We start from the raw sequence: 72089 nt of genomic DNA on the forward strand, positions 1-72089 counted from the left end.
CAATTCTTTGCATGTAGTATACCAAATATTCACTTAGTGCAAAATACATTGTGGAATAAACTGCCCAAACTTTGCTCTTGTTTTTCTTTTGATTGTTATTTTCTAAGGGGAAAAACCCGAAAATCAATGGCACTCTTGTTCCAGCGTATTTATCCCATCTTCTCTCAGAAGGCGGTGGCAGCTGTGAACCTGTTAGTGGCACACTTTCACCTCTAGGGGGAGCTCAAGGAGGGACACACTGAATGAAGAAGGAGCAATCTAAAACCTTATTGGGTCATGGTAATGGTAGATTGAGTTTTGGTGAATTGGGAAGGGATTAGAAGAAATTAGCCTTCACAGGGCTGAGTCTTTAGTTCTTTTAAAATCGCATTTTTTAAGGATTTCACACGACAAGAAGCAGATCCTGGCTTGATTCTCACTTGGAAAAATTGTCCTAACCTAGAAAAACTAAACACCAGGGTAGAATTAATGGGTTAAAAGTAATGACTGAAGGGTCATGTACAGCCAGTCACTGACACTTTTAGCTCAGGGCATGTGACTGTGTATCTGTGTGTGCACATGTATTTGTGTGTGCACACGTGTCTGTGTGTATATGTGTGTGTGTGTGTGTGTGTGTTCAACAGTTTGAACAACTTTGAATTAGGCACAAACCACTCCCCCACATTTTCCACCACTCTAATCATCTAATATCTAGCTCAATTCACAGATTTTTATCTCTTTGCTCACTGTAGCATTTGAATTTTTAAGTATCGTTTAATTTCTAAAACTTAATTTTTATAGGTTAAACTCTCATGGTTAAGATATTAAACACTTGAGAGTGTTTAATATCTCATAAATCCCAACATTTCGCATCAGAAAAAGAAATTTAGTTTTTTTTTTGATGTGTTTGATTTATGTAGAGGGGCATAGCAAGATAACAGAGGGTCTTGTGCACAGGTCACAACATATGTCACAGGCTGTCCTGATTCTCTTGCTTTTGTGTTCATTGCCTACTTACTGTTTCCACCTCAGTCTGGTTAAAATGATGGGAGCATCTCTCTTAAAGAGAACAAGCATGAATTCTCTTATGGATTGTGCATCATTATTTTATTATTGTATTCATAAAATTCAATAAAAAAGACAAATAAGATCTGCAAACAAAGTGTCCAGTACTACATGTTCATTAAACCTTGTTTTCCTTACACTTAAAAAGAAAATAAAGGGCAATAAGGTGAAAGCCCTTCTTCACAGTTCTATGATCATAGTCAAAGCAGGAGAATTCCCATCCCCAACACACATGGGCATTCCAGAGCAGAAGGGATTATAAAGCCCCCACAAAGCAGGCACACTGCCCTTCTCTTTCCTAAAAGGTCTCACCATGGGTAACTGGAAAAATAGGGTAGAAAAAACTCTTCCAAATGTAAACCATCTATTTGCTTGTTGCATATTTTGCAAGTCAGTAAACAAATCTATTTAATGTATCCATCCAGTATAAAAAAAAACATTAATTAAGTATCTACAATATGTGGGGCTCTGCACCTACAAAAACATATAAGACAAGGTCCACCCTAAAAAGGTGACAGTCCTGGCTTGTGATTTTCCACTGCTGGAAAATTGTGATGGATTTTCTGTTCCCACCATGGCCTACAGCAATATTTTGTTTTGAATCCATTTACTTGAAAGAATTGTTAACTCAGTGGTCATAATCTCTATAGTAAGACAAAATACTTAATATCAATTCTCAGGTATGAGGCATTCCAGACATATTTTAAGTGGCAATTTTCAGAGCCCCATAAAGATTTTAAATTGATTTGATCAAGTGTCAAAAAGAACTCTTTCACATGCTCTTGCCGAGAAACTTGGCATTGGGACTGTACCTAATTGAGAGACTTTGCTGGCTCAAGTGTGTTGGCTTCCAGCCCAATCACAGGACCCCTTGGAACAATGAATAAGGTCATTAGTTTGCATGCTTAATCCTAAGTGACCTTGTATGAGTCTCCCTCCTCCTAGGCATTTGCGAGTTCCATAGTTCAGTAGCATGGGAGAGTGACACGTTAATCCTGCCTTTTTCTCTTTCATCCTTATAGATCGCTACAGGTCATGGACTGTCCTATAAATGCAGACTGAGTCATCTTTTTTAAAAACAACTCTACAGTGAAGCTTACATCAAGAGAGAAATGTTCTAGTTACAGGTGTTATTAACTTTGAACATCAGTCTGACTACAATTATTTTTCTTTAGGCCTTGTTAATAACTCCTTTCCTATTTTAAAGATAGGGTTTTAAAATATATCCTAACTGCAGCAGGTTTAAACACTATCAATTAATTTTAAATTTTTTCTTAATCATTATTTATTCTTAGACTCCTATTACATATTGGATATGTTTTTAGTATCTACAGAGGGACTAACCAGATACAGTAACTAGCTGTTTTCAATACTCCTAGCATATTACTCAATCCTTTAGAAAAGCAAGAGCAAAACAAATAAATATATGATAATAAACAAACAAATAGACCTACCATAACAAAACCTTTAAAAACATTTTCTTGCCCTTTAGGTAAAAATAAAACCTGTCCATGATCTGAAGTTCATGGCTCCATTATCACAGGCTAGATTTGACAATTCCTTCTTGCCAAATTTTTCCTTTGTGTATGGAAGATATTTCTAGAAAATAACTTGGAAGAATCAAGTTGTCTAAGTAACAAAAAAGTATATGGTTGTATAAAATCAATAGAAGTAGGTTATAATAAATATGTAGGTTCAAAATGATAGTAGCAGACTTTAGAAGGGGCTTCTAAGGGGCTTTCTGAAGGGGAAAGTCCCCTCTCCCTGAAGCCTGACTGCAGGTGGAGAAGTTTGACTCTTGGGCACTCTTCCTTCTTACGATCAATTCCCATAGAGCTGAACAAGAGCTTTGGATGGTGACCACTAGCACAGAGATCCACCACTATAAACTTCAAGATCTTGCCCTGAACTGCCATGAAATAGACCTGTCTAAAACTTGTGAGACAGAAGCCCCAATTTAGGATTAAGTGGAAAGCATGAGTTCGTCCAAGAAGAAAACAAAGTGAAAATTATCTTTAGATTTTTTAAAGTAGAACTAACATTATTATTAGTTCAATAAATAATTTATATATAACTATATATATATGTTTTAAGTTTAAAATTTATTTGACCTAAAACAAATGTAGAAATAGCAAATACTTTCTTTTCCTGCAATAACCAGTTTTGCCTGTAACATTCAAAACCCATTATGTGTGCAAGAGCTGTAGGCTTACTTCACCCAATACACCCAGCACTCCCCTCCCTCACAAATCACAGCTCAACTGTTTCCTTACTCCCTGCCCCACCCTCCCACACTGGCAGAGGATTAAACTTGGACCAGTATAGGTCACAAAGGCATGTGCATCATTGCAGAGACTTTGTAACTAGTTTCAAAAATTTAGCTCTGCAGCCAAGTTTCTATGACCTACATGAATCAGTCTTTTGATGTTTGTGATTAAAAATATAGCTTTGCTCTTTTTTTAGTGCTAACATTAAAAAAAACTGTAAAGTTTGGTATAAAAATGAATCAAATCAATAAAGATAATTTAGCTTCATTATCAAAAGTTATAGCAAATAAACTCATTAAATAGTTATTAAATATTAAAACCAAAAAGCTGAATCATAGTATAAAAGTTTTATCCTGGTGGATAATTAGTTAAAATAACCAGGAGGAACTGAGTAAGACTAAAACTTTTATAAAAGAGGAGTATTTGCTGGTGGTTGTTGCACATTAAATCATCAAATCCTTGCAGATATGATGACATTATTCAAATGGTCAACTGATTTAATGTGTGAAAGGATTAGTTGATTTTGATGTAATCCCTTGCATTTACTTTTTTCTTTATACTTGTAAGAATTTATAAATTACTAGTTCAAGGTTAAAACATTTCACCAGAAAGAAAAAATGTCTCTGGTGTATTACTTATTTACAAATAGAGAATCTAATTATAAAAAATTCCTTTATAAAGATTGTGTCCTGAGTTTTCCCCCAGAAAGTCTAACACATCTACAGTCACAGAGGTATACTCTCTATGGACAAAAACCAGGCAGCCTGTTTCTGAGCGCTGTTTATCGGATCCGACACATCATTGCTCCTGTTTCTTCAGAAGTATCAGAGGATGTAAATGAATAACACCCCACCTCACTATAATTAGTGTCCTTATCTAATAAAGGTGCCAGGATTCCACTTTGGGCTCTATCATCTGAGCTCACAGCCTATTTATTGGAGGGAAGGGAGAGGAACTGTCATCAAGGCCTGTTCAGTGATTGTTACCACCCTGTGCTATTTTAGAGATTTTGACTCACTCATAATTCAAGGTGACAAAAATGGAAACCACTACTTTGGATTTTGAGTTCTGATAAATTAAAAAATGCTGTTAAACATAAAATAAATTATAAGAACCTCTGAATTAGTAATTTTTTTCCTCTGAGGTCATGAAAAGTAAACTAGGAAATAACAGCAAACACACTTAGCCTTTGGCAAAGCCTAAATCCATAAACTTTTTGATAACCTATCTGAAGTAGCTATATTTTGTTTTCTGGTACCATAGTAACCCAACTTTCCATTTTGGACTTCCTATTTCTGAGTCACAATTATTGTTGTCACTCTCCACCATAAAATTTCTTCCTAACTTTCACTCATGAATATTTTCAACTTCTCTGATTCATGTTAAATCCCACTGACATGTAGTGAAATACAGTGTGTCTAAACTCTTCAAACTTGAACTTCTGGAAACATGCTGTTTTACTCCAATGATAACAAGGCTGTGATAGACCAGGTTGCCCCTTCTTTCGCTTGGTAGGTGTTGGCCCTGTGTTGTCCATTGCAGCTCCCAATATGTGACTATCATGCCCTTAAAATATGACTATTCTTTATTGAAATGTGCTATAAGTGTAAAATATACACTGGATTCCAAATAATTATTAAGAAAAAAAGAATCTAAAATACCTCATTCATTTGTATTTTGGTTAGACCTTGAAATAAAAATATGCTGAATATACTGGCTTAAATGGATTGCCTTAGTATATTATTTTTACTTCTTGCTTTTCACTTTTTAAGTGTGGCTACACAAATGTTGAAAAATGGTCTATGTGGTTCATGTTATGTTTCTATTGGACAGCATGGGTTGGAATATGCAGCCCTGAATACTGTATCCCCATGATTTCAAATGTTCCTTCTGTGCTCTGAATCCTTGGATACAGCTCCTTTCTCACTTGAATTTTGCATCTCTACAGTCTGCTATTTCACATGTTCACACTGTAGCTCTGGGGTTTCTCTTAAACTTCCACTCTTGTATTCAATAAGCACGTATTGAATGACTATGTGGTGCCAGGTTTTCTATCAGGAACTGTAGGCAAACTTGGGGCCGGAGTATGTTTGGGAAACTGAAGATACATCCCTCTTACTAGAATGAGGATGCAAAAAAATAGCAATAAGATACTAGACACCCAAAACACAGGAGTCCCCTCATGAAATGCTTTGTGTGCCCTAGGATGGATTCAGCTTTTATACAGGAGGTGGCCATTGAGAATTTTTAAATAAAGGAGTGACAGGTTTATTTTTAAAAGAAAGATTAAGTTGTAGCAACGAATCAGGAAAAACATTTAAGGTTCAGTACTATCTAGTTTCAATCATTCACTGGGGGTCTTAGGACATATCTCCTATGAATTATGTGGGACTGCTGTGCATTCCCAGTTTAATTTAATCATTGCAACAATGCTATAAGTAAATGCTTTTACTAGATTTTTTTACAGTTGGAGACACTGAGGCAGAGAGAAGCAATGCTCTTTGTGCATGTTACTACATTGTAAATGGCAGAGCCAGGGATTGAACCCAGTCTGCTTCGTACCCATGCCTTTACCCACCATTACTGTTCTGGCCAGATCCAGTGAGCTGTATTTGGCTCGGTCCCATCCTTGTGCTTTCTGCTGGCATTTACTGCTGACATCTATACCTAATGAACTTATATTTGAGTCTGCTTGGTTTGCCCAGGGACTGGCTGTTAACTCAGCATTCACATTACATAGGACCTGGGGGAGGTCCTGACGGGAAAACAAAACCCTGTCTTAATGTGTCTGTGCCTCTCTGCTGACTCACCCAGCACTGGCCATTCCACATTTTTGTGTAGCCATTCTGTTCTGTGGGTTTCACCTAGAAACCTAATGGGGAGTGAAGCCAGAGCCCTCATGCCCTCCTCCATTAAAAGCCTATGTCTGATTGTCTCATTTCCTTATTTCTGTCTCACCTTTTCTTTCTCTTTTTAAGCTACTGGGCCAAAGGTGGGCTGACTAGCTATTTCATAACATAGGTCTTCACTATCACGTATCTTGCTTTTTCCTGAAGTAGTATTTGTTGCCATCTATTTCCAATGGGCTATACCAACAGAATTTCTATGATGAAATATAGTTTATGAGAGAGGGGGATAAAACACATCAGTTCTCTGTTTTTGAGTATTATACCTCTCTTGTGTGTCTCCCCTGATAGAACACGGCTGAATGACAGCAGAAGTTTCGGCTTTCCTTGTCTGTAGACTAGTTTTCTGACTGCTGAATCTCAGCTGTTTGCTTCCTTAAAACATATGGTCTATTTTTCATGAATAAGACTGTAATAAAGGCCTGTGGAATTCTTAGGAAAAAGGGCATCATAAAACATTTCACCCATCAAATGTCTGTCATACTGCCAGGCCAAGTAGAGTCATAATTGTGCTTGCATGTATCAGCAAAGAACAGTGTTAATAGGTGAAGCTGCTTCACGTAATTAACTTACTCATAGCCTTTTTTCCCAGAAAGAGGCTAGAAAGACAAGTCATGAAGAACAGGAAAGAAGGAGCCATGTGGAAAAGATAGCCACAGCATTGCGTTCTCTGTTTAAATGCTGAAAGACACGTGTAAACACGCACACACACACAGACAAAGAACTAATCACCAGAAAAGAACTGTAATTACAGGGTGAATAAAAAAATGAATGAACAAGTAGCCTTGCCATATACACTAACTAAAGCAAAAGGAAACAATTCAAGGTATATTATAGTTATAACTTATTGTGTTCATTTTCTGTGGCTGCTGCAAAAACTTACCACAACTTTGGTGACTTAAAACAACAGAAACTTACTCTCTTATAGTGCTAGAGGCCAGTAGTCCAAAAACCAAGGTGTGAGCAGGATCATTCTCCTTCCAGAAGTTCTGGGGGTCATCTATTCCTTGAGTCTTCTAGATTCTGGTGGCTGCCAGCATTTTTTGACATTTGTTGGCTAAACTACATTCCTCTAATCTCTGCCTCTGTTCACATCATCTTCTCTGTGTATTGAATCTCCCTGTCTTTTGTAAGGACCCATGAGATGGCATTTCAAGCCTGACCATATCATCTGAAATAATATCCTCAGCCACAAAAGGGGAGGACACTTAAGCAGAAGAGAAATATATCTAATTTTTGGCAAATACAGGATGGAGCAACAGTAAGTTTACAGTTGTAAATATATAAAATACAGAGTTTGTTCTTGTGTTATTATCTATTAATTGTTATATTATTTTTCATATAGTGAGCTATAAGCCTCTTTTGTCTCACCCAGTATTCAACAGACACAAATAAAATGACCTTAAAACTTCCTAGATCTTTCAGGACCAAGAGAATCCTATCCATCAATGTCCCAGCTCTCTCATAAATGTGCTTACTATTACCATTTCCCTAGATTTCTCTAATTAACTTCACCTTTTATAATTTGTATGCTCATTTGAAATTAATCTCTTAGTGATTTTGACCATTACAAATGAATATTTACTAAAATATGCAGTGATATCAGTACCTACTTTTTTAATACAGATGAAACATTATAAATACATATCCAAAGACAGGAGCCTAAATCCTGCTAATTCACTTCCATTTATTCTCCAATTGTGCTGCACTTTCAGCTCAAATTTCATCCCCCCCCCCCAAGTAGAATGAGAATTGGAATGAAAAAGTAACTATATATGAAAGACTTTGGTAGTGCAGTTTCCAGGGAAAGTTTGGACTACTTTTGAAAAGGTAAAAAACACAAAAACTCTCCAAATGAATACACAATTTAATAATAAATTTGAATTAATTATGTTGGATTATCTGGATACTATTTGTAAAACTTTTCCTCACTTAATTTACATCAGTTTTCATATCACTTTTGTCTTGAGATACAAAGAGACCCAAATGAGTGATTTGGCTTGCATAACAGCTCTATGAGCGTGAAGAACAAAGGCCCCTTCTATTTTATTGCTCTAACCTTCATGACATGTGGCTTCCATCTTGTGTTCCATTGATAGACAAACCCCCTCCTTTCCATAACTGGAAAAGAAAAAGGGATTAAGAAGAGGGCATTCCTTTAAGGAAAGATCTTGGAAGCACACAATATTTCTGCTCTAAAGTCAGAACTGAATCATATAACCACAACCAGCTGCAAGGAAAGCTAGAAAATGTACTCTTTATTTTGGATGGCCTTGTAAGAGTTAGAATTCCATTGCCTTGGATGAGGAGAACACATACTGGGGATTAGTTAGCTACCTCTTCTACAGTCCACCCTTTGGCCTACCCAAATACGTGTGGTACTCCTCTCGTATATAGAGCATAGTTTAGCCCTCCCCAAGTTGCAATTAACATCTGACAACCTATAAAATCAAAGTCAAGTTAGGTGGGCCCCCACATAAACCAAATTTAAAATGTTAAAATATGACTAGAATAATTGGCATAAAGTCTTTAATTTTAAACAAGGAAAGTGAGAAATACTGAGCAGTCATCTGTCCATAGAGATGATCAAGAGGTATTGGATAAAAAGTACTTTAGTAAATTCTGTTTTAAAAATTTTGTTATTTCTTTCCAATTATAGTTGTCCCCATTTTTCCCTCATTACTCTCCCATACCCACCCACCCTATCACATTCAATCCTCCTTCCATTGTCCTTGTCCACAGGTCCTTTATCCATGTTCCTTGACTTGACCCTAGAGTAATTCTTTTATACACACTCTGACTACCCCTGATTCTTCTCTCTGCAAGGAGCCCTTGAGTTTACCCTTTGGGAAATTCCTTTCTAGTCTACTGTCCTCTGTGGCCATCTCTGAAGTATATTTGAGGGTTGTTTAGCTTTTGCAGCCTGATTTCTTTAGGTATAGAATAATTTGATTTAGAGCTTGAACCATGAAAGTCTTTTTAAGCTTAGTTTGTAGATTCTTTGACAATACAGTGTCCTCAAAAACTTAACAGGTTTCCAATGATTTGATCCTACTGAATTCCACTTGGGAGCAACAACAGCCAAAGTTTTTGAAATAATTTTAAAATCTGGCATCACTGTTTTTTTTATTTATTTGTTTCTGTGCTCTACTCTCCCATTCCACCTTCTCAACATACATGGATACTACCTAGAGGCTCAGTGAAACATTTGCTTTTGATGAAAAATCAATGCCCTCAACCTGACCTTTACTACCTGGCAGGCTTCCAGTATTTAGCAGATGTTGTGAGACTCCCAAATTACCAGAATAAATATTCATCTAGGAGTGTGGAGATCTTGAAGACTACTCAGATGTGGGGAAAGGATAATTCAGTTAGAGGAAACAGCAGTAATAAAGGCAAGAGAAATCTGGTTAATGAAAAGGAATGTTGGCAAGCAAACTGAGATGGAATAGAACTGAAAATGTAGCAGAGTACATTTGATAAAATATTTATATACTAAGTCAAGTAGGGCCATTTTATAGGTTGGGTGGGATGGTAGCCAAATAGTTTTTTGATACTTCATTCTGATAAGTGTGAAAAATAGATTTAAGGAACAAAAATCTTGATTCAGGTAACACAGTTAGATTATTATAGTAATCCAGGTGAGACATGATGAGAGAGTAATAACAGAGTCAAGAAATATTTAATAAATAAAGTCTATAGAACTGGTGGTGGTTCAGTTGTAATGGTGTGAGAAAAAGAAAGAAGGCAAAGCCATGGGATCACATGAGGAGAAGGAAAGGAGACTGATTCCACTCGGGAGATACTGAGACAAAAGAGCCTTATGAATTCCAGGTGTAAATGTTCGGAGAGGGTAAATATAAGTTACTTTTTCTCAGGTGAAAACTACACTGGAGAAATCCATGAAGGGGAGATATCTTTAGTGAATAGATACTAGTTAAAAGTATAAAACAGAATATCTTTCAGATAAAGTACATACAATTAAAAGGACATTGAGGATCATCCAAGTTCAGAGGAAAGTTAGAAAAAAGAAGTCCCTGATGAAACTGGGAAAGAAAGTCAGCAAAGTAAGATGAGAGTCAGGGATTGATGAAAGAATTGCTTTGAAGGGCAATGACTTGCAGCAGTTTGAAGAATGAGTGGAGAAAATTGTGAAAGAGTGAGCAAATACTGCTATGATGTTTGAAGGGGAAGGAAAGAAGGAACACAGGGTAACAACTAAAGGAGGAAACAAGGTCATGATGGGAGTTTAAAAATGGGAAAGATTTGTCTGTAATATAGTTCATAGAGAATGGTGAAGAGAAGGGAGTTAAGTGTTTGACTGGGATTTGGGGGGTGGGAAATAACAAATGGAGTAACATGTCATGTCATGAAGAAGGAAAATCATGAGTGCGATGGAGAGATTGACTTTAATTATGAGAAAGGTCTCATCTTCTGAGGTTGGAAGATATGCATATGAGTCAATGTATCAGACTTGGGGAAAAGAAAGTTAAGAGATTTTACACTTATGGACTCGATTTCACAGCTGAGTATAAAAGAGCTGTGAGTGAGCATGTTTTGGGACCTACTGCTCTCTTTACACTTCTTTGCACTTACACAATATTGAGATAAAGGCCAAAGAAATGGATATTAAATGTCCTGTGAGAAGGCAGGAATATAAGAGGTGAGCAAGCTAAAAACTTAGAACTTGATCTGAGCTGACCCTGCTATGGGGGTTAAGACAAGGTCATTTACATCTCCAGGAGGTGCTGCCTGGAGAAGCAGAGCCCCAGACTGCCTGCTTTCCTTCCCTCCATATCTGCTAAAACCTCCTCTCTTACAGAGTGGAGGTCCCTGAGTTCACATTCAATCTATAATCAGTCCCGAGTACCCAGGAGGGACAACCTAGACCATTATTTTTTAAAACTGGGATTTAAAAAGCAATAGGATTTTACCAACTTTGTGCCTTTAAATGACACTTTTATAAGCCAGTAATAATACCATTTTGGAAAACCAGAAATAAAAGAAAAAAAGAGTGATGAGAGAGAAAAAGAATGAGAGAGAGAGAAAGAGAGAGAGAGAGAGAGAGAGAGAGGGAGAGGAGAAAAGAGAGGAATGTTTGAAAATTAAAATTACCATATAAGCTGAAATTACAAGGTCAAAAATATTTCACCTGGGAATGAGAGACTTCTGAGTGGCTCTCCATAATTTATTGCATAGCAGGACTTTCAGAGTTTATGCCAAGGCTTTTTAAAACCCATACCTAATTTTTTCTTCTTCCTTATTTCTCTTTTCACATTATTTCATAAGGAGTCTTTTGAGATCTATAACAATTCAAAAGGTTTTGGGAGATTTTGGCACAAGGGCAGTGTGTGTAAAATGAATGAAAAGACACTACAGAACATCATTTCATAGAAACACCTCCAGCTACTTCTGTACCTTGGAGAGTCTAAGGTTACAGTATAGTGCTGCTCTTATGCAGTTATCTAAAATAAGCCTAGCATCTTTATTTTAAAGCACAATATGTACTTTCCTGAATTTTGTGGTTTGTCTATCTATAGCCCATGTAAATTCTGTTCATACTTTTTTCTTTTTATTATATTTTATTGATTATGCTACTACTATTGATTATCTAGTAGCATATGTAGTATGCTACTACAGTTGCCCTGATTTTTCCCTTTGCCCTTCTTCATCCAGCAACCCTCTACTTCCTCAGGCAATGCCCACACCACTGTTCACGTCCATGGGTCATGTGTATAAGTTCTTTGGCTGCTCCATTTCCTATACTCTACTTTACATCCCCATGTACATCCCATTCTGTAACTATCTATTTGTATTTCTTAATCTCCTTACCTATTCACCCATTTGGCCCACACCCTGCCTCCCATGTGGGAGCCGTCAAATTGTTCTCTGTATCCATGCTTCTGCCTCTGTTATTTTTCTTTGCTTTGTTGGCTTTCTTAGATTCAGTTGTTGATAGATGTGTATTATTTCCATTTTATTCTTCATGGTTTTGATCTTCTTTTTCTTAAATAAGCCCCTGTAACATTTCATATAACAATGGTTTGGTGATGATGAACTCCTTTAGTTTGTTCTTACCTGGGAAGTTCTTTATCTGTCCTTTGGTCCTCAATGATAGCTTTTCTGGATAGAACTTCTTGGCTATAGGTCCCTGCTATCTTGACTTTGAATATTTCTTGCCAATCCCGTCTAGCCTGCAAAGTTTCTTTTGAGAAATCAGCTGACAATCTTATGTGAACTCCCCTGTAGGTAAGTAACTGCTTTTCTCTTGCTGCTTTTACAAGAATCGTAATAAAGATTCTCTCTTTATCTTTAAGCTTTGGCATTTTAATTATGATGTGTCTTGGAGTGGCCCTCTTTGCAATCATGTTGTTGGGGGCTCTCTATGCTTCCTGGATTTGCATGTCTATTTCCCTCATCAAATTAAGGAAGTTTTCTTTCATTATTTTTTCAAATAGATTTCCAATTTTTTGCTCTTTCTCTTCTCCTTCTAGCATCCCTATGAGGTGAATGTTGGGCCTCTTATAGTTGCTTTGAGACTGTTTCTATCATCCTAATTTTGTTGACTCTTTTTTCTTCTTGGTGTTCTGCATGGTTGTTTTTTGCTTCCTTATATTCCAAATAACTTATTAGATTCTTGGATTAATCCAGTCTACTGTTGTTTCCCTATAGATTGTTCTTCAATTCAATTAGTGGATTCTTCATTTTTGACTGGGTCTTTATTATGCTGCTGAGGTCCTCACTAAATTCCTTGGCATCCTTATAACCAGTGTTTTTGAACTCTGAATCTGATAGATTGCTTATCTCCATTTTGTTTAGCTTTTATTCTGGAGCTTTGATCTGTTCTTTTATTTGGGCCATGTTCCTTTGTCTCCACATTTTGGCAGCCTCCTTGTGTTTGTTTCTACATATTAAGTAGAGCTACTTTGACTCAATGTTTTGATAGTGTGGCCTAATGTAGGTGTTCTGTAGGGTCCAGTGGCATGGCCTCCCCTATCATGGAAGCTGGGTGCTCAGGGTACACCCTTCATGTGGGCTGAGTATACCCTCCTCTTGTAGCTGAGACTTGGTTGCTATTAGGAGAACAATGGGAGAAATTTACCCAGGCCAGTCACCTGCAAGGATTGGTTGTGACCACAGACTACCAACCTCTACCCTCTGTGGAGGATCAGCTGTGCAGGGGCAGGGTGGTGGTGCTCTGGTGTAGTCTATAGCTGTCTCCTGGGTGAGCTGGCCCTGGAGTTTCCTAGGTTGTGCAGGCCAGGGTAAGCTCCCATTTGTGTTTTTCCTGGGGCCACCCTGCCTGAGCTATAATACAATCTGAGATGGCTGCCATTTGTGTTGCATTTGGAGATTCTCAGGCAAAGCCAAGCTATGAATCTAGGCTGGCTGCTGCTAGTGCAGGGCCTGGGACTGAGGCCAGCTGTAGTTTGTTTGAGAGGATTTGGAAAGTCGTGAAACTCATGCAAACTCAGTCAAGACTGCCTGAACTGCCATCTTGACTGGAAGTCCCCCATTGGGTTCATTCTTAATCCTATTTCTCCTTGAGAAATTTCTCATGGTACTATCAGTAAATGCAATGCTTAAAAAATATGTATAGAATTGAATATGTCACTATTCTCTTTATCAGAGAGAAGTTTCTTCTCTTTAATAAAGAGAAGTCTCTTCACTTTAACCTTTTCTTATCCTGGTCACCAATTTAACATCACCTCAGACTTCAGATCAACAGAGAAACCCAATTTCATCATTCTTATATTTTTTCTCTTCTCTCTTTGCTAAGAGATGACCTCTGCTCCATATAAAGGTAGGGTGAGTACGTAACCACAATTTTAAGTACCCCCTGCCCCCAAACATACATGTGCATAGGCATACAGATACACACCCATAAACACAAACACCAGACTTCCACAGAAGGGAGGCAAAACTTGAGACAAATGAACTACTGTGACACATTTTCCAAACTGGGCCAAAAATAGCCCTTCTTCACAAAAACACTGATTCAATGCAAAAATACTTACCATCTGGTTACTGTCAGGTCTGCAAGTACATGAAAGAAGACTTGTTTTTATACTTTGATTTATTTTTCTTTCACCAAACATGCTAAGTTTCTTCCCCACTGTGTGTATCGTGCCTAGAAAAGGCATATTGGGTCCTTCTTATCCTGATAGTCTTAGTAGAACTAAGTGTAATTAATAGTTTGTACTAGTCACCCCCAAATGTGATCAGCTACAGTGACTATTTTAAGTGACAGAGTCTAAAATTCTCACAATGTCCAGTTATTAGATAGTCTTTCTTTCTGTTTTATGCAAATTAAGACCATGTAACTTTACCTAGCATTAGCATATGTTCCCACGCAGAATTTTGATACCAGAGAAAGAGAATTAATTCCAGAAAGGAGTAAAACCCTGAATGATGCCCAGGAATGGCCTCGTTTGAAGATGTTCATGATGTAAACCCTTGTCTGCACTGCCAGCTTTTCCATCTCCCTGAGTACGAAGGCCTCACTGAGAGCCTTCCTCACACACTAGCCCAGCACAGCTGCTTTTATGTCCCTAATAATGAAAATAGCAGAAACACATCTGTTTCCATGCTTTATTGTTGACAATTCACCAGAAAATGTGCATCCAATAGTTTTTATCCAAATAGACAGAGACTCATTGGGTCCAAACACAGAAAGGTTATAATATGTTTTGGGTTTAAGTTTGTGGAAGAAATTCAAATTTTTGTATTTTCTGTCGTGCCTAAAACAAATCCTTCTCAAATTCTGATGGTTTTCGTAGTGAGGCTCCAGACTATTTCCTGGTGTACCAATGCAGTGTATTTCTACCTTTTATACAGTGTATTTTGAGATAGTTCTCTGACAAAAATGAATTATGTGAAGTATTTCAGTCCTCAAAGCAGGAAATATTGAAGAACCACAAATGTAGTATAATGGACATCTGATATGACAGAAAGGTGTGAGCAAATAAATAATTGCTTTTTTACTGTTACTAAGCATATCTGTATTTGATCTTTTTTTACATATCCCCCCCAAAAAACCCACCTTGAAAAAATATTGTTTCTCTTTGATACAACCTTTGTATGAAAATGTTCAGTTTAACAGATTAATATTTTTCACAGTCTTGGGGAAACAAAACATGCAGTGATTTTACCACTCATGAAATACAAAGAGGGAGAGAGAGCAGAGGATATGCAGCATGTAAAATTTTTTATCCCTCAAAGAACAGACATTTTCAAACATGTCTTTTCAGATGTCTAGAATAAATAGTGTTAGGTGAGTAGCTCTGATCAATAGAGAAGGTTTTGGAAAAAGAACAAAGAAAAGAAAGGTTGTTGGCTTTCATCTTAGAGTTTGTTTCAACCACATCAAATAGACATTTAAAGTTTATAACCATATACTAGTTAATAATAATAATTAGGTCATTATCATAATATTTTAGATTATCATGATTAAAATATTTTATATGCACACCAATTTTTACCTATGCCATTAAAATTCAGTTTGAGAATTAAATCTTCTGAGAAATCTCTTTTTTGTGACTATCAATTTGAGATTCTTTCATACACTGGTAAATAATTAATTGTCAAGATGAAGAAGGAATGCAATTTTGTTGTTGCTGTTTCAGATGGAGAAACTAAAGAACTTGAAGGGAACCTCACAATTATCCACTCATGTCTCGAAACTTTATACTGCAAAACAACCATGTGTATCTAAATATACTGTTGAAAACAATCAAGTTCCTGTTCTAACATATGAAAAAATAACACATTTTAAAGGCATTACCTTACTTTGAAGTAGGGTTCTTACATCTTCACTGTCAGCAGATCAGTTGATACATAAACCCCGGTGTTTATATAGCAGAAGTACGCAGAATTATTCAACTGAGTTTCAGGTTAATGTTTTTTAAAGATTTATCTCAGGAAAAGCAGATGAAGTTTTATTGTTCATAGATACCTGCTTTAGTCTACATGTGCACTTTTTTATCAAGTCAACCACAACCTACGATCAATGGGAATTTTCAAACCCACATGTACCTGCTTGAACATGTTGAGACTCAGCTTCAGATATGATGCTTATATTCTTTTGAAAGGCATTTATTAGTTAATTGAACCAACAATAAGTAGTCACTGTGCTTTTGTAACTCTTTTTAAAAAGCAGCTAAATCACCTTGTGAAAACATTCACCATGTGTTTACACCTGCACAGAATTCATGGATGTTGCCGTTCCTGCTCTCCAGATGCTTAAAGTGTGAACTTAAAAAAAAACCCTGAAGTTAATCTATGGGGTTAAAATTGAAAGAATTATAGTTTTAAAAACAAAAGTATTCTAAGGACCAACTCCCTTAGTTGTAAACCTTCCCTAGGTTTGAGTGAGAGACCAGCTATTTATTTATTTTTTTTCTCGATCTTAAAAAATTGGCACTTTTGGAAAGGGAAAGTCTGGAAATGGGAGAAGAAAGGCCTAAGCAATATTTTCCTTTCAGCTTTTGAACTTCTCAGTTTGTTTCTTCCTCATTACTTTGTCATGTAAGCATTTCTTACTGTGCAGAAAGCTGTTTTCTGCAGCTTCTCTCTGTAGTCTTGCTCATGCTAAGCAAAAATTCAAAATTAGTTTTTGCTAAACACCGTTCTCTGTGATGATTCATCATTTACAGAGAAGGGGTCTATTAAAAAAGATGATGCACCAACAAATGAGGGACCTGAATCCTAATCCTCATTCCTCCATTAAATGTGAATTCCATCAGCCGAATCCACTAACCTGATTCATGACTCATTTTAACTCATTGATAAAATAAATATAATAATATTTGTGTTGTCTTATATAAATATGAAAAATCGAGAACATTTTGAACATTGCATATGTTCTGTATTATTTTGTTAGTAAACCTGCCAAAAATTAATTCTAAATTAAAAAATAAAGCCACAAATGAATTTTTCATTTACTCAGTCATATGAAATCTTGAAGCACAATAAAAAAAAAATCTCTAAGTGGCTCTAGGAAATAAGTAGGTAGTCAAACAAACCAGCTTTACCAAATAGTGCAAGTCATAAAAACTTCATTCTTCCCCCAACCATACTAGTCTTCTTCCAATTTCCACCCGCAGCTTTTTATATAATCATTGAGACAGGTATAGCAACAAAAGTAGTGAGTAGCTATTTCTTTCCTCTTCAAACATATCTCACAGCATCTCCCTTCCTTCACTGTGATCCAGCCATCATGGGCTCCTGTTTAAATCAAACCTCTGTCTTGGTGTTATGACTGTTTCCTTGGGACTATTCACCTTTGTCCACACCTTCACCGGGCCAATTCATTCTCATGGCTCGGATCTCTGCTCGGATATTACCTTCAGAAAAAGATTTCCATGATCATGTTATTTCTACATATGTAAAGAAGTCTCTCCCATTAATTCCTATTATATCAGTCTCAAAGTATTCACCACTTTTATTTCATTTGTTTGTCTAGTATGTGATAAAATAAAAATAGAATCAATCTATTAGCCTCTGTCTCCAAAATGCATTCAGTAAATGTTTGTTGAACTCCATCTCTATTGTTAAAATACTATCTAGTCACCAACATCAATATTCTAGACTACTGCAATATCCTTCTAGTTGGAGGACCTTTTTCAACATCTATCCCCACATATTTAATTTTTTTCTTGATAGTCATAATGACCTTTTAAAAAACTTAAATCACATTCCTCAGATGCCTGGTGAAATTTCTGCACTGGTTTTCCAAAACTTAGAAAGAGATCCAAACTTCTTTCCATCATTTGCAAGGCATGCCCACTTCTCTATCCTTACCATCTACCATCCCTCCTCACTCTACCCAGGCATACTTCTGCTGGCCCTTCTTCCTGTTCCCCTGAAGGCATTCACTTGTTGCCGGTGCTTGAACACATGTCCCTCTGACCTTTATTTGCATGGCGTGGCCTCACCATTCAAGTCTTATCTCAAATGCTTGTTGCTTAGACAACCCTTTTTGACCAGCCTACACTCTCTGTCACTTTTCATCACATTACTCTTTGTTATTTTCTCTATAGCACCTATAACTATCTGAAATAATCTATTTATTTCACCTCTCCCACTAATATGTTAGAACTTTGAGAACAGGGACATGCTTTGTCTTATTAATTGTGATTTCCTTAGTAATTAGAGTAAGATCTATCAAAATAGTAGATGTTTAATTTAAATATTAGCTAAATGAATTAATATATTGTTCATTGCCTGTCTTCCTCACAAAATGTGAAAGAAACTTGCCTATTACATACACTGTTATATGTGACCATCACATACACTTATTTCTAAAGGCTACTTAGAAATTTTTTTTCATCGTGCTTCAAGATTCCATACCTACCCAAAGCAGTTGCTTGATGCATTAGTTATGTTTTAGATATTTGTTAAACGTATGATAAATAAATGACTGAGTCTGAAGAAGATAATAGATATAAGCATTTCTAGGCTATAAATCAAAGTTTATTTGTAATGGATACTGTGGTAACAAAAGTTAGAAACTCTTTCCTATGTTTTTTGGCAGCCTATACAAAGGGCAGGTAGCCAAAAATTTCCTTTGAAAGATATGATTAAATCCATAAGAATAGATTCTTATTTGAGATTAAAGTACCCAATCCCTTAGCTGCTAGGATCCTTGCCTACGGATGGCTCACAGCTGAATCTCTTCTCAGGAATCCCTCCCGCCCCCAACTCCCACCAAGAGAACTTCTTCACCTAAAGCGAGTTGCCCACATCCAGAAGTTGTTAGGTCCTGGAGTATAAAGGCACCAACCCCTTTGCCTCAACCAGGGATTGTCTAAAATCCTCTGTAGCAACTGCATTGCATTTTGGGTATCCCTCTTCCAACTTCTACTTCCCCTTTTCCTTTAGAGGTCTTACTCCTACAATTAAAATCTCTATCAGAGCCGATTTCCAAGGAAACTCATCTAGGACAGTTGGCTCTAGGAATCAATTGTAAAATAGGATTTTGAATTTGGATTCACCTACATCCAGCAGCAATGAAGACCTATCACTGGCATCAGGTAGACTTCAGATAGCCTCTGGCTTGCTGCCACAATGCCAATGCGGCAGGATACAAGTTGAAGGAAAAATGATGATGACAAAAACAGAACACGGCAGGGCCAAAGCGGGTACGTTACACTATTACCAAAAGGACCTCCCACTAGGTTTGATTGTCTACCACCTTAGGAAAGATGTCTCTCAATGACAGAGATTTGTGAAAAGGAAAGCATATGTTTATTTAATGCTATCCAGGCCTAAAGTAGTGACCTAATATTTTCATTAAAATACCAAAGTCCTTTTGGGTACACATAGATGCTCACTGTGCTTCCTTCTCCCCCTGCCCTAATTGGGCATACCGTAACTCAGGAAAAAAAGTAGGCATCTGTGATTCAGTCTCCTGACACTGTCAACTATGTTGCCATCCAGGCGGGATCTCTAAATAATCCAAAGCCATGTGGCACCTTCGCATGGCCTACTGGCAAGAGTTCTTTCACCCTTCTTCCAGGCAAAGTCTATCCTGCTTCCCAGGCCACCTGGCCAAAGGGAACACCCCAAAGCTGCAGGGGTCCCCACTCTGGCTAAAACCACATGGTTCTTCTTGGCAAAGCTGCAGGGAGGGGAAGGTCACCACTCTGCCAAAGCCGAGTGGTGATTCTCTGCTAAAGCCACATAGTGATTCTCTCTACTCAAGCTGCGGGGCTCCCCACTCTGGCAAAGCCACATGGTTCCCTTTCTCCTCAATGGCTGCCAAGTCTGGGTTTTAAATCCCCACGCCAGTCTTCCTCTGTGCCCTCATTTCTGGCTCCTCCTACAATCAGTTACACCTGCCAGCATTCCTGTATTATTCCAAGTTTACTGGGCTGCCATCATGAGTCTGGGCAGGTATGGCCCCATGTCAAGGAACCAATCTTCTCCAAGCTGTCATGTAGGTGCCATAACCTAGGGGACCTGCTCCCCAGTTACATCTTGGGTGGAAGTCCCTTTCCATCCCCCTGGCTCAGAGCATGGCCACAGCTATTTAACGTATCTATGCAACCAGTTAAAGATTATAGATATGTTAAATGATCATGCCAGGGATTAGCTACAAAGCTGTGGCTGTACAAAACAGCCCTGCATGTTCCTGCCATGTGTTCCTTCCCCCAATTCATACCTTTTGGTGGGGAAATGGGTGAGGACATCTTATATGTCTTTCTAATATTTCCTAGATTCCTTGAGTTCTGGACCCCATTCCAAATCCCTATTTGAGGCTCCCCTCTTGGCTGCACCTGTAACAGTATTTGGGGGTTAGGAAAAGGAGTAATTATAAGGATTATGAAATTAAGTGCTTGTTGCTGGAAACTACTGAGACATTGGAAAATTAAAATAAAAGTGACGGGGGCAGTTAATCACCAATACAACTAAAATGTGAAAGCCAGAGGCTTGGTAGCATATTTTTCTCTAAGAATTCTCAATTTAAAATTTTAAAAATCATTTTATTTGCCTATAAAATATGTTTAGGAAGAGAATGTCATTTCTTTAAATGTCAGATAGATTATTTGTATAACTATACATAGGGAAAAATCATGGCATTCTCAAGGTCAAATGCAACATTTACAGAAGAGAAATCTCACCAGCCATTCTGAATGTCTGACCCACATTTCATACACTCTGATAATGACCTGGTAAAGAAGGTCTCACGGAGTATAGAGCTAGTATCATCTCAGATATGTGTACAGAACTATATTGAGAAGAGAGCATGCAGGATTATGGAAATATAAGAGTGCTTTAAAATGTGGAATTTAAGTAAGAAAAGTGTCTATGTGGAAAAATGGATTGTAAATAGATGAAAACTAACAAACAAAATAAACCAACACGGAAGTGATGAATTAATTATGTAATTTTAGGATATAAACTCCAATTTAGCATTTTAGACTCTGAATGAGACGGATCATAAATCTTGGAGATTATTGTTACTATTAATCTCAAAACACTTGGAGGACAGGCAACCGGCTTTACCAGTTTTTTTACTGGCTTATGAATAAATGAGATAAACAAAGACAATGTCTTATTTTTTCTTCAATTAGGGTTTATTTCTTCTAAAAGACTAATATTCTGAGATTATGATGTTCCCATTTCTTGGTATTCAAATCCTTCTTTAATGAAATGGTGAGTACCATAGAAGGTAGAAGTTTATATTTTCTTAAATGCTCTTACTTAGCAAAAAGAAAAAAAGATGACAACTCAATGTCAACTTCTTTTGTTTTTAATTTGAATGACCCATGAGTTCCATAAATCTGATAAATGCTCCTATAGTCAGTCCCACTTGTCTGTTTTGGGGGGAAGAAATTGAGCTTCAGGGGGGCAGACTGTCTTTCTCAAGATCCGCCAGCTACATAATCAGCGGCAACACCAAGTCAAGCCTAGAAACCAGTCGGTTTTAGTATTTCATCATGGTCATTAATACAATTTTCTCAAAGAATAAAATGCCCTTATTTCTACCCAGATTTTTGAACATTTTTTTTCTAAAATAGTTATTAAATAAGTTGCAGAGTTTCTCGGTTAATCACAACTGGATCACATGTATCTAAATTTATTAATATTTGAGCAGAAAATCTTACATAAAAATACTGCCTTTGCACTTTTGTTTATTTTCATATTGATTCACCCTTTCAGAAATACCTAACCCATCAGGCGATTCTGACCTAATAAATGACAAAAGCCATGTGACAACACATCAGCCCAGCAGGTGACAAATATTCACACCCAGGAGGGCAAGGGCTTAGAATTCTCGGTCAGTGGTTTTTGAGTGGCTTGGGAAGGTTAGCTGAAGTTCTCTTTCTGGTATCTTTTGGCAACCTATTGGAAAGGCAAGTAGCCAAGAATTTTACTTTAAATAATGTAATTGGGTCAGTAATTCCAGGTGATCTCTGTTGGTAAAGATAAGCAGCATGTGTTTGGAAGTAGTGTAAACAGTTCTGCCCGGAGATAGCAATTTACATATCTGGAAGGAGGATAAAAGTCAGCCTCCCCAGGGGCCTGGCTCTGGCTTTTCCGTGCCTTGAAAAGTGGCAGAATTATTTCCTTAGCTGCTTGGAAGCATTGCATTAGGTATAGTCTTAAATAGAAGACAAGGATGTAATTCGAATCCCCAAGCATGCTACAGTTAGACTGGTTTACTCCTGTTGTCTGAAAATGAAAGTTTTTATAATTGTGTGCATAATGTCTTTGAACTCTGAACATCTGCTTGAAATAGCTGTTTTTGATTAAAATTAAACCAAGCTGCTCACAAGTTGAAAATCTGCAGCAGATAAAAAGAATAAAACTGTTGCTGTTATGGGCACTGTGCAAGCTTCAAGTTTCTCCTCCAAATTATGTGTCAGAGGACCTTGCTTTTTTTTTTTGAGAAAAAGTAAAAGTTTAATGTTAAAAATTGGAAGTCTTTGGAGACGTAGGACCTCTTTTCAAGATAAGAAACATCCAAACCTATAGAGTTTTTATGAGTTTTAAGTTCATGACACATGCTGGGGAGAAGATCTCAAATGTTTCTAAGGGGAACAGTTTTCAGCTTCTTTTCTCCATTGGAAATTAAGGAAGACCATACAAGGGGGTGGGAGAAAGCCAGGTGGGGATCGGTTACAGGATACTTAACAAGGTTATATGTTCTCTTAAGGATTAATACCACTTCAAGGGGTATTACTTCTGTTATTTCAAAGAGGTGTTAATGTACATGCTTAAGAATAATAAATAAGGCTGGCTTAAAACCTTTTCCTAAAGAAGTTACAGGCCTGGGGCATGACTCCCCTCCCTGTACTGCCTATGATTAGGTCACCCTATGAGGTTACTTTCTGTAGAACATCCTTTTTAATTCACACAGGTATAGTGCAAATAAAAACCAGTGCAAATTAAAACATATTTTAATTCTTCAACAACCACAACAACAAAATCACTGTGTAGTTGACATCTTTAAAATGTCAATGTGAGAATATCCAAACCTGTAAGTAATCTTTTTGCATATTCTATTTTATTTTTTATTAAATGTATTGGGGTGACATTGTTTTTAAAAAATTATATAGTTTTCAACTATACAACTTTGTAATACATATGTATGCAATGTTTGTGTGTTTACCACCCAAAGTCAAAATTCTCCCCCCATATATTTGACCCCCTTACCCTCTTCTACCTCTTCTTACCCTGCCTTCCCTCTGGTACCCACCCTTTCTGGTGGAAACAGCATTTTTCAATAGAGTCATGAGGAAAGCATTTTTGAGACTCACATGTTGGAGAATGAGGTGTAGTGGTAAAATTTAGTGGAAAAAAAACAAAGGACTGTCCCTCGCTGCCCGGTGCCTCATCCACAAACCCAATGGCTCAGCTCCATCCCACTGTGGAAGAAGCCCTCGGCCTGGTGAGCCTTAGTGCCCGCCGGGAGGGTCAGGATCTGGGACTGTCACGCCATCGCCCTGGGCTCCGGTAGTCCAGCAGAGTGTCTGCTTCCGGGGGCATTTCAGCTGTCACTACACTGCAGCGTCCAGGCCACGGCTTGAAGTCCCCATGTGGCTGCTACACGTGCTAACAAATGGGAGAGCATGTGATACCCAGATGGTCAAGTTCTGATTATCTTACCTCTGGCTGGGGAGAGACTAGGATTTCTTTCAAACAACCGATCTCTTTCCTAACCCTTCTGGGCTTGTGCTGGGTCCATCGCCTATCCAATCTGGTCTCTTTCCCAGTTTTGTTCCGTCCAGACTCCACCCGTTTATGTCACCATTTTGGCTTCTACACACGCCTCAAAGTTCTGCTTCGTCATCTTGTTTGTACTGCAATTGTGCTTACCCCCCCACCACCACCATCTTGGTTTCTATGGCTCTTGAGGCTAGCAAAGGAATTGCTCCTTTCTTATTCATTCCTCCCTCCTATAGTCCAGGCAAGTGGACTGGCTCTCCCCCAGGGAGATTAGAAAGCCAGTGCTTCCCCCCTACACTGGGGACAGGGAGACATTAATACCCTTTGGCTGGGATTTGGCTATCCCTGGAATGTCTGCAGCTGTAACTTCCAAACTTAAGCCTGATTAAGTTTAACTTCCAGACTCAACCAGGCCCAGCCAATCTAGGCCCCTTCTCTTTTGTTAACTCCTAGCTGTGTACATTAACATATATACCACATCTTCTTCATGTAATCATTTATCACAGGATGCTTTGGTTGTTTCCACATCTTGACCACCATGAATAATGCTGCACATAAGAGTTTATTTGAGCCAAATTGATGACGTAATCTGGGGAGCAAGATCTCAAATGTTCTGGAGAAAAACAGTTCTGAAGTTTCTTTTATGTACTTGAAATTAAGGGGGGACATAAATCAGCCTGCATAAAGATGGGAGAAGCAGGGTGGGGATTAGATTGCAGGATAGTAAAGATTATTTTCTCTCTCGAGTGTGGTTAAAAGAAGGTGTCTGAAAGAGTGGTTCACACATTAGAAAGGGGGTTTGAAAGAGGCATTTCAAAGATAGTTAACCTAGTGTTAGAAAACACACACACACAGGGTCAACGGGGGGGTGGGGGGTGGGGGTGCAATACACTATTATTCAAAGGGCCCCCCACTAGGTTTGATTGTCCATTTCCATAGGAAAGATGTCTCTCAATGCCAGAGATTTGTGAAAAGAAAAGGAAAGGTTTACTTAATGCTGTCCAGGCCTAAAGTAGTGACCTAATGTCTTCATTAAAATATCAAAGTCCTTTTGGATACCCACAGATGCCCACAGTGCTTCCTTCTCCCCCTGCCCTAATTTGGCATACCATGACTCAGGAAAAAAAGTAGGCATCCGTAATTCAGTTTCCTGACACTGTCAACTATGTTGCCATCCAGGCAGGATCTCTAAATAATCCAAAGCCATGTGGCACCTTCACATGGCCTACTGGCAAGAGTTCTTTCACCCTCCTTCCAGGCAAAGTCTCTCCTGCTTCCCAGGCCACCTGGCCAAAGGGAACACCCCAAAGCTGCAGGGGTCCCCACTCTGGCCAAAACCTCATGGTTCTTCTTGGCAAAGCTGTGGGAAGGGGCAGGTCACCACTCTGCCAAAGCTGAGTGGTGTTCTCTGCTAAAGCCACATGGTGATTCTACTCAAGCTGCGGGGTTCCCCACTCTGGCAAAGCCACGTGGTTCCCTCTCCCATGGCTACTGAGTCTGGGTTTAAATCCCCGCACCAACCTTTCTCTGCAGCCCCATTTCCAACTCCTCCTACAATCAGTTACACCTGCCAGCATTCCTGTATTATTCCAAGTTTACTGGGCTGCCATGGTGAGTCTGGGCAGGTATGGCCCCATGTCATGAAGCCCATTTTGTCCAAGCTGTCATGCAGGTGCCATAACCTAGGGGACCTGCCCCCCAGTTACATCTTGGGTGGAAGTCCTTTCCATCCCTCTAGCTCAGAGCATGACCACAGCTATTTAACATATCTATGCAACCAGTTAAAGGTTATAGATATGTTAAATGACCATTCCCTGGATTAGCTGCAAAGCTGTGGCTGTACAAAACAGCCCTGCATGTTTCTGCTCCATGTGTCCCTTCCCCCAACTCACACCTGAGGGGGAAGGGGTGTGGACATCTTATATGTCTTTCTAATATCTCCTAGACACCTTGAGTTCTGGACCGCATTCCAAATCTTTTTTGGGGTCCCCCCTTGTCTGCACCCTGTATCACTAGGTGCCCAGAAACAGTGGACAGGACTTGCTTAAGGCAAATATAAATCTCTCCCTAAAAAGTTAAAATGACTACCTGCTGTGGCCTGCCCAGTTAGGAATTTATGATTTATTCCAGTACCCAGTTATTCAATCAAACCTTAATCTAGATATTACTATGAGGGTATTTTGTAGATGTGGTTAACATTTATAGTCAGCTGACCTTAAGTAAAGATCATTCTCCACAAAATGGGTGAGCCTGTCTCATTAGTTGAAATGCCTCAAAAAGCAAACACTGAAGTTTTTGTGAGGGGGACAGAATTCTACCTATGATTCCTAAAGACTATTGAAGTAGGAATATGAAACCATCACCACAAACATTTTAATGTTTATTTAAAATAGATGTTTTCTTTACATAGACATAAAAAATCAAAGTCATTGTAATGATACCAAATTTAAGAAAAGGAGCTTAGTTAAATCCACAGTCATTTTCCTTTTGTAGATATAAAAACATATGTTAATTATTAATGTCACACAAACACAAAATATATTTTTAAAAGTTTTTCTGCACCATAGATTTTTATTATGTCAGGTAAATTAAAATCTCTTAATAAGCTTGAGTTAAAAATCAGGTTATCAGGAGGCTGCTGATAACAATGATAACAATTTAAGTTGTCTAATTTGCCTGATCTGATTAAATCAATGGGAGCAGCCTTGTGCCTTTTCCATTTGCTGCTGTGTGAACACATATTCTGTATTGGCTTTATAGTTTTAGTTTTTGTTAAAAGTTAGATGCAACAAGTTTTGTTACAAGTTAGGTGGACTTTTTATATAAATCGGTTTCTAGTAAGTTTATTGTGTCTCAGTTCATCATCTCAAAGTATACTGACATTAGTTCCTAAGGATTTACAGGGCTGGAAAACCAGTCTCTGAATCACAATGCCTCTTTTAAGTCTCTTCCTTTGCCAAAGTTCTGTCTGAGTAACCAACCACTTGGCCTTTCAAGACAAATCAGTAGCATGACTCCCTTCCAATTACTTTTCCCACTCTACTTTGAAGAAATCAAAAGTGTATCTAATTTATATTAAAATTTCAAAAAGAAGAAGACAGAAACTTCTATTAGAGAGGTGAGAAAATAAGAAAGTTATTACTCTTCCACTGAAAAAGACTCGATATTTTACTTTTTAGAAAGTTCATTAATATACCTTAATTTCTATATTTAGCATGGCATATCAAAAAGAATAATATGAAGACTTATCAAACATAGATATATGTCATTACTTTGACACTGTTTATCATGTGTCATTAAAACATCACCTCAATTTTTTTAAATAATTCAGTTTTTTTTTAGAATTGGTGTCTTGATTAAACTATACATGAAATTCCTTTTGGTGAGAATCTCCTTTTTCTACAAACTATGACCTAAAAATCCTTTGCAAAAATAGAATAGCATAAATAAATCTGGTAGCAGAAAAAGAGTCAAACAGCAAAAATAAAATATTATTTCCAAAAGAAAAATTCACAACCCCAGCTACTATTGAAAATTTAACTAGTGTGCTTTAAAGCATTCCATAATTGTTATTCGCCCTCCTAGCTCATTTTATTCACACGGGGATTGTGGAACAAAATTGAGGCCCAGATTCCAGATCATGTTTATATGCCAAGTGTCTAATATGTTGCTAGAGCGTGAGAGCATACCTGCAGAGAAATCGGCTGGTTAGTCATTGAAGTACACCTTGCCCATTTCTGTGAACAGATTCAAAACCCCAAAATGGGTACCAGACTTCTGTACAGAAACAAAAATATTTTGTGAAATCAGGGTCACCCTAACCCTTTTAACAAGGGTTTCTTCCTTATCTGAAAAATCTTAGCTATGCTTTCAAGATCACTTTCTGGTAGGTTTCATAAGACAGCACCTCCATTCATCTCCCTGCTTACTGCAGGAGCCTATGTGTGTGATAAGCATCAAGCATTTTGAAATTCTCTTAAATCTTTATAAATAAACTTGTCTATCCTCAGACTCAGATCACAGCGTGTGGGTTTCATTTGTGAACGATCACTAAATGACTTTAAGAAATTGGGATATTTCCGGAGAAATTTGTAGAAAAAAACTGTCTTAGTTTTCAAATGTTCTTATTTTAGAAAAAAAATCTTTCTGCTGTGTAATTCCTTTAATTTTAGTAATTAAATTACATTTTTTCACAAATATTTCTATCATCTTGGAATAGAGTTTAAATTGCTGCATTTTATGGAAAACACATGATTCCTGATTTTCCCTTGCATCAGAAGTATTTCCCAAGTTATCGCAAATATATTTTATTTCCTTAAAAGGCAATTTGGAGGACAGATGGGAAGAACAAAGCTCTTTGTAATCATTAAAGTCTAACTGCCTAGACAAATATTTCTTGTCACGTTCCTTTAGCATTTCTTTCAAAGGATTGAGCTTCAAGGCCTTTTCTTTTTATTGTTTTCATGAAGATTTTTTTCAAATTTATGTTTTTCATAGATTGGTAACAAATATGTATGATAATATATAGAGTAAATATCAAAATAAGAGATTTTCTACTAAAGTTAATATAATGACATAATGCAAACTTACTATTTCAATGGCAGCTAATAAAAGAAACAGTAAAAATGATCCTGTAAATTCTAGATGAAAGAACATCGAGTTCAGGTTTGGACTCCCAGGTTTCTCTGCTGGCTCACCTCAGAAAGATCTTTCTTTTCTCGGCTATAAAATGAACAAATGAAATCAAATTTCCCTTGAGGCTTAAAAAGGGAAGACTACATTTTTCATTCATCGTGAATATTATCCACTGAATTGTGTCTGCCTCAAATATATATGTTAAAGTTCTAACCCTCAGACTCTCAGCACATGACTATATTTGGAGAAAGGGCCTTTAAAGAAGTAATTGAGTTAAAATAATGCCACAAGGAAGAACCTGAATCCAATATAACTGGTACTTTATAAGAAAAGAAAATTTGAACACACAGAGAGTAACCAGGGATGCGTGCACACAGAGGAAACACCATGTGCGGACACAGCGAGAAGGCTGCCACCTCAAGTCAGGGAGGCAGGCCTGAGGAAAACCAAGCCATTTCACACTTTGATCTTAGATTTCCAGCCTCCAGAACTGTGAGACAATACATCTCTGCTGTTTTAATCACTCAGTCTGTGGTATTTTGTGTGTTTTTCTTTAAATTACATTTTTTGCTTATGCTATTACAGTTGTCCCAAATTTTCCCCCTTTTTCCCCTCCACCCAGCATCCCCTGCTCCATCAGACAATCCCCACACCATTGTTCATGTCCACGAATCCTACATATACAGTAATTAGCCATGTATAATGCTCACCCATGTTTTTGATTCAAACTGTCAGAAAAAATATCTTTCATTTTTTTAATTCAATATTTTATTTATTTATATTTAGAAACAAAACTGATTATCATATTCCAAGGCACTATTTTTCATATGTATACCATTATTGCTTTCTAGAGTTATATTTTTAATGTGTGAGAATAAATAAAAGGATTAAAAACATTAATATAGATATGGGATTCATATTACCTGTGTATGATGTGCATCCCTATTTTTCCCTCAGAAATTTGGGCAAGAAAGATGCACATTGAACACAGCAAAATATGGTAAGTTCTTTGGCTACTCCATTTCCTATACTGTAGTTTATATTCCCATGGTTATTCTGTAACTACCTATTTGTACTTCTTAATCCCCTCACCTGTTCACTTCTTCCCCTAACATCCAACCATGAAAATGCTCTCCATAGCCATGATTCTGTCTCTGTTCTTATTTGTTTTGTTGGGTTTTTTTAGATTCAGTTGTTGCTAGATATGTATTTATTGTCGATTTATTGTTCATAGATTAATCTTATTTTTTCTTAAACCCCTTTAAGATTTCATATAATAATGGTTTGGTGATGATGATCTCTTTGAGTTTTTTCTTGTTTGGGAAGCTTTGTATCTGCCCTTAGATCCTAAATGATAGCTTTACTAGGTAGAGCAATCTTAGCTATATGTCCCTGCTTTTCATGATTTTGAATATGTCTTGACAATTCTTTCTAGCCTGCAAAATTTCTTTTGAGAAATCAGCTGACAGTCTTATGAGAACTCCCCTGTAGGTAAGTAACTGCTTTTCTCTTGCTGCCTTTAAGGTTCTCTCTTTATCTTTAAGCTTTAGTATTTTAATTATGATGTGTCTTGGATGAGTTTCTTTACATCCATATTGTTTGGGACTCTCTGTGCTTCCTGGACTTGCACATCTATTTCCTTCAACAAATTAGGGATGTTTTCTTTCATTATTTTTTCAAATAAATTTTGAATTTCTTGCCCTTTCTGTTCTCCTTCTGGTACCCTTATGAGATCAATGTTGGACCTTTTAAAGTTGTGTCAGAGGTTGTGTACAGTGTCCTCATTTGTTTGGATTCTATTTTTCTTCTTGTTCTGATTGGTAATTTTTTCCTTCTTTATGTTTTAAATCATTTATTTGATTCTCAGCTTCATCCACTCTACTATTGTTTCCCTATAAATTCTTCTTTATTTCAATTAGTGTATCTTTGTTTCTAACTGGATTTTTTTCATGCTTCTGAGGTCCTCACTTAGTCTCTTGAGAATCCTTATAACCAGTGTTTTGAACTCCACATCTGATTGATTGCTTATTTCCATTTTGTTTAGTTTTTTCTGGAGTTTTGATATGTTCTTTTATTTGGGCCATGTCTCTTTGTCTTCTCATGTTGGCAGCCACCCTGTGTTTGTTTCTATGTATTAGTTAGAGCTGCTTTGATTCCGTGTCTTAGTAGTGTAGCCTAATACAGTAGGTGTCCTGTAGGGTCCAGTGGCAGTTTCCTCCATCACCCAAGCTGGGCACTCAAGGTGCAACCGTCATGTGGGCTGAATATACCCTCCTCTTGTTGCTGAGCCTTGGTTGCTACTGGCAAATAAATGGGGGGAATTTACCCAGGCCAGTGTCCTTCATGGATATGCTGAGACCGCTGACCACCAACCTCTGCCTTTCACAGGGGATCAGCTGTACAAAGACTGGACAGTGGTACTCTGACGTGTTTGGTAGCTCTCCACTAGGTGTGCAGGCTCTGGGGTTTCCTGGGTGGTACAGGCCAATGTCAGCCCCGACCTGTGTTTTGCCTGGGACCACTCTGCCTGAGCTATTAAGCCATCTGAGATAGCAACTACTTGTGCTGGGCTTGGAGATTCCCAGGTGAAGCCAAACTCTGAATCTAGGCTGGTTCTGCTACTGCTGGGTCTGGGGCCACTTAGCGAGGTAGCTGGGTGCTCACTGAGGCTGGCTACTGCTTGTTTCAGAAGATGTAGGAAATTGTAAAACATGATCAAAACCAGCCATTCATATGGATAAGCCACTGTTAACAACTTGGGTGGGCCTGCATGTTGGGTGGGATGTAGTCTCAGGGGATCTCCAGGGCAGGGAAAATGGTGTTGAAGGAGTCTTATATGGCGCCCATCTGTCGGCATCATGGCTCTATGAGAGGAGGGTTCAAAAAAGGGACAATGGCCTCTGCCCACCTTTCTGTCTGAGGAAAAGCTATCCAGCAGCTCTTGCCTTGATTCCAGACACTTCAGTTCCTCCCTGTATGTCACTGGTGCCTTTCAAGTTGCTACCCTGGTACTGAAGCTCAGAGGGAATGATTCTGAGTAAATCTATGTGTGGGTTCTTTCAGAAGAACTGCTTTGGACTTTAGAAATTTGTTCTATTGACTCAATACCCACTGGTGTTTTGTAGCCAGAAGTTATGGGGACTTATCTTCCTGACACTGGAACACTGGTATGAGGTTGGGACTCCTTGCTCCCAAGATATACCTCTGATATTTATCCACTGCACATGGATGTGAGACCTGCCTGTTTTATGAGTCCATCCTTCCTACCAGTCTTGATGGATGTGGTCTTATTGTTTTCAGACTACCATTGAACTCAGTTTCTGATGATTCTGAATGATGATTTTTCTAGAGTTATTTGTAATTTTGATGTGATTATGTGAGGAGGTGAGCTGTGTTTACCTGTGCTGACATCTTGACCAGAAGTCTCAATTTTTTGTGGTGCTTTGTTATGGTAGCTCATCCATACACACACTGTACAATAATATTAATCATTAATTTTAATTCTCTATTTTTATAATAACAAGTAAAAGAGAACAATAACTTTCTATTTAAAATATATTAATCAAAGTAGCAAAAATATCTCATATATAAACTAAAATTTACACTTGCCAAACAAAAATATTGTACCTTAGAGTTGGTATTCTATTTTGCTATTTTAACTTTTAAACACCATTAAAAACTCCAAGTGGCCCCATGGAAGAAAGAGTGGCAAATGCTTCTGATGTAATAAATATTTCAGGCTTTGCAGGACATATGATATTTATTGCAACTACTCAGTTTTGCTTTTTTAGCTATACATAAACCAATGAAAGTGGCCATGTTCTAATAAAACTATATTTATAGACATTCAACTTTAAATTCCATATAATTTTCATGTTATAAAATATATATTCTCCTGAAATTTTTTTTAAAAATTTAAAAATCATCTTCTGGTAGCTATAGTTATAATTTGCTGATCCTGAAATAATAAAATTGAAGTGACCCAACTTCTGTTTCTTCTTCTTTGCATCACTGCGCTCATAGTCTATTTAATCTATGTCTAAATGCAAAAATATGTAGTTTCATAAGAATTTGAGACTGAAACCAAGCAGAGACAAGCTCAAATGTATCCTTACTATTAAGAACTTATTCTAGAAATTGAACCATATTGTTCGGTCTGCTTCTGTATAACTGGGGTTCTCTGAATTAATTTGTATATAAAATACAACTTTTACTGAAATATATGTGATAAACACATTCTAATTTTAAGCTTACATATATTAAAACTATCAGTAAAAACAATTATCTACAATTTAGACCACAAACTATAGACTGCAGGTCAAATCCTGCCTGCTGCCTATTTTTGTCAACAAAGTTTTATTGAAACACAGCCACTCCCATTTATTTTTGTACTGTTTGTGGTTACTGTCTATCTACAGCAGCAAGGTTAAATAGTTGTGACAGAGGTCTTACATCCCCTAAGCCCAAAACTGTTGCTTATCTGCCGCTTTACAAGGAAAGTTTGCTGACTCTTTACTTAGACCAACAATGTTTTTTTTCTAGAAAAAATATTTTAACACTGATATTGTTTAAAATTGCTGGTGTTTTGGGATAATAAATAGTAAAACAATCATAGATAATACATACACTTATTGCCTGTTCCCAGGTAGGTTATTCCTGCTGCCCTGTCTGAGGTTTGTCACTTACAGTAAAGTTTTGAATGATCAGGAATCTAGGGCTCAGATGCTGTAGATATTTGGAGTCATATGACTCCTCACACAACTTTCATTGGGCCTTAGATTCTACCTGGCTGACCCTGAAGGGCAATTTGAAAACATAAATATTAATTAGGTAAAATAACTTCATAGGAGAGAAAGTTTTAGAAGGTATTATACCTCCTCTTTGAGGTTAAAAATGATTACAACAAATGTTGGATGATTTTGCTTTATCTACCATTGTTTGAGCTGTACCTTGGACATAGAAAGCACTCAGTACATATATGTAGTGAGACAAGGGAAGCTCCAACCAAAGAAAGATGTTAGGAAAGGATGATAGAGATGAGAACGTGGAATAAATTATATCGGTTCTGGTTATGTTGAGGATGTGTAATAATTTCCTGCCCAAAACAGTCAGCCTGAAATCTTGGGCACACTTGGGGAAAGTTATGCGGGTGAATCTAAGGACTCACCACAAACCTAGATTTATAAACTTTGGGGCCCAAGTTGTGTGTTGTGCTTGCCTGACTGAAGGAAGTAGCTTTTAGCTACTTAGCTTTTCCCCTTTGAGGAACCACTGCAATTGGTGAGTGCTGGTGACTCATTTATGACCAACGCTTTATTTTGGCAGACTCAAAGACTCAAGATTCAATGGTCTGAAGGTGGACATGATACCAACAGGAACTAACAGCCTGAAGACAGACACAATGCCGGCAGAAGCTAAGTCTATGAGATTATCACAACTTGGCCCCTAAACTGTCACCCCAAGAAACCAGCAGTAGCCATGGAAACCTTAGGAACCCTCACTGACTTCAGAAGACAGTGGAGTGGCAACCTCCTTCAGAATACAGCACCAAGCAGTCATCTCTTTTGGAGGAAATAGTAGAGTGAGCTGTATGAATTCCTGTCCAGCAGGCAGGAGGGAGAGAGAGAGAGTGAGAAGGAGGAGAGGAAGGAGGAGAACTGATCCCTGAGCAATGAGAAAAACCAAGACATTTAGGTAAGGGAACCCTCAGAAGGACTGGAAATCCTACAAGTGAAGTGGGTAGACCCCCCAAAGCATGGCCATTGGGACTGTGATGTAGTGGGACATAATTTTTCAATTACTGAGTATTGAGATTGAAATACTTAGTTTACAAAGTTAAGAATATGTTCAGCCAGAAATACCTAATTGTTAGCTGCTGCTTAATAACATGTAATTCTACAATTCCTCACTTCAGATACATTGCAACTCAATTTCAAAGAGAAACCATAGTCTGGCACATTCTGCTCTTGGAGGTTAACATGACTCTTTATTGCTGTTAGACGGCAAAAATGGGTGACTTAAGCTCAACGCCATCAGTGAAAAATTTTTTTCTTACAAATCTGTTACCCAAAATGGCTCTGTGCTCTGTTTTTGATGCTAATAAAAACTCATATGTTACTTCTGTCTTTTTTTAAACTTTTAGTTGTATTCTTGTCTGTTGATAAACTTGCTTTGTAAGTTTACCACAATGTGTCTAAAGAGTCAAAACGTCTAATATTATTGCTTTTTTACTTGTAGTTTCCATTTCCAAACTTGTTTTAGCTGACTGAAATGCTATAATCATTGAACTGTGTCAACATCCTTTGGTAGAAATGGTTATTTTTATTTCAGATTCAGGATATTAGTTTCATAGATTTTCTTTTTGGATAAGATTTTCCAGTGATCACTGAACCCTCCCAGGTGGTACAGAATGACTGGTTAAAATAAATCAAGTATGTCTCTTCCGTGTCTTCAAAAATACATGGTGCTTTACACTAAAAGCAGTTCCCCAAAAAGAAAAATCTCAATGTTTGAAATACTATGGCTAGTAGTAACAATAGTTAGCATCTAGACAATGTGTTCATTCAATTTGCATTTATTACTTAAATTCTCACAACAACCCATGGAGGCATAATTATTATCTCCACTTCATAAGTGAGGACATTATTTTTTTAATAATAAATTTTATTTAGTTACTTTTCAAGTACATTTTTTTATCTATTTCTCCCATCCCATCATAAGTGAGGACATTAAAGCTTGAAAATTTTAACTTACTTGCACAGCGTAATAAGAATTCATGGTCACCCATAACTGACAGAGGATTCATTTAAATTTCATTTTTCTGTAGTATAAATAAACTACTATTCCAGTTCTACGACTCAGAAATGCATCTTGGAAAAAAATACACTTCAAAAAGTTACATAAACAAGAGTGAAACAGAGGAGAAATTTTTGTCTCTGGTGAAAATAAGTCCCAATATAATATTAAAATCTCTGAAAAATATTTGTCATGTGTATTTTAATTTGAACCAAATTGAATTGGATGCTGGGAACTAATGCTTTAATTTTTAGCTTGTGAGCACAGAACAGTATTGCAGGGAGTGGGTGGAAGAAATACCCAAGACATAAGCTGGAAGTGTGGGCAGATTGAAAGAAATATCAGAAGTGAAGTCCATTTTCCCTTTGAAAATTGGAAAGGTCAGTGAGAGTTGAGGAAAACCTGTTCAATGAAGTAGTACATCTCTCCACACCCTTTTTCTTAGATCAAACTAATTAGAAAGAGTAAGGTATACAGCATAATAACTGCTGAACAGAATTAAACACATGAAGGGAAATACATATTGATTAATAATGCATACAGCCCATGAGCTGAAAGAAAAGCTATACATTTTAGTCTTAGAAAAATTGCTAGCTCATCCTAAATGTAAGATAAGTGATGTTGAAAAGATAACTCTCTCAGGGACAGAAAAATCCCCAACCCAGTGAAGTCAGGTGCAGAGTTACAAAAACATTGAAAAGAAATTTCACAGAGCTTTCGTGCTGCCCACACTTTTGGCTGCCTGTCGCTTGCATGCAAGGAGATAATTAAACATAGAAGAAATATCTTAAACAAAAACATTTGCCAGAACAAGACTGTCAAGGAAATTCCATTCATTCTATTTTAGACAACTAACAGACCCAGGTAAATTGTGATCATTCAAATAGATAAAATTGAGAATGCAAAAATAAATATTTGTCAGCCCTGGCTAGTGTAGCTCAGTGGATTGAGTATGAGCCTGTGAACCAGAAGATGGCGGTTCGATTCCCAGTCAGGGCACATGTCTGGGTTGCAGGCAAGTTCCCAGCAGGGAATGCATGAAAGGCAACCACACATTGATATTCTCTGCCTCTATCCCTCCCTTCCCCTCTAAAGATAAAGAAATAAATTTAAATAAATAAATAAATATTTGTCATATGAGTAAATATTTTTCATAGCAAGAAGAAAATAAATACAGATTGGAAACATAGGTATGAACAATATTCTAGAGGAAATATTTCATGTAACAGAAAAATGACAGTATAAAACATCTTTCAATTTTTAAGGAAACTTGCCAAAAAACAAACTTTATAAAATAAAATCATTAAAAAAGAAATGGAGGAAGCAAGAAAATAAATCAGGGGAAATGACACTAAAGGCTTCAAATCTAATTGTAAATTAATCTAAGCATTACAGAAGACCAAATCAAATGATATGAAGATGTGCTTGAGAAAACTCTACAAAAAGCAGAAAAGAAATTTGGAGAAAAAATGAAAGCTATGATGAATAAATAATAAAGCAAAATATTTCAAGAACTGGTATGCATGAAAGCACAATAGAATGGGTGAAACTGCTGGAAATATTTAGAGATAAAATAGAGAAGTTCAAAAGAAAGACCTGAGAAAGAACTGAAAGAATTGAGAGAAATTAAAATAATCCACATTTTAAAAATTAAGTGAAATGCCCTGGCTGGTGTGGCCCAGGGGATTGAGTGCTGGCCTGCAAATCAAAGGGTCTCTGGTTTGATTCCCAGTAAGGGCACATGCCTGGATTGCAGGCCGGGTTCCCAGTAGGGGATGCACAAGAGGCAACCACACACTGATGTTCTCTCCCTCTCTTTTCCCTTCCCTTCCGCTCTCCCTAAATGTAAATAAATGAAATCTTAAAAAATAAATAAAATGCAGAGAAGTAAATTGATAAACCATGCCACAGCATTTTCAAAGGTAGAAGGGAGGTAGAAATGTTGTTAATAACAGTAGCTGAAGAGTTCGGATTTTAGCATCCACATGGACACAGGAGAGAGCACTAGGATCCATCTGGAGGCAAAGAAAGTTAGTACAGAAACGCACTTCATGCATAAAACGGAAATGCACTCAGTGAAAAAGTACACTGTAAAAAATTCTCCCATTGACACTGAGGAAAAGCAAAACACTTTTCTTTGTCCTGCTAAACTCGTGGCAGTTGGTAAATATAGACCTGCTCTCATGTGGAATTGGGGTTCGACTTTGCAACAAATATTTGGCCCAAGAACTATTACACTGAGAAATAAAAGAATATTGTTAGATAAGTGGTAGTTCTGAGATGTGCAGCAGAAAAGGCTACGAAACCCTTTTTTACCCAAAGTTTAACATATTTCTCTAGATGAAACCATACCAAAGATAAATTTTTAAAACACAACAAAAACAATCTATTATGAGCATGAATTACAAGACAGAGAATTAGAGAGGAAGTACAGACTACCTCAAGAGAGACTGGAAGAGAAAGAGACCTGCTGCCTAGACACAGGGCAGGCTGTCACTGACTTTTCTCTCTGGAGTTCTTTAATGTCTGACTATCCGAGTCTCGTTAATTTTCCCCTTGGTCTGCAGCCTGAATGCTTTCCCAGCTTCCCCTGGCACACTCTCCATCTATACTTGCCCCTTAGGGCCTTCCATTTAAAGTGCCCATGGGGCATTGGAGGCTGGACAATGACATCAAATTCCTGCAGGAGAAAACTGAGGTAAGAGAAAGAAGCCACGGGGAAAATACGGAAAGAAGGGTTAGAGCAATTGGAGAAAAGTTGTTATTTGCTATTGAGTAGGTTCCAGCTCCTGGTGACTCTATGAATGAGTGGTATCCACAACGTCCTATCTCAATAGCCCTGCTCAGCTCTTGTAGATTCAAGCCTATAGCTTTTGTGAAGTCAATAGATCTCATATCTGGCCTTCTTTTCCTGATACCTTTTCTTTTTCCCAGCATTATTGCCTTTTCCAAAGAACTCTGCCTTCTCAGGATATGCCCAAAGTAGGACAGCTTCAGAATTGTCTTTTTTTTTTTCCTTCCAGCAATGTTGCAGGCTTACTTCATCCAGGACTCACTTGTTCCTCTTTCTGGTGGTCCAGATTACCCATGGAGTGCTCCTCCAGCATCGTATTTCAAATGAATGATTTTTTCTATTGGCTTTCTTCACTGTTCAACTTTCATATCCAAATACAGTAATTGAAAATACAAAGATATGAATGATCTTACCCTTGGCCTCTAAGAACACATCTTTGCTCTTGGGAGAATTCTTCCATCGCTGCCCTTTCAAGTATCAGTGTTCTTTTGATTTCTGGCCACAGTCTTCATTTGAATTAATGACTGAAGCAGAGTAAGCAAAATCTTTAACAATTTTGGTGTCTTCATCGTCCATGTTAAAGTTGCATATTTCTTCTATAGTCATAATTCTTGTCTTGATGTTCAGATGCAGACCTACTTTGTCACTTTCTTCTTTGCTGAGTAATAAAATGAAAAGCAGGGGAAAATTTTCAACAGGACAAATAATGTTATGAGGAAAAAATCAAGAAAAAAGTGTTGAATTTTTTAAAGTCCTAATTGAATTTAGAACTATAGGCTGTTTATTTGGTTTTCATTTCTATAAAAATATTTAACATTCTGCTTAAATTTAATGATATAGGAAGGTATCCCACAATCCCTCTTCTCCTACTCCTCTTCCTCCTTTGTTTTGGTAACAGTTCTTGCTCAACAGAGTTGGGAAATTATAGCCAGGTATTTTCTCTATCAAGAATAATTGTTTTCAAGCTAATTTGTGAGTTATGTTGTAAACTCTACCCAGCAGAGTTTTATTTTCTATTATCTTTATTGACTTTCCCTTCCCAATTCTGGGGTTATAAAATAAAACTTGGGTACCTCCTTTTTGTAATAAAAATGTACTGCATCTATGTCTATACAACAGAGTATTAAACTTCACCTTAATCTAAGGGAGTTATTCCTACCTTATAGTAGCTTGAAATGTGCTGCTACATTCTAGTTCTTCTCTGTCTATGACAAAAAATCTTAAGTTTATTTTTGCTGTTATTTTGGCATTGTTTTGTTTTGTTTCTCAGAATAAGGTATGTGAGAGAAAAAACAAACTTCGTATGTTCCTAATAGTCATTTTTTAACATAATGGTTTAATGGCTTAAGAAAATCGGTTTTCTATAAGCACAAATGAAGAAGTGGGTTGTGCAATGAAAACAGGCCTTGCGTTATGGATGTTAAAAACATGAGGCTGAACTCAAGCCCTCAATAGCCCCTATTTAATTTCCTGTAAAGTAAATCCATTCTCAGGCGTCTGTGGGTAAATTTGTTATTTAGCACTTCACTGAGTCTCCTTTTGAAATTTACAAAGAAACAGACTTAGGGTCACAAGGTCCAAAGAGCTTTGCCTTGTTCTCTGTGGGAATGTGGCCCATCCCCTGACACGCTGCTCTGACCCTTTAATGCATGGTCATTGCTTTTAGCCCTTGATCACTGGATAGGAATTATCTGTGTGCAGAGAACAGCTTTGTTAACTTTGGTCATACCGCACATTCCTGGTAAAAACCGAAGAAGGATTACTGGAGAGAGAGAAGAGAAAGTGATTTAGTTAGTTTCCTACTTTTAATGTGTTTTCTTACCTAGGGCATATATTTTGTTTCACAAATATCACAGCATCATATTATTTTATTTTCAGAATTTTAATGCTTTAACCAATAATGATTATAACTTTTTTTCTTTTATAAAAATATACATTTATGCTAGTTAAACACTTGTCCTTAAACAGTTACAGGTAAAACATAGCAAGTTCACCAAAGAAATTTTCTGGGTCATCTGGTCCAGTTTCCTTACCTCCTGCATGATGCATATGAAGAAACCCGGGTAGGTAGGAATCTCTCTCAGAGTCATGCCGTGAGTTAAGAGCCAAGCTGAGATTTGAACTAAACGTTCTTCTCACAGGACAACTTGTTGCCCCTGAGTGGATGATTGGTTCCTTTGTGTTTAAGACTTCCCAAACAGGAGGCCCTGTGGCCTCCCAGAGCTACATGACAGCGGAATATCACATTAGCTAAACGTGCTTCCTACATCCGAAAGCTTTTGATTTTTCTCTCACAGGAAGTGGACCCTCACTTCAGATTTGGTCTTCTTTTCAGGAAAAAAGTTGCTGTAGTGTAGTAGTAAAGAATAAATTACTGAGATTTTATTCTCTAGAGTCTCCCGTTTTACATTTTTATATAGCATCAGAGTGTCTAAGTGTCTAAAATATTTATTCTAAATAGTTTCTTTCTCACTCACACACAGAAAGTCGCATAATAGATACACCTTCCAAATGTATGCTACTTTAACATTCCAGTAAAATTTGAGGAGATTCAGTAAATCTAAATTAGCAAGATGTTGATAGTTTTTCTAAATATTCTAAATTTTTCTGGTTATGCAGGACATTTTTAGATGAGATTGGGCACATTCAGGGTGGTATGGCTGTAGACAATGCAGGACATTTTTAAATCTCAAGTATTATTTTTTATAATCAGTTATGTTCAGAAGAGAAACTTCTATAAAGTTAGGTATAATATTATTTTATTTCATTTCAGTCTTCAATCATAATAACTCAGTGCTGCTTAAAAGAAGAAAGTGAATAACTTAAAATATCTAAATGAATTTAACTGCCTCATTGGGGTGTTAAGAGAATAAGCAATAACAAAAAGATAAAATTATTTAAATTCCTTAGCAAAATGATGTTACTCAATTCCAAAGATAATATTACCAAAATGATTTTTATTTTATTAATAGTACAAAATTATAGTTAATATTTTAATGTTAAAAAAGACTTTGGTGAAGATTTACTTCAATTTTATATCAATCATTCAATTCGTAGCCCAATTTACAATGAGTTTTTGTTTCATTATATAAATCAATCAAGAATATTTCAAGATAAGCTAAAGTTAAATGCTATGACTTTTCAAATACTCATGAATGGTATTTTTCAACTCTAAGTTCTCTATAACAATACAGGATGTAATTAGTAAAGTTCTTATTAGTCTTTGAATCACATCGAATGCATAACAGAGTGTAATGAATATACCTGGTTCCAACTGTCTGTGTTTTTAGTGTTCTTTATTTTGTGGAAATTAATGTCTTGTCACAGGGAAGTTAGCATTACATGAGCAGAGATTCACCAGAAACCTTTTATCCACTGACCTTCCTTTTGTTTTTACATTTATTACTATTAAAACTGCATTGTCCCGGTGACAGGAATTACAAATTCAAGTAATAATAAGGGAGAGCATGTCTTTTCTGGTAAGTTTTAGCAGTGATGTTGGTTACTTCTTGGCAAGAACACCTATGCAAGCACTAGCCTGAAAGGGACTGTAAACAGTAAGTAGGGTAGGGGTTAAGGGGCCCTAAAACACACTTGACCCTTGGCCTCTATTGGAGCATCCTGATTTCCTGGATTACTGAATGGAGTCAAAAAAAAAAAACAACCATAATGAAACCAGGGAAGATAGGCCCTAGTAAAATTGCAAAGGAAAAACAATTAGACTCTTACAACATTGCAGTCAACTTCAATGTCTTTCCTTCCATTTCCTGCTAAGGCATAAGCTAATAGAGTAGTGTACAGTGTTAAATCAATGACTCATGTTATCTGCTTCTTGATACACAATTCACTTACATGTCACTTTCTGATTCCCCCCATCCAACACACACATGCGCACACACACACTCAAGCATAAAGGGTAGGTATTTTAAGTTTAAAGGGCTGCCCTCTCTTCTACAAATTGCACTGTATGTGTAGTGACCTTTAATCTTGTTGAGTGGCTTACATAGGAAGCCCTTTCTTGTCTATTGCCGCATAATCCCTGCCTGACTAATCTAGTTCTTTTCTTCTCCTGAATGTGGTCATAGAGGAAATTGTATAGACACATCTAAATGCAGCTTCATTTTCATGAAGTTGACTTTTAACACATAGATTTAGTTTTGTTTTTAAAACCAGAGGTCAGTCCAGAGTGTCTTATTTTTGTAGACTTCAGTATATTTAGGAAGTTAGAAAATAACAAAAATATGAAATTATTCTCAATGTCAAAGGCAAAGAACAGCAACAAAAATCAGTGACCAAGTGGAGAAGAACTTGATTTGATTTAGCTATTATTTCAATAGCTAGAACACTAGATCTGAAGATCAGAGTATTTTGGCAGGGTGTTTGCCCTAGACTTTCACAGAGAAATTAGACAATTTGTAGGAAGGGAGGATTTTGGTCTGTCAGATGAATAAGAAATATTTATCTCTGTGAAAACTTACTTGTGTGGGTTTTGTTTGTTTATTTGTTTGTTTAAGCCTGGTCAAAGGTAAATAAAGTAGCCATTGAGAGTCTCAAGGAAATCAGGAGAAAGACTTGTAATGAGTTTTACTGAAGTCATAAGGGTAAAAACTGAGAAATTTAAAAAATATTTACTTAGTAGTATGTTAAAAACAACAGTAAACCTATTACATAGGTGACTTTATAGTTGACATACAATTTACAGCTAACAAAATTATAAATTTTATGAAAAATAACTATATTTTCCAAAAATAATTAGTAAAAAGAGTTTCATTTATATATTTTTTATTTTAATGCAGTTTTGAATGTCTGGCTCATTTTGGTTTCTACATTCATTCCCTTGCAAGGAGTCATTTTGGTTGAAGTAAGCAAACAATATCCAGTTTCACACAGGCAGATAGTTGGGGAGGGGAAGAGTAGGCTTTCTGGATAACTGTAAATATTCTTCTTCACTACTACACCAAAAACTCAACAAGATGTAGTTTCTTAAGATTATTACAATATGGGATCTAAAACTATGTCAATGAACTTTCCATACTCTTTTACATTTTAACATATCTATTTGCATTTGAAATAGATCTCTTATCTATGCATGGTTTTGTAACATTGCACATAAGTCTTAAGGAAATTACTGAGTCACTGAATAATACATTTGTCTCTTCAAAATGTTGATACATTTCATTGCATAATATTTTTAAAAATACATTAATTAATATCACCACTGATCAATTCAGAAAAGTGTTTTAGTATTGGGTTAAATATTTTCCAAAATTCTAATTTTTTTATTTAGCAACCTGAATTGTGTCATTGACAGCAAATACTGTCAGTTGCTTTACTTGAAGTAAAGGCTCACTTTGTTCATTTTTTAGAACATTTCTGCCACACACCCAAGTCCCCCAAACTATAGTTTGTCTGTTAGGTCTTCTTTCAAGTAAAATAGTGTTTTATGAAAAAAAGAAACAGTTCATTCAGCTTGGCAATCAGTTGCATAAGTGCTTTTTCTCAAGACAGTCATTCTTTAGTAGGTAGCAGAGGCGCTTTGTGTGTATTGCCATTTCTTCACACAGAATAATTTAAAAAATTGTACTCAAGTGCTGAGATTTAATAAAGTCTAGAATTTTTATTGCTTTGTCAAGAATATTCTTAAGTGAAACTGACTTTTTGTTTTCACTATGAACATATGGAAATAAAAAAGGCAATTAATGGCCCCTAGGCCAGTTTGGAGGCATTACCTTGTACTAAAGAGCCAGCAGTGTTACCCACTGGACCTTGTGCACTATCAGTGTGAATGTCAACATAGTAAAAAAAGCCAGTGATGTCTAAGTGTCATCGTAAAAATAGTTTTCACCTTGAAAGAATGTTGAACATTTCCAAAAGCCACCAGATTACACTTTGAGGACTACTAATCTAGTGTGATAACTACATAAATAAGGAGCCAAAAAAAACAGCATTTCTTCAACCAAACATATCGTTCCCTTCTCTGTGTTTTTAATGCTTTTAGACAGAAAATGCATTCCCCAGTTTACCACACACCAGTATTTCCCTTTGACTCAATTCCTAGTTCACTTATTTAATAATGTTAATTGTCCTCAATAGACAATCGAGGTGAAGTTGTGATAACCTTGCTAATTCAATGAAATAAGTAAAATCCAGAACATAAGTCTTGGAAAGTCAGTGTTTGCAGACATTATTATTATTTTCCTTGAAAGTCTAAAAAAATCTGGAAAACTTTTAAAAGAAATACAAATGCAGTAAATACTCCCAGTCATGATATCAATAACTAAAATTCAGTAATTTATACATCAATAATATCTAATGAAAAGTATAAAATACCAACATATTAAGTCAATAAGTAGTGTGTAAGGCATAAATGAAGAAAATTACAAAATTTTACTGTGAGTTGTCTAATCAATTAATAATAATTATAATAATAACATTATCTACTAACACATATTGAATATCAGGTAGTATCCTGCAATCTTTTATTATATTATCACATTCATCCTCATAAGAACTCTTTGAGATTAGTACTATTAAATCTCCATATTATAGTTGAAGAAACCAATACAGAGAGGTTGAATGACTTGCCCCAAATCACATAATTAGAGCCATCTTCATGCCATGGTCCTGGATGGGAAAACTTGGTTTCATAAATAACTCGCTTCTCAAATTAATACATAGTTCATGGATTTTAAAATCCCATTTTGATATTTTAAGATAAAACTTGAATAGCTAAATGTAAACTTTACAGTGAAAAGAGAAATCTTCAATAGGAAAAACATTTTTTAAAAGAATGAAAGAATACTTGACTCACCATATTCCAAAAGATTTTATTATGTTAAAGTAATTAAGTCATTATTATATTTGGTGCAAATATAGAGAAAGAGATGAATAGATTGGAATAGGGTACAGAAATTCACCCATATACACACATATTCATGAAAATGGCCATACTGCAATCAAAAGGAGAAAGATACTTTCAATTCATACATAGTTTGTGACAATGGTTTATTCACTTAGAAAACCATGAAATTAGACCTCTCTGTGTCCTATAGTATGCAAAAATGAACCCCAGATAAACAAGAAACTAAATATAAAAAGTAAGCTTTAAAAGAAATAAAATATAGAAGAATATTTTTTATAATTTAAGATACTAAAAGCCTAGCAAGATTTTTTAACATTATATGTATAAATATATAAAGGATATATAAAGAATAAACTTATTCTTTATTTATAGAAGAATATTTATTTATTTATTTATCCAGAATATATAAAGAATATCCTTTATTTATCCAGAATATATAAAGAATAAACTTATACATCAGGTCACATTAAAAAAAAATTAAACCAACCAACCAAAAAGAAAAAAAAGAAAAATTTCTATAAGACAAAAATATCATGTAAATGTTAAAACTCAAGTAACAGTTGGGAAAATCCGTATGACTTATTTAACAATGAAAAATTAATATCAAACTCCATAAAGAGTTTTAAGAATAAATAAGAAACTGCCCAATAGTACAGTTGCCAATTTTAAAAATTGCCCATTGTTAAAAATGGGTAAAAATATAATAAAAATGATAAAGTAATATAACTACACAATTGAGATTACAGTCACTATCACTAGTCAGCAGGGAAACAAAATCTTTCATTGACATAATATTTTCTATTAGAATAGCACAACTTGAAGACTGATAACACAAAATATTGCTTAGCATTAATTAAAAAAACCAAACTTTTTTTAGTACGATCTGAACCGGGAAAACCTCTTCAGAAAGCAAATTGTCGGTATATATATATATATATATATATATATATATTTGAAATGCATATCTCCCTTGTTGGAGCAATTTTATATCTGGTAATCTATTTTAAAAACATACCAGTACATGTTCTCAAAGATGAAATACAAAGGTGAGCATTGTTTCATTATTTGTGATAATAGAACTAATCACACAAATAAACAAAAATGAGGTAAGAACTTAAATGGCCATGAATGGGTGAGTGATTATTTAATTTATAGTAAATCTGGATTATAGGATACTACACAACTGTAACCAGTAAATATGAGCTATTAATATGAAAATATCCACATACATACTCTGAAGTGAAAAAATATATAATAGCCTCCACAGATGTAGTAATGATGACCCCCATTTTGCTCACTGCATAGTTCTGCATAATTTGCATTTTTTTCTAGTGAAATGATATTGATGCCTAGAGAAAAATATGTATGTTTGTTATATTTGAAATGTTTCTATTTATATTTGGAAAAAGTGACTTAAAAAATAAATAACTTTTATTGTGTGTCTGTATTGTGGCAGGCACAGAATAAGTCATTGAGGATCCAAAAGTAGGATCTTCACCTTGAACTGTCTCTGACCTACAAGGGGAAATAGATGCATCAACACAAACAATCATGACACTCCATGCTTAGTGTCATAATCAGGGTGTGTGCAGTGTTGTGCTAACGAGAAGGATGGAGGATATGGTTCAGGGAATGACAAATCTGTCTGGTGGGAAGCATAAAACAAAGTGACTGTAATCTGGGTCTCAGAGAAGTCAGAAGTTTCCTCCTTGAAAACATGAACAAGGAAGGCATTTCTGGCAGAAGAAACAGCATGACCAATTGGGGCTCAGAGGTGATTGAATAAATGGGAATGAGGGTAATCTTTGTCTTCTCTAAATTATAGTTATAGCCTGAGTGCCTGTTAGTAGGTCTGTTAAATATTAGGCAAAAGAAATAATGATTAACATTTTCTACAATATTTTTAAGAGTTTATTTATTTAGTTTTAGAGAGAGGGGAAGGGAAGGAGAGAGAGGGAGAGAAGCATCAATGTGTGGTTGCCTATCACATGCGCCCTGCTGTGCACCTGGCCTGCAACCCAGGCATGTGCCCTGACTGGGACTGTAACCGTGATCCTTTGGTTCACAGGCCCATGCTCAATCCACTGAGCTATACTAGCCAGGGCTGAATTTCTGCAGTATTTTCAATGTCTTCTTCAATAACTCATTTTGTGGTTTCTTTTTCTTTTCTGCTACTTACTCTAGAGGCATTTCTACTGACTGTCTTTCACATACTCAACAACCCTCGCTTTCAGTATGAGTTGTTCTGGTCTCCCTTCCATCACTAGTCATTGTTTTAAAGAGACTGGTTTTGTACTGCCCCCTGTGAAAGGTCACATGCCTAGGTGATTTTACAAAAATGTCCATTTTTAAAGTATAAGATGGTCTATCTTTTAATATCAATAGAAGTTAGAATACATTTCTTCTTAAAAGTTAATAAATTTTGCACGAAAGCATTAAAACAAAGCAATCTTTATAATCATCTAGGAAACACCCTGTACTGCATGGAAGGATGTGTATCTGTTACATTCCTTGCATTCTCATCCATTTCTTCATCAATAATAATATTTATCCATTTTTCCTTTGTAACACATTCTATGCATGGTTTCAGTCATTGTGGGTTTACTAAACCATTCACTCACTGTGGGTTTTCTAAACCACTGACATATGCAAAAAAATGGATCACACAAATGTTCACTTTAATAACAAAATCTTCTGAGCTAAAGAAAAGCGGGGCTCAGGGTTCGTGTGTGAGGTTTAGGTGGTGACTGCCTGGCACCCTATGTCCCAGACATTACCCTGTGGGCACAGCTGAGTCAGCCACAGACACTGCCTTGAAAGTTGGCACCTAGCCTCCTTGTTAAAAGGATGTTAAGCAAGCACCTTGCAGGTAGGGAAACCCCTTGTATTAGTTTCATGGGGCTGCCATAACAAATACCACAGACTGGGTGACTTGAGCAACAGAGACTTACTTTCTCACAGTTTTGGAGACTAGGTAGCCAGAATCAAAATGTAGGCAAGATTGGTTTTGAAATCAAGCCTCCCTCCCTGGCTGGCAAGTTGGCCACCTTCTCTCCGTATCCTTACATGGTTATTGCTCTATGTGTGTGTGCTCTGGGTGTCCCTCTTTGCATGTCATGTCCAAATCTCCTCTTCTTATTAAGATGCCAGTCACTTTGGATTAAGGCCCAACCATGTGATAACACATTCATTTACTCACAGATAAATTTGGGGCAAAAGAGTTAAGCCTTTTTATATTGAAATAGTAAGTGATACTCCTCACACATAAAGAAGACAAAGTCAATGTTAAATTTAATCATTTTTTCTCATCCAGGGAAAAATGTCACATCAAGGAGTAAGGAAGAAACCCAACATATACCAGGCACTAATGAAAGCATGTAACATACTTTTTTTTTCACTTGATCCTCACAATAGTTTTAAGAATAAGGTACAATTATTAGTCCTCTTTTACAGATAAAATAAACTAAGAGTCAGAGACATAAAGTATTACCTGAGGGCGTATAATGTTCACAGAACCACGGCTCAGACCCTGCTCCCACCACATCTACAAAGCTTGAGTTCTTCCCCCTCCTTTGGATTGCACGGTGCCTGCGGCGCTCCTAACACTGAACTGCCACTTGACAAGCACAGAATATGTGTTAGATGATCCTCACCACCCCCACCATCACCATTGTTATTGATGTTGATTGTATCATGTTCTACCTTGAGGGCTAAGCATTATTATCCCTACCTTAGTGATGAAAAATTAAAAACTGAAGAGGAAAATAATATGTGCACTTGAGATTTTGACACTGTTTTTCAAACAGCAAAATTCTTTTCCACTATGCCATGTTGCCTCTAACACCCTGCTTTTCTGCAAGCTTTGAGGAATTCATCTCTCACAGTTTTCACTCGTGTTATTTCCTCATAACAGGAGCCAGGGAATGTGAAGTCACGTAGTGGTTAAAAGCTGGGAACTCTGAATCAGGGATTCTGGCCTCTCTTCTGTCTACGTGTAAGGATTTCCACACAGAATATATTAATGCAATATTGATTAGTCACAGGAATTTAATTTTCTGTGGCATGCTGAATGGGGAATTCTCCATTTCAATATAACTTATTGCTAGAATATTATTCTTTATTTTTAATCTGACAAGCATATTTGTGAGAAAAATCTGGCACCCTTTAGAAATCAGTTTCACATCTTGAATCTCCTGTGTGTATGAGAAACATATGCATGTTTTTCTTAACATAGAAGGATTACAGTTCCCTAATTATTAGGTTACCACTTGGAAACTGTGTATGCATTGTAGTAGTTCTCAAAGTCACTTGTACATCATCATGATTAAATGGGATTCTGAACATCTACTATAGAGTTTAAGAGTATACTAGGGCCATAGGGAAATTAATCAACTGAATAACTAGTCCATTACTGTTTTGGCTGTATAAACAGTTTGATTTTCAAAAGATGTGAAGTATCCATATCCTTAGGAGTGTGTCATGACTTATCATTTCTGGCCACTAACAAGCCACATATTTCATTACTCACAATGACAGCTCATTTTCACGGTATATAACAAAATGTTCATATCTTCAAATAATTTTTGCTTCTTTTTAAATTTAGCACCGATAAATATCTGCAGGTATTGTATGTTTTTAGAAAAATCTTTTAATAACATTGTATCATTTTTCTGGAACAGTCTAGTCTGTTCCTGAAAAGATAACATAAGTCTAGTCTTTTATGCTCATTAATGGGCAAGCATGGTTTAATCTGGTCATGGAAATAGAGGGTAAACTTCATGAGAACGAAGATTGCATTAAGCACTTACCATGGTGCCTAACACATTAAATAAATATATATGGAATAAATAACTGACTGACTGAATAAATTCAAATGACCTTGGCATACGAAAGTACCAGCCATTTCAGCAGTTAACTCACTTCATTTATAATTGAAAGTATTTATAGCAGGGTAGGAAAATGCTTATGTCTCCTGGGTTGTTAGCAGTGAGGATTTGAGAATTTTGTTTTTGGTAAAATGTGGTATCGTGCATGGGGATATTAGAGGGCTTTGAGGTTTTTATATAATCTATGCATTGTAAATAAAAGTTTAAAAATTCTTTCTCTTTCCTACTGTTTTAGTAACTTTGATTGTTTTATTTACAGTCTTTCTTTTTTTAAGAAAATCAAAATACCACAGGACACATGTCAGTATCTATAGAGTACCATCTGTCATGATTGAAGAGAGCTATGATTTCTTTAAATCAGTGACTGACCTCAGACTGACTGAGCATGGCAATTGAGGACTGCGGCTGAGCACTCACCACCTAGAATGCTGTGAGTCAGCACTCTGGGTTTTCATTCCGAGCAAAGCCACTGACTCATGGTGTGACCTCAAACATCCTTTTGTGACTCAGTTTCTCCAAGAAAAATAGCTCTCACATAATAGAGAGGGTTAGTAGTAAATCTTTAGCTGATGTTGATCTTAAAAGACAAAACAATTTTGATTTCTCCTTCCTTCACAAATATAATAATTTTGATTTTTCTCTCCTTCACTTTCATAATTGTATTCATTTTCCTTTCTTCTGAGAGATTATGCATATATAATAATATATTCTTTTTCTGTAAAAAAGAATACCTGGAAATATAATTATAACATCTAAAAGCTAAAATTATATGAGACCTATCTAGAAGGTATCTAGCCATGTAAAAATAAAAAATAGAGACATTTATTGAAGAAGGTACAAGAAACATTGTACACAGGACAAAGACACCTCAGTCCCACCAAAGTAGACACATTGGGACCTCACGCATTTCTCCCAGTTACCATCAGCTGCCTGTCATATTTCTCTGAATCTCATTGATGGTCTGAAATCTCTTCCTTTTCAAAAGTGATTTTAGTTTTGGAAAAAGTTAGAAGCTGCATGGTGTTAATCTGGGCTGTAGGGAGGGGGGCTGAGTCACCTGGGTTATTTGCTGTTTTGCTAAAAATCTCTGCAGGAGATGTGATGCATGAGTGGGTGCATTGTCATGGTGAAGCTGCCAATTTCCAGTTGCCCATAGCTGCGGTCTTCTAAATCCTCTGAATAGTTTCCGTGGAGAAATGTTCAAGCTTAAGGCAAAATTTGATGCAGATTCATTGCTCTGCTTGCTCAGTAATTTTGAATGTGATGGCCACACAGTACACATGCTCACTCAGCAGCGTCTACCATCCCCACTGACTAGAACAGTGAAATTGTCATTGTTCACACATACGCATTCCAGTCCATTCTCCTTGGCTGCCAGGTTATGTCAATGTTGCACCAACCATTCTTGTTATATTAACAATAGTTGGACTTTTTCCAGACAGATCTCTTATGATAGCAACATTATATTTTAATGATTTTGCATAAACTCTCTCTCTGTCTTTCCCTTTAAAACACATCTTTTTTATTTCAAAAAAAGAGTATCTCAAGTTCTGAACATTTGTGAACTTCTATGTCTAAAATTCATGCATGCATTCATTCACTCATACTACAAATGTTGCTAATGCTCACTATGCACTAGATACTGCAGATGTAGCAATGGGCTGGACATAGAACCTTCCTTAAGAGAGGTCACCGGCTAGCAGGGAGTAAATGGTACATGAACAGGCAAATAAAATATGTAACTGGGAATTATTGTACCTGTGAACAAAGTATGTGCTGGAATAGACAATAAAAGAGGAGTACCTTTTTGAGAATATGAACAAGGATCACATCCCTAAGAAATGACAAATAAGCTATTCCCTAAAGTGAAGAAGTGACCTTCCATGAAGAGGAAATTGAATGAAGAAAGAGCCTGAAATGTGAAAGCTTATAGCATGCCCCATGCATTGAGTTGGGCCAATGTGGCAGAAATGTAATGAGATAGATAGGCCCAGGTCATGCAGGGGTCTAGCAAGCCTAGGGAAATTCCATTTAAATGCAGTAAGAAATTCTAATGAAAGTTTACAATGCAAAAAATTTAATAATATTTTTATTTCTTTTTTTGACAAACTTCAATGGTCATTCTCTGCATTTCATAACAATTCAGTCTGGACAAGGTGATTCTTTATTTTTATTTTTATTTTTTCTCAATCCCCACTTTCTCTCACCACCTGTTCTTCACCTTGCAAACACCCTTTCTCATGGTCTTGATTTACACTCTTAAATATATAACATTGTTTTATGTGCTCATGTGGTTTTGCATAAACTAAGCTAAAGTCCTATTTTGTTTTCTCCTTATCTCACTTAGCGCTATATTTTTAGCTTACTCATATTGTTTTTTGGACACTTGGTCCAGTGCCTCTAACCTGCTTTCTATACTATGCATCCACATCATACACATCTATTCCCTGAGCTACCTGTGGACTTCACTTTTCTTCATAACACAAAAAGTTCTGTGATGAACCTCCTTTTGTGTGACTACCTGTGGACCAGAGTAAGAAATGTTCTGGAAAGTATGCTCAGATGTGGCACTGCTGAATCATAAGGAACATGCGTACATGATTTACTGATAAGTTTCATCTTGCTTTTTAGACTAGCTGTATTAATGAAGACTCCCATCAACAGCACAAAAAGAGTTCTCGTGTCCTTACACCTTCATCAATGCTTCTTTTAAATGAACCTTCATAATGTCGCTATTCTGATGTGAAACCAGTGGTGTCTAGTATTTTAACTTAAAATTTTTTGTGTGAATTTGAGAATCCATATATTTGTTAGTTATTTGGGCTTTTCCTTCTGGGGGCTGTTTGTTCATAATCTTATCCACCTCTTCCCATTGCTTTCTTCTCCTTCCCTGTTGATTTTTAGAAAACCATTGTACAGTCCAGATAGTAACTCCTTATTGCTATTTAATGGTTCAGTTACCTTTGTCTATTCTGTCTGTTGGCTTATTTCTTGTTATTGAATAAAAATCTTTAATTTTAATATAGTAATCTATCAATTCTTCAATTATGTATTTGAACTTTTAGAGATTTTGTGAACAAACCTTTTAACACACAAACCTTTTAACACACCCTTCTAACACACAAAAAGATCCTCTTAACTTTTTCTGTTTAACTTAGAGCTTTATCTTTGACATTACCCATATAAGATTAAAGGAGTCCTTTTGTATATCATATAAGGTAGAAGCATATCTTTAGTATTTTTCAAATAATGATCCAATTTTCCAATATCATCTACCAAAAAAATCTGTCATTTTCATGTTGTTTTTCCTTGCAATTATAACATGTTATGTCTTACACATCTTCTTTAAATCTTTATTATGGTCTACTAGTTTATTTTTCTGTTCCTGCGGAGGTTAAACTTTATTATTATTATTAATGTGGCTCTGTACTATCTTTTAATACATAGTAAAGTAAAGCTCCCCTCCTGGGTTTTCTTTCATAACATTAAGAGAATATTTAAATCCATCAACATTACTTAGTCAGCCATAGAGAGAAAAAAAGAAAATAGGAAGACTTGAAACCCTCCAATCACTGTCAAATAGAAAAGGGAGACTACAATTGGCTTATTCATTGATTTAGTTACTGGATAAACCTTGTGCTAATTCAAATGAGGTTCATATATAAAAGTTGGAAACATACATACATGTATACACATGCATACATTCGCATACATACATGTGTCCATATACACATATGTATATGACAGGCCTACAAAAATATGAAAGAATATGAATTAAAAACTTCAAAATGTCTTACCACTATTCTATTCATGTTGTCTAAAATCCAATTACTTGATCCAAGTAGCTTTATTCTCCTAGGCAAAGTTGTTTAGACAAATGCCTTATGGGAGGAATAATATCAATAACAAAGATGATAGCCAAATTAAAGCATTATTTTTAATTGTTTAATTACAGGAATATCAACTTAACTATTATCTAAGTGCATTTTTAGTAGGAAAGAGAAGAGGAAAGATTCAAAGTAAGGACTGAAAGGCGGGCCCTCCTGTTCCCCTGAAGCCCCACTCTTCCCATCTTTGTCTCTGGATGGCTAGCGCCTTCAGGCAGATATCATCTGCCCCCCCCCGCTTCCGGCCACGAGATTCGTATCCCCAAGCAAATGCTGTCGCAATCCTCAGTGGTGGCATATTCCTGTAGGAGGAAGCAACAGTCTTTGATATTTTGAATGCTAAAAGATTTGCTTTTCTAAAAAATTGTGGTTAGAATTCAAGTATTTCAAACAGACTGCTATTTGACACTACCTTTTTCACTACATTGCTTGCCCAATACCTTCGTTAAAATTGAAAAATAAAAATGAAAATTAAAAAACCCAACTCCAGCTCTTGGTTTTCCTGCTATGATATGATTGCCCAAGAATCCTCCAACTGGGGTTCAATCTGGACATTCTATGGTTCCTGCGGATACGTTTGATTTAATTAAATGCTTGGATGTCAACCCTGTGGCATATATACAGCTCTGGCCATTCCTTCTGGGCCACTGCTCTTCTCATCTTGCAGGGTTATGGGATTCCTTAAAGCAATGATTATTTTCTTTATGTAAAAATAACAAGTGGGAAGAGAGAAAATATTGGCATATAAAGAGGGACAAGGAAAAAAATATAGTAAAAAATATAAAACAGAGTTAGGACATGTTGCTACTTTGGGACTCTTGTGGAAGATACATTCTACAAAGCAATATGTCCTGCTTCTATTTTATGCCCTTGGTGAAGGATGGTTGGCTAAAAATAACTTGATCTTTGTTACTTTTGTTATGTCTATTTGTCTATGAATTTCTTTATTTGTAAAACAAATAGAATTATTTATACACTCGTGGTGGATATGTGAAGAATAAACAAAATAGTTAACTAGGAAGATAACGTACATCATATGAAGAAAATATAACTAATTCAGTTCCATTTTTATTGATCTCATTACTATTAACAATTTTATTTTTTCATAGAATACAGATAAATCTAGCATTAGTTTTTTTAATGGGCCTTTTCAACCACTTACTTTTTTCCCCTCAACTCCAGATTACTGTATCTTAGAGATACAGTATTTGAGCACAGATAAGCTCAGATCAGTTATTTGAGCTTAATGTTACATTTTTCAAATGATTCAAATCTAAGCCATTTTGAATACTCATGCACTAAATTTTCTTTTATTGATTTTTTTGCTTTACACAATTACTATAATATTTTATAGTCATGGAAAAAATAGAAAATTCACCTCCTTAGTGTTCTTGGAGAAAATTTTACATACAGCAGAGTGCACGTTAATATCTAGTTAGCCCCATTCTCTCTGGGGTCTCGCTTCGTACAAAGTAAACAGGTCAGCAATGGCTTTTACCTTTAAAGTTGCTGATTTCTACATAATCCCTATGACACAGAGATGTTCATTCCTACCATTCCTTTCATAAGTTTAGAATGTTACTACACAGATAGAGATATCTTTGGGTATTTTCATTGGGCTTAAAGTCTTTCAGTGCCTCATCTCATCATCTAGGTATAATTTATTTTTTTCACCTTTACACTGTGAGATTCCCAGTTTAAAAATGAAATGTACTACTAGTATTTTGTGAGGATTATGGATTCCTTTTTAAAAAAGATTTTATTTATTCACTTTCAGAGAGAGGGGAAGGGAGAAAGAGAGGGAGAGAAACATCAATGTGTAGTTGCCTCTTGCATGCCCCTTACTGAAGACCTGACCCACAACCCAGGCATATGTCCTGACTGGGAATCAAACTTTTGGTTCACAGGCCAGCACTCAATCCACTGAGCCACACTGGCTAAGATGTGCTTATGAATTCTTCACAGCTATTCTTTTGTTCCTTTTGCTCTTCCTATTATATCCCCAAAAGGATCTAGGTACCCACATCTTTAAGTGAGTTTAGTCCTGTCTGGTTTCACTGGCCTTGAATGGTATCCCAACATTTGCTGAATGATGGTGAAAAATAATGTGAGAATAATAAAAACAAACAAACAATAATGTCTACTGATGCTTTAGCATTCCCAGGTAACACACTGTTAATGCAAATGAGGAAAACTCCATGTAATTAAGAACCACATAATTTTGCCCTCAGATAAGACTCTTGGTCTTCTTGGTATCCCACTCATCTCAAGACACACCCAACATTTTTGGAGTATTGTTCTGGATTAAGTGACTTATTTAAAAGGTTGCCATGACAGTATTTTAATAGATTTTTATTTAACTTTCTTAAATGTACTTTTCAAACTATATCATGGAAGCAACTAATTTCAAAATCAGGTCTCTCCATGAAATTCATCTAGGCCTGGTGACCTGGTGATATAAGACTATTACAAGTTTTCTTCATCTGAAGCATAATAACATAATGGTTAATTCATTAGGCTCTAGAGCAAAACTGCCTGGCATTAAATTCACTATGTGATCTAAAGAGAGACATATAACTTCTCTGTGCTCCAGATTCTTTATTTTGAAGTTTTAAGAATAAAACAAATGTAACATAAAAAAACATTATTGTTGAGTACTATTTGATGATATGTGTAAAACACTTACAGCAGCAAACATTCAAAGAGGTGCCAAGTCAGGGCCAGACCCAGGACACTCAAGCTGACAATATCCATTCTAGAGACCCCATAGGGTCTTGGGGGGACCTGCATCAGAGTTTGGCTTCTTCCTTTGCCTTCCTTACCAAATGTTGTTCCCTAATAAACAGTTTGAAACCCAAACCCCATTTCAGCATCAGAAGACAATCAGATGTTTTCAGAAAACCCAGTGTGGAGCATTAGCCATCAGAAAAGTCCCAAAGTTTCCTGTAGATGTTTTCTTTCATACTCTTCATTGATGTAGTTCATAGTTGAAGTGACAGTTTAATTTTCATACTTGCCCTGGCTGGTGTGGATTGAGTGCCAGTCTGTGAACCAAAGGATTGCTGGTTTGATTCCCTGTCAAGGTACATACCTGGGTTGCGGGCCAGGTCCCCAGTAGGGGGCAAGCAAGAGGCAACCACACATTGATGTTTCTCTCCCTCTTTTTCTCCCTCCCTTCCCCTCTTTCTAAAAATAAATTAATAAATAAGTGATCTTTTACAAAATTTCCATACTCTTCCAACATAATTATAAGTCAAGTTTATAGTTTTGGTCTAACTTTATGAAATTATACTCTCTCCTATTTCAAATTTTTACTTGTACACGTCTTCAACTTGTGAGAAATAGTATATAATTTTTACTTCCCCTTTAGTATAAAATCATAACACTATAAGGCAAATTTTAATAACCAATAATTATTGTCACATTAGAGTCAAGCTATCATTCTTATCTGTAAGTCATTTTTCTCATGTAACCTAAAGGAAACATAGTACCATGTTATGCATTTATGTAAGTAGGGCATCAATATGCTTTCATGACTAATAATAATTGATAACCTATACCAGCAGCTATGTTGCATGTATTATTCTAAATAGTTTTGTGCATGAAGTCTGTCCAGAAAAAGTCCAGCCATTGTTAATATTACAAGATTGATTTGTGTGACATCAGTGTAACCTGGCAGCTAAGGACAATGAACTGGAACATGTGTGCATGAATGATGATGCCTTCACTGTAGTCAGTGGGGGCAGTAGATCCTGTTGGGTGAGCATGTGTACTGTGTGGCTATTGCATTCAAAATGACTGAGAAAGTAGAGCAATGAATCTGCATCAAATTTTGCGTTCAGCTTGATGAAAACTATTCAGATGATTCAGAAGGCCTTTGGAGCTGATGCAATGAGCACAGTACAAATGAAAGTGTGGCACAAATACTTCAAAGATGGTCAAGAATATGGTGAAAAGGACCCACATTCTGGAACGTCTGCAACAGGCAGAACACCTGAGAATGTTGAGCATGTGCAGACTGCAATAAACAAAGACTGGTGACTGAGAGTGTGAGAACCAGAAGCTGATCTCGGAATTCCAGAAATTACTGTGTTCAAGATTTTGACTCAGGATCTTTTCATAAAACATGTCATGGCAAAATTCATTCTGCTGTTTCTGCTACGAGAGCAGAAGGAATGTTGTGTGGCAGTTGCTACTGACTTGATTCAAACCACTACCAATGAACCAGATTTCCTCTAGAATATCATAAGCGGAGATGAATAGTGGGTCTATAGCTATGATCCAGAAATGAAGGCCCAGTCATCCTAGTGGGAATCGGCTGGTTCTCACACCCAAAAAAGGCACAGCAAAGTCCCAGCAAGGTCAAGACCATGTTAACAGTGTTTTTTTATTGGAAAGGTGTTGTCCATCACAAGTATGCCCCTCCAGGTCAAACAATGAATAAATAGTACTACCTCAATGTTCTTCATCAGTTGAGAGATGCAACATAATGAAAATGGCCACAGCTATGAGCAACTGGTGATTGGCAGCTTCATCACAACAATGCATCCATTCATGCATCACGTCTTGTGGAGAGTTTTTTGGAGAAACATCAAATCACCCAGATGACTCAGCCATGCTACAGCCCAGATTTTGCATCCTGCAACTTATGGCTTTTCCCAAAACTAAAATCATCTTTGAAGGGGATGATATTTCAGACTGTCAGTGAAATTCAAGAAAATATAATAGGGCAGCTAATGCAAAACTGTATGAGGTCCCAAGGTGCCTACTTTGAAGGGAACCAAGGTATCGTTGTCCTATGTACAATGTTTATTGTATTTTGTATCTTCTTCAATAAATATCTCTATTTTTCACAGTATGTGGCTGAATACTTTCTGGACAGAAAAGTGTCTCATTTTGCACGTGCAATAAACCTATGTAGTTACAACTATTATTTTTCATTGTAGAGGTGAAGAAAGTGATGCCTTAAGAATTTATGTTATTTGCCAGGACTTACAGTGTGGACATGGCAGAGGTGGGATTCAAATCCAGCCACTTGACCCATGTTCTCTTAAGCCTAAGAACTCCAACCATTTATCTGCTTAAAGCATTTACTATTTGACATTGTCAGGTAAGAAAATTGTCTAAGATCTACAAACACATAAATGACATTACTGTTATGTTTCCTGTTGTACCTAAAACTCTGCTTTAAAATACATTTATTGATTTTAGAGAAAGAGGAGGGGAGAGTGTGAGAAAGAGAAACATCAGTGTGAGAGAGAAATGTCAATTAATTGCCTCGCATACATGCCTGACTGAGGATTGAATCCACAACCTTTTGGTGTCCAGCTCCAATGCTCTGATGCTCTGGTGCTGCAACCAATTGAGCTAAACTGGCCACAGCACTAAAACTGTTTTTATGTACCATAGATTACAGGGAAGCATAAAACACAGCCTTTGTCTTTAAAGTATGTTGGTGGGAAAAAAATCTGAGAATAACTGACATGACTCTATAAGAGTAAAGTATGTACTACCACAGGGTAGAACAAATTGTAGTCTTAGAAAAAAAGAGGGGAAATCCCAAATGAAGTTCAAGGAGGAGGAACAAATCTCAAAAATTGTTTAACTATGAAAGGAAAATAATTTTCCAGACTGAGGTAGACATGATAAGCAGAGACATATGAACATACAAGACAAACTTGAAGGATGGTGGAGACACCTACCAAGACACTATAAATTTATTCTATTTTACTAAACTTATTCCTCCATGAACAGTTACATGAAAATTGAATTTTTATTAACTAAGTTACATTAAAACTTCTGGGGCATTAGTTAAGTGAAATCGTTTAACCGTAAGTACAATTAAGCACTCCTTTGTAGAGTATAAAATCACACCTTTTCTTTTTGAGAAATCAACTTAGCAATTCTTTTTTTCTGGTTGTATTTTATATCAGTGGAATTTGTCTTTTTTTGTTGTGTGTAATATCCATTGTAATTTTCGATTATGCTTCTACTTTTTCTTTCAGTCGTGTTTTCTTGTTTTTGAGGGTTTTTCTTGGTCACAGTTGGTTGTATTTCTCATGTTTCCTGTTCTAAGTCTGTAAATACTGCATACCAACCAAATACACAAAAAAGGAAATAGTCTCAAGATGGTTTCAAAATCTAATTTATTTTTCTGTAATTTAATTTATAGGTAATTCTGAAATAAAACTCAGAGAACATTTTTAAATAACTCCTAATTACTAACAGATGAAAATGTATTGGCTAAGTTTAGGCATGGAATTCAGGCAACTGATTATATTGGAAATGCAACTGAATGCTTATGTAGGTGAATGCACCCCCTCTTTCTAAAGTGGACCACCCAGTGCTTTGCTGTTCACATTTGTCAGTGTCCATATTTCCATGTACTTACAAAGTATTAACCGAGGTAATAAAAATATAGAATTATCTGGCTAAAAATACCCAAGCATTTTCAACCTTTAAAACCTTATGCTTAAAAAATAGTATCGACATCATAACTTTGACAGGTATTATTATACTTCATAAAACTGTTATTTTTGCTGTTTTTTTTTTTAGTTTCAAAGATAAAAGAGATTCTGGCCCCAAAGAGCAGTTTCAGAAGAAGATAGGCTCTCTCACTCTCTAGAAAATACTGATCTTCAACTTTGAGTGTGCTTTATCCTTGACTGTCCATGGATAGGCCTAGGACCATCAATAACAGAAAACTGCGGAGGTAATCCGATCCCACAAAATTGAGGGACAGCCCAAATAAAATATTTTGGCATATTGATACCAAGGACATGCCTCTTGATTTGCTGGAAAAAGCCATGCTTGCTTTTGGCTGATGCAAAATAGCACATATTTTTAATACCTCAACAAATTAGCTATGGTTGTAGGGAGACCAAAAAAATCACAAAGAGTCAGCTTCCACAAGGGCATTTTCAGTGATCAGGAGAGGAGTGGCATGTTCAATTCAGAGACTCAAGAAGCATGAAAACCAAGGTAATTATGGTAGCCACCTGCCGAATATGTACGTTCATCTTTCTCCTTGTAGTGGTAACCAACTACATGTGCTATACAGAGAAAGTCAGGCTTTGTAGGTCTAAAAGTTTATAATATTTTGGAAACCCACATATTACTTATGAAAATTAATTTCTAAAATGTATTAACAAGAGATGGCTAACACACTTCCTAGGTGTTAGAAAGGACTCATGTAAGGGGTTCTGACACTAAAGTTTCCGTAGTGTCACAGAGACTCTGCTTCTGATGCCTAAGGAGCATGAAAATGCAGAGTAACCCTATCATCATCTTCAGCTCATTTGCTAGGATGAATAGCTCCTAGGAAAGATGGTAAAAAATTTAAAAGGAAACTGATGCAAACAAAGGAAATCAGATGGGAATAAGAGGAACCTTCTTTTTTAAAAGATTTTATTTTTATTTATCTTTAGAGGGGAAGGGAAGGAGAGAGGGAGAGAAATATCAGTGTATGGTTGCTTCTCGTGAGTCCCCTGCTGGGAACTGGCCTGCAGCCCAGGCATGTGCCCTGACTGGGAATCAACCACGATCCTTTGGTTCGCAGGCCCATGCTCAATCCACTGAACTACTCCAGCCAGGGCTAAGAGGAAGCTTCTTGTAGAATTTATCACAGTGGTATGCTGGAATCACCTTTTACAGGCTCAGATTACCCAGTTATTGAATTTTCAGGAATTTTATGACTGGACTAATGTCACTTTGTTAGCTTGAAATTTGCCTTGATAGGCATATTCATAACACACAAAAATGACAAATGCTGTGATTCAGGGCTTCTTCCTCCCAAGGAGCCAGTTGTTGGTACCAGTACATTGTTGAGTTTATAAGAATTCAAATTTCAAAATGTGAGTAAATGGAAATTATAATAGGACTAGTAAAATAAAATTGCACTCCTGGTCTTTTATACCTACAGAAATATCATTCTAGAAAAGGCTTTTCTGGAAGCTTGAAGAAAGAAATGTAAGAATAGAAGCACATAGATTGGACACTTTACACTCTCCCAAGATCTATCATCAGTATGAGTGACTGTCCATATAGATTGTAATTCAGCTATAAATTCTTAAATAACATACCCTCATCACACTAGTAACCATCAACTTTTCTCTACATTTGTGACCACACCTTGGCCTTCTAATCACCTATAGGTTTTCCATCTCTGAAATCCATATTTCAAATAGGCAAGAATCTAAAGACAACCTCATTTATTTCTTCTTTCAACATTGATTTCACATTGACTATATGCCAGGCACCATAACAGACATGAAGGATAATGTGATGAACAAGAAATACACTATAAAAAAACAGACAATAAAGAGTAAACTAACAGTTAACCAGACGATTTCTGATAGTGGTAAATGCTAAAGGGAAATATAGACAGCGGCTGTGACAGATAATAATGATTCTGGGGAGGGAGGCTACTTTACCTATGCCAGTTTGGGCAAAGGCTTTCTGGGGGGTTATATCAGCTAGAATGTAAGGAATATAAATAACCATAAAAAATGAAGACAGAAAAGCTTCATAGGCAAAGAAAACAGCATGTGCAGGAGCAATGAACTGGAAAAATCTTGACGTTCCAAAAATAAAATAAAGAGTTTAGTGTAGAGTAAAGAAGTAGAGAAAGAGAGGTATTTGTGCAAAATGAGGGTAGAGGACTAGGCAGAGACTTGTAAATTTTCTGGATTGTATTCTAAACACAATAAAAAAAACTTTAGCAAGGTGTTAAGCTGAAGAACAACATGATTTTTAAAAAAAAGTTGAGTGATTATTCCACCTGATGTATGTGATTGCATTAAATGAAGATAAGAGTAGTCAGAAAACAAACAAGCAGGTCTTTATAAGTGCCCAAGTAGATATAAAGGCATCTGGGACTGCGGTGCAGGTGGTAAAGATGAAGGGAGATGAGTAGATGGATTTGAAAGATATTTTTAAAGTGCTACTAAATATATAATAAGATTTGCTTTTGTATAGCATACTGGACATAAAAGAAAAGGTGTAAACACGACTCACATTTTTATGAGCAGTTTTGTAAATAGAAATGTTTTATTTCACAACAGCAAAGATTGCAAGTAGGAGTGGATGATTTGGGAGCAAATGAAGAATAAGCCATTTTGGGGTATGCTGAATTTCAGCTGTACTTTCAAATGGAGATAAATGTCTAATGTCTAGTAGACATCTGGCTAAATGAAAATGAAGCTCAGTTAATCAATACTGAGCAATTTCAATGTGTCCAACATTGAGCAGGGAATAGCTGAGGAAACAAGGATTTTATTCTGAAGGAGGGGGGCATCATACCTAAATGATTATCAAGTGGTAGAAATGGTAGATTGTGGTTTAGTATAGAACTTTCCAATAATTAAAATTTGTTCATTCATGGAAAGTATTTGATCTTAATTTAGTTTTAATTATAGATGGTGCATTTCCTTTCACTAGATTCCTTCCAACACAGGACTCTGGAACAGGATCATGTATTAGGAGAGGGGTGAGAGGAGACTGAGACCTTGAAGTCTTTTGGGAAATTGGTCACCAAAACTCCAAGTGCTTTTTAGAGCAGGAACATGAAGGAGAGAGGAACTAACTTCTCTCATCAAGTAAGTGGCAAGCATAGTTATGCAGCATGAATGTCTAATGCCAAGTATTTCACACATGAACTCTCTGAGGTAAGATTGTTCTTATCTCATAAATTGTGAATAGGCGTAACACAATTCACAATACAGAAAGCAGGTAGAAATCAAAATGTCTGATAGCTCTCACACTGCAGGCTCTAGATGAGAGAATATTAACTGTTTGTAAAGCCAGATGCATTTTCTAGTAATTCCATCATAACTTACTGAATGGAAATTCTACCGCTGCAAGCTTGAATTCTCCCCAGAAGTCTGTAAAGAGAGGTTTTACTCTGTTCTCTTTCGGCTCCAGCAGTGCAGATGGAGAATCACAAATCTCTCCATCGGCCTCTAGAAGGTGTGCATGGGGGCGGGAACAGAGCTGAACACATTCTGCCCAGTAACACAAACTCTACCTGCTCATGATCAGATAAAGCAGTTGAAAGGGGGGAGGGAGGTCACAAGTGTTACTCTAGCAGTGATTACTTAATGAAAACATGGGAGTGATTGTCTCTGAACAGTAAGATTTCAGATTTCTTTACTTTCTTATTTACAGGTTTGACTATATTGTAATGAATGTGTATTTTTACTAAAGCTGTGATGTGCATTTTTCTATTTTGTCTCTCACAACTTCACTTGTCTAACAGAATGTCCTATCACACCTAGTTTCTACAAAAGGCCAGTATTTATCACTCAAAGCCTAATGAACTATCAGCTACTCTTAAATGACCTCCTGACCCCCAAGCAATAACTGTACCTACCATACACTATTTACTTGTAACATGTTTACTTGTTTTCCTTCTTGGGGGACTTGGTCTCTTTCATCTTGTATTCTCGGGACCACAAATAGTGCCAGTACCTACTGACTGCTCAATATATTTTTATTTAATTGAATTAAATATTATTTCCGAGCTGCATGCCAAGGAGCTGATGAACAAGGAAACCAGCCACACCAAGGTCTCAAGGTCTTAACCTAATTCCGCAAGGTTTTGGCCCCGGTGGCATAAATGGTATCACTTATTCAGATGGCTTCCCTTTAACATGAATTTGGAGAAAGCCAGCATCATTAACATTACTGAGAAGTAGCAGATGGCCACCGGCCCAGAACACAGGGCTTGCCTCTTGATTAAACTTTATCAATACTTTTCCTTCCTAGTATTTGTCTTTCAAACAAAGCTCTGCTTTCAAGAGAGAACTCTCTGCTCTCTGAAAGTACAGAGGCAATTGGCATTCTCCTCTGTGTTGCTATATTTTTAATTAGAGCATTTTGTTTTATTCCTAAACTAAAAAAAAAATCACCCATGGGGCTGAGCATTTTACATTCTCTTCTTAGCTGAGTGTTGCACTTTTTTTTAAATACTTCAATAAAATTTTATTTGGCCACTTATTAAAAAAATGACTTGTTGAAAAGCAGTTGCAGATTGCTTGCCTTTTCTGGTAAACGAGCATGTTGTTGAAGGGGCAGTGTGCCCAGTGATTAGGAGCCCAGACATAGAGTGCAATTGCCTAGTAGCCTGGCTCCAAACACCTTCCCGTATGACTCTAAGCAAGTCATTCGACCCCTCTGAACCTCAGTTTTCTCATTTGTAAGAAGAAACCATCTCAGGGCATTATAATGGAATTAAAGATCATTTTAAGAAGTGATTGAAAATAGTAAGCTAGTTCGGTGATCACTAGAAGGTAGGCACTTAGCTATTATGTATATTCCTACCTTAAAATGTGATTAACCGACTTTAGTATTGTTTTAAAAGTTTAAAGAAGACTTAAATATGTCCATAGACCCCATTTTAAACTGCTTATTTCTTCCCTGCTTAAAATGAAAAAGAAATTAACACAGATTAACAATCGAAAATGTCTTTGTATGCAATTAAGATCTTGTCTCTGCCCCTCTTTGGGAATGTGTCCTCCTGTCAATAAAAAAAAAAAAAAAAATTCCTGTTTTGTTTTCAGTCTATTTGTGGAAAGCTCCCAGCTGAGTCATGGCATAGGAATTATCTCCTACTGTCATTATCAAGACACAAAATCTACTTTAAACATCAATTTTAAGAATCAGTCAATGTATAGTCATATCTTTGTGTTAAGAGTGGAGATAGTTTGGCCAAGAGTTCAGTGTGGGGGTAGGGTGGGGGGTGTAGCCAGTATGTTCTGAAGAGTTATTCTCAAACACAACCAAAAATAAATGCCCCCCCCCGGAAGATTGCCCATGTGCTTATGCTCTTCCTCCTTATCTTCTGTATCATGACCCCAGGGGCCTTGTACAGATGAGAGAAGAAGGAAAAATAACTGTTGCTTTCCCACCTTCCAAGTAGTTCTTTAAATCACTGCCATTGGGTTTGTGCTGCCACCATACAACTGAAGATGTCCTTGCTCAAGTTCCCAGCAACCTCTGTCCCACAGTCCCCAGGTTCCAGTGCCCAGTTCCTTGACCTATATGAGCCGTCAGCAGTATCTGACACAGTTTGCTTCCCTTTGTGAAAGACTTTTCATCTCTTATCTTCGGAGCAAGCACCAGGTTCTTCTGGTTTCCCCTGCCACAGTGGCTTTTCCTCTCAGTCTTCTTTTCTGGCTCCTCTTCCTTAGACAGACTCTAGATGTTGTTGTCCTCCAGGGCTTCCTCCCTGGCCTTCTTTCTCTTCTGATTTTACTCTCTCCCTAAGTAACTGCATCCCCTCGAATGGCTATAATGTCACCAATATGCCAATGGTGTCCAAATTTATTTCTTTAGCTACAATGGTTTTAAAACATGTTCTCAAATATTTTGATGCACCTCCTACTAAGTAGAGATTATGATTTCCCTCCCTTTAAATACGAAGCAAACTTAAATGATTTAATTCTAATAAATAAAGAGACAAAAAAGTGAAGCTATGAAATTCTTGAGACAAGGTTAGGAAAGGTGATACCACTTCACTCTTGTTTCTTTCTCTTCTTTTCTCTCTCTCTTTCTCTCTCTCTCTCTCTCCCCTCCACTTCTCAACCCCCACCCCATCTCTCTTTCAATGTACACCCTTGGAACCCAGCCAGCAGTTGCACAGAAGTCAGGCAGCCACACCGGTAGGCCATGTGTAGGAGTTCTGACCCAACCCCAGCAGATGGCTGATGGCTATTAGCATCAACCACCAGACACGTGAGTAAGTGAGGCTTTAGATGATTCCACCAGCCTGCAGCCTGCCAATTGCTCCAGCTGATGCCAAAGGAAGCAGAAGCAAGTCCCCATTAACCCCTTCTCAGGTTACAGGTTTGAAGCAAAACACATGTCGCTATTGTTTTAAGTCACTAAGCTTTGAGGATTTTGTTACTTGGGCACTCCAGAACCTGCCCAGTCAACACCCCCTCTTCAATATATTACAGGAAATTCAACTTCATGTGGCAAAAAAGAACCATGATTTCCCCCCAATGCTGACTCTTCTTCCCTTCTTTTAGACAAGCATCACCACTCAGTCCACTGTCCAAACAAAAACTGCAAATTGTCCTTCAGTAAGGCCTTTTTCTCACACCACAGCAGGTCTCCTGAAGGAAGTAGCTACCTCCAAAATATACCCCTAAGATTTCTAACAGCCTCCCCCATTATCTTTTATCACCATCACCATAATGTCTGGAATAGTACAAAAGCCTTTAAAATTGATTCCCATATTTACCCTAATACAGTTTATTCTCTGGACAAGCATCTTCTGTCAACATGCTTGAATGGCTTCTCATCACACTTACCATAATGTCCTTACTGCGGCTTACAAAGTTACACCCGGATGGTCTCCTGACTCAAACTCCAATTTTTATCTCCTAACACTGACTTGCTCCCTTGGCTCATTCACTGCGTCACACTGGCCTCTTTGCTTTTCCTGGAGCAGCCACATTCATTTCTGTTCCTGACCAGCTGGAAGAGTCTTCCACCCAATCACATGACTTACTTTTTCAGGACATGCAGGTCACTGCTCACACATCAGCTTCTCAACGAGGCTGTTCCTCCATCTCTTAAGTCCTCTATCGGACCCTGTTACACTGTATCCCCCAGTGGGTTTTTTCTCCTTAATGCATTTTTTACTGTCTGAAGTCATATGTACTTGTTTACTGATGACTGCCTCTTGGATAAGAATTTAGATTTCCTGAGTGCAGGGACTGTCACCATCCTTCATGTTACGATAGTCCTCCGTATCAAGAGGAGTTCCTGCCACAGTTGTGAGCAGCCTATACACATCTGACAAATAAACTTTGGTCAATAAAGGAATGGTTCTATCAATTAATACAAGTTGCTTGGTTAGGACAGTTTGGATAAAAATGTGTTAAGCATTTTCTTGAAATCTAAGCTATCTCTATCAAGGAGTATTTGCTCTCCCTATGATGAGGCCTTCCTTGGTGAACTGGTTTAACGCTGGATAATTTTGAGGTAATTTCCTATTATGATTTTATATGACAGCCTCAAAAGTAAAATAACAATTGCAACATTAAAATATATATAGCATTTTATTTTTTTTAATTTTAAGGTTTTATTTATTTATTTTTAGAGAGGAAGGGAAGGAGAGAAATATCAATGTATGGTTGCCTTTCGTGAGTCCCCTGCTGGGAACTGGCCTGCAACCCAGGCATGTGCCCTGACTGGGAATTGAACTGCAATACTCTGGTTCGCAGGCCCACGCTCAATCCACTGAGCTACACCAGCCAGGGCCTATAGCATTTTTAAAATGCAGCATTAATACTGAAACTTCACTGTAGCCAAGGAGTTATTTGTATATATATATACAACATAGCTTTTTCTTACCTTATCAAAGGGTTATCATAAGGACCAGGTATGATGTTGACAAAGAACCAAGTTGAGTCTTAAGCATAACTGATTTTTTTCACAGCAATTTTATTATCTAAATTAGAAACAGAGCAGTTTTTAAATATTTTGTGGTGATGATTGTCAAGTGATAAAGAAAAGAGCGCAAATCTATTGCATGTAGAGCTATCATTCACCTGTTCTCATCCTCCAGGTCTGTATACTTCAGACACATCAAAGTATTTGCTACTCTAGAGAAATTTCATAAAATTTTAAACTTCTGGAACTTTACACAAATTGTGTCTTCTATTGATAATGCCCTTTTTCTTCAGTCTACACGTGATGTTCAGTTTCTGAGTACCTTATTATTGTCTCTTGATTTCCCAGATTCCCTGGGACAACTGAGCTCTTCCATTGTGCCCCATTGGATGGGTATTAGAGTGTTTCTTCTTTACTTGCATGTGTATCTGTTTGCCCCAATGAGTCTTGAATGCATGAATGATTAGAGATCCCATTTGACTTACCTTAGAATTCTTAGCAGTAGGTAAGCTTGATAGTAGGTATTTAAATTATATCTGATGAAAGAAAGGAAGAAAGAGAAAGAATGAAAAGGCAGAAAAAGAAAGTAGGAAAGAAGAGAGAAAAGGAAGAAGGGGACTTGCTAAAAATGTAATAGCATTTTTGATGTGTATGCATCATAGCATTATGGATAAACAATTCACTCTGGAACTAAATGTCTGAGTTGAATTCCAGCTCAGTCCCCCATTAGTTGTAAACTTGAATATATTACTTATCTTTGCTTCATATTTCTTATCTATAAAATAAATATAATATTAGTGGCTATGTTTTTGTGAGTATTAAATAAATCAGCCCATACAAACAACTTAGACCTCTCTCTGTTCATCCAAAAAGTATAGTAAACTTTGGCATAAACATTGATGAATCTCCCCCTGATACTTCCACCAAATAATATGTGATGACTAATCACAACTTCAGAGATCAGTGATTTTTCAGAGGGCATCTTTGAGATATTTCTTGTTTATGGTTATTTTGATCAGGCAGTAAACTAATCTCATTAAAGAGAAGATTATAGACAGTATGATTACATATTTTAGAAAATTATCCTTTGTAATATTAATTGAGCTTATTGTCACAGAGAATTCCTCAGTTCATTTTCATTTTTCCCATGTGTTATAACACTCTTTTTAGAAAAATATATCCTTCTGGAGTTCATGGGAAAACTAAAGCTACCCATGCTTTCCTGAGCTTTCCTGAAGACCACTGTAATTAGAAAACTAATGCAAAAGTTTTGGTCAGATGTTTAGTTTGCCCCAATTCTTCTCATAAGCAACAAGTAAGATTTAATAAAATTCCCAGGACTGTCACAAAAATAGATTTTAGTACTCTTCATTATATATTTTGCTTTACAGATGCAGAAGCCCTGTGCAGAGGCATGCAGTCTAAGACCACCGGCCCCTCAGTAGTGCCAATTCCAGGACACAAGTCTCCAGATTCTCAGGTGTGCCCTCCATGGTTCACAGACCAAACAAAAATGACAAATTATCAATGGTATCTTTTCCCTCTTAATATCAAATTGCTATCATTTTATTGTTAAACATTTTTCTTTTTCTGCCTCAGAAAAAAATATTTTGTACATTAAATAAAAAATAAACAATTCCAGTCTTATAAGAGACAAAAACATGGGGTGAAATTTTAAAATCAGACATTACAACCAATGATGGGTTTTATTATTTAGATTCTAGTCTAATTGCTATCCACAGATAATTGAAAAATACATATGTTTTGAACTGGATTGTTTGGGGGCATAGACTAATGCTCGGAAATACTTAAATTTTGTTTTAAGCAGTAACACTACTCACTGTTGCAGCATTGATTTCATGCCAGAAACCTTATCATTTTTATTTTAAAGAGCCACCAATGGTCATCCTTCAACTGATCTGGCATGACCCTGATATTGTCATAAGTCTGTCATCCCCTAATGAATAGCCCAGGCTGTGCACATTCCACACAGGGACCCTGCATGGAAGGTAAAACGTGCTCCATGACACTGTGACATTGTCTAGAGAAGGATGTCAATTCTTCACAAATATTCCCATGGAGAAACCTGACCTCTGTTCACAAACAGGAACTTGTTCTCTTAAAAAAAAAAGGAAGCAAGGGTGAGAGAGGAAACAATGTTGATTTCTGGGAGAAGTGCTGTTGGAAGTCCAGTTTGCAGGCTTTTGGAACAATTATGGGAACCCCACGGAGCATGTCCTTTTTACTCAAAATATTGGAAAGCACTTCCACTCCTCTGCGGAAACAGCAGTTCAAAGACAGGACACAGAGTCCCTAAGCTCAGGCTGCTTTTAAATACCGTTTTTCTTTTTTTTTCCCTCTTCATTGGTAAACTGAAAGAGAACTTTCTCTATAGGTAAACTGGTGTGATATGGGCCTCTTTTATATTCCACCGTGCTTTTGCCTTTGCTAATGAAACAGACTAACCTATTTGGTCCCATTCATTTATTCAATAAATACACATTCATTTACTGCATAAATATAGCACTTTCTCTGCACTGAGTAAGGCAGTATGGACAAAAAAAAATGAGTAATACACCCTCCCTGCTGTCAAGCAATATATACTCTAAATAGACCCACAAATTTTTTAAAAGTGTATCAGTCTGGGGAGCAATTAGGCAATGTGTAATCAAATTGCTATAAGGAAGCAATGTTTCTCCTATTATCTATGCTTGACAAAATCTTAACTAAACTCTTAAGGGCTTTGCAGTAAGTTAGAGGCAATACAGATTCCATCATCATGGAAGCACACAATAGGATGCTTTGCCACAGTTATAAGCAAATAATTAGCTTTAACAAAATAGCATAAATGCATCTTTAAAACACATAATGCTGAGTAAATTTAAAAATAATAAACAGAAAAATTATATAACAATATCATACATGTACATTGAAATACATGCCCACAGAGCAACATGCCCATTTGCCATACAAATAAAAGGATAATAATGCAAAAAGACTTCAATGATGACCTTAGGTGTGGAAGGGCATGAGTATGAAGACTGTCACTAAAAAGGGATTGGAAAAATAAATAAATAAACAAATAATAAGACAAGAGTGACTTTTGTAGCTTATTGATGATTATGTGACACAAACTCGGGAGTGCAAAATAACTCAATACTCCACCAAATTTCTAAAGCAGATAAGAAAAGAAAAAAGCTAATTATACTACAAAACAGTAAGTGTGCTCAGACAGCCATGTTATTGCAGAGAAAGTTAATAAAATGTGTTGGATGGTGTGACATTTAGATAGTCTCAGACACCCAATCTCACAGCTGTAGCCATTTTCTCCCCAACATACCATACTTTGCCATGTATAATGCACACCCACATTTTTGGCCCAAATTTTAAGAAAAAAATGTTTTAATTTAATTTTTTTATATCTATAGACAAAGTGATTATCATATTCCAGGGTATTATTTTGCATATGTATATTGTTATTGCTTTCTTGAGTTACACTTTTAATGCATGAGCTATCAATGCTATGCATTAAGCTATTTATGCTTATGCTATCAATGCATAAGCATAAATTAAAGAATTTAAAAATGTTTATATAGATACAGAATTAGTACTACCCATATAGTAATGCACTTCCTTATTTTTCCCTCAAAAATTTGAACAAAAAGAGTGTGCATTATACACAGCAAAATACAGTAATACAGTCCTTGCCCTTGAATGTGAATCTAACTTTATAATTTACAAAGCCCTCTATCCCAGTAATATTGAGAATATTTCACCTTTTCATTCTGAAGTAAGTGGGTCATATTGCATATTAGGAATAGAGATTCAAAAATGAGCTGGCTTTGGCATCTCACCTGGATTGACATTGTTGAGATAGAGCACACCATGCCTGGAGCCCATTCTCTCAACTGTGGCTGCCTGTGTCTCATGAAGGGAC

The 72089-nt window shown here is 36.6% G+C and overlaps 1 long non-coding RNA gene across 1 annotated transcript; it reads left to right on the top strand.

The window, feature by feature from the left end:
* Nucleotides 1-4698: 4698 nt before the first annotated feature.
* LOC128627375 (uncharacterized) lies at nucleotides 4699-34387 on the top strand. Its single transcript, XR_008391555.1, has 4 exons — nucleotides 4699-4863; nucleotides 29486-29528; nucleotides 29964-30019; nucleotides 33854-34387. It is a non-coding gene; the product is annotated as an uncharacterized LOC128627375 (long non-coding RNA).
* Nucleotides 34388-72089: the final 37702 nt, after the last annotated feature.

Source organism: Artibeus jamaicensis, unplaced genomic scaffold (assembly GCF_021234435.1).
Source record: "Artibeus jamaicensis isolate MK-2021 breed Jamaican fruit bat unplaced genomic scaffold, CSHL_Jam_final contig_387, whole genome shotgun sequence".
In the NCBI taxonomy this organism is placed as follows: Eukaryota; Metazoa; Chordata; class Mammalia; order Chiroptera; family Phyllostomidae; genus Artibeus; species Artibeus jamaicensis.